Source organism: Camellia sinensis, chromosome 9 (assembly GCF_055761805.1).
Source record: "Camellia sinensis isolate YWXY chromosome 9, ASM5576180v1, whole genome shotgun sequence".
NCBI lineage: Eukaryota > Viridiplantae > Streptophyta > Magnoliopsida > Ericales > Theaceae > Camellia > Camellia sinensis.
In genome coordinates, this window is record NC_138969.1 from 135163899 (window position 1) to 135235987 (window position 72089).

General features: G+C 43.0%; 1 protein-coding gene across 1 annotated transcript; it reads left to right on the plus strand.

Moving 5' to 3' along the window:
* Positions 1–11872: 11872 nt before the first annotated feature.
* On the plus strand, positions 11873–58259 carry LOC114304581 (glutathione reductase, cytosolic-like). The gene is made up of 8 exons (XM_082889398.1): positions 11873–11996; positions 12175–12248; positions 12633–12740; positions 12842–12906; positions 13160–13273; positions 13419–13518; positions 36617–36670; positions 58176–58259. The coding sequence occupies exons 1-8, from the start codon at positions 11873–11875 to the stop codon at positions 58257–58259; spliced, it is 723 nt and encodes a 240-aa protein (XP_082745524.1).
* Positions 58260–72089: the final 13830 nt, after the last annotated feature.

A 72089-nucleotide genomic window follows, 5' to 3' on the forward strand; every position in this document is an offset into this window, starting at 1 on the left:
AAACCCAAAAGGGCGGCCTTGGCAAAAGTTGAAGCATAGAAGGAGATGTTAATACCCGAGTGTCCCTTAACCGGAACTACGTAATGCTTGATTCCCATGCTTGGGATACGTAGGCAACTTCATCCTGAAGTCCAGCCACAAACACTTCCAAATTGATTATGTCCATGTAATGGTTTTGATCATCTTTTCCTTATCTGTATCCAAGAGTTTGGTTGTGTTCGTCACTTTGAGGACTGACTACAATGCACTGTGGTGCCATTCAAACAAGGGGCAACTTTCTGTTGCCATTCAATGCGCTGCGGTGCCATTCAAACAAGGGGCAACTTTCCGTTGCCATGCAATGTCGTTCAGACAAGGGGCAATTTTCCATTGCTTTCGATTCAAGGTTGCACATCTTGAGAGTAGGTTCCGTGCTCGTAGAGCAATGGCCATTTGCAAAAATAGTTTTTTAGAATTTTTACTGAGGTTGACTAATTTTCTCAAAAATTATTCTATTTTTTCCAAAACTGGACCATTTTCTTGGACCCAAAAAGAAAAATTTTCAGTGCTCACAACCTAACTTGCATGATTTCAAATCAGAAAATTGAACAAGTGGGTTAATCTAACCCTCATATTGGTCAAAATTGTTTTAGTAGAAAGCAAAAACAAAAAAAGGGTCAAAATGATAAACTAGGGGCACAGTTGAGTCAGGCTTCCTGTCTTTTCCCCGTTATCGATGCGTTTGCCAGAAAGGGGGCACCATACTTGCTGGAAAAGGCACCGTATTCACCAGAAAAGCGCACAGTTGAAGCTAACAACAAAGGGCCGAAAGCTCTCAACATCCTCCAAGCAACGAGGTATCAAGCCAAGTGCGAAGCACGAACTCGAGTGGATCAAGTTACTACATTCCCTCTTCCGGGGCCTTGACTAAATGACATCGGGGGGGATAGCCGCGAGCTAATAGTGTTGGGCATAAACCCCACAACTTTTGTTTATCCATCAAACCACCCAGGGGAGGGATAAAAAAATGAGAGATTGAAGAATAGAGAGATGTGCGTTGAGAGAAAAAGTGAGGAAAAGGGCTTTTTTTTTTAGAGAAAAACAGAGATTGAGTGCCAGAGTGATGTGAGAATCACAAATGAGAAAGGGTGGGAAACAATACCCGGAGAAACTGGCCTCTCGCTTTTGTCACACGTCCGAGTGTCGTGTCTTTTGTTTTGTTTGCCTCGATTCTTGTCTTGAGTCGTTTCAAGTGTCTGTGTTTGTCTTTAGATTGTATACCTTTTGTTGAGTCCTTTTTTTGCGCTGTGTTCGGTCATAGGCTCAATACCCGATTGAGAATTCATTTCTCGATTTTCAAAATGAATCGTTTTGTGCTCAGAGTGCTATGCCATTCTCCACGTTTGTTCTTCCACAATTGGAGCATCCGAGTATGTTTCAACTTCTGCCAATCCCACCTTCGCATCCCGTCTGTTCGAATCAAACTGTCTGTTCAGAATTAGCTGTATGCCGAATAAACCGAAAGCTATGTTATGGGCTGTAAGTTCAGAATGAGCAATGTTCAGAATGGGCTATGTGTTCAGACTCAGCAGTGTCCTGCATGAGCCGTATGATCAAAACGGACAGAGTATTGTGTTGCGAACGGTGTGTTCGAAACAAACACTCTATATGTTGAACATATTGAGAACTTGTGATTAGTTTCATTTCCAGTGCCTTTCGGTGTTGATTTTGCAAAGTCACACCCGTATTACATCAATTTGCTTATCGAGTTGTTGCTCATTTGCTTACCGAGTTGTTACTCATTTTGCTTATCGAGTTGTCGCTCATTTGCTTATTGAATTGTTACTCATTTTGCTTATCGAGTTGTCGCTCATTTGCTTATCAAGTTGTTGCTCATTTTTCTTATTGAGTTGTTACTCTTTTGATTACCAAGTTGTCGCAATTTTGCTTATCGAGTTGTTGCTCTCTGCTTATCGAGTTGTAAACTTGTTAAGGTCTCATTTTTGCTTATTGAGTTAATTTGTTACGTTGGTCTACCTAACTCGGCAGTACATGCATGTTCAATTTCCATCCAATTACATTGTTATGTGATATGGTGTGATGCGATGCGATGCAATGTACAAATGCAACACTTTTTCAGCAAAAAGTTTGTTTCATTCCATCATCTTTTCAAATACATAGTTTTGAAGAAAACAAAACCTGACTGCGGCAGTACAAAGTGCTCAATCTACCAACAAAAAGAAAAATAAAAAAAAGAAAAGCAGCAAAAGTATAGATCAATGGTCTCAGGCATGAAAGTCTGTCCTCGTCCTCTTCCTGGACGAAGGTCCAGGAGTATCGTCGCTGGCTCCACCATCTGAGCCCGAGTCTGAATCATCTCCAGTCTCATCCTTTGATGACTCTGTCTCTGCCTCTGTCTCGGACTCATCGTCGTCCGGAATTGGTGCCTGTGAGCTACTCCCAAGATGAGTGCGCCCCATCTTGGTGCGGGGTGTACTGCGGTCCCTCGCCCTGCTCTCCCTCCCCCTCAGGTGGATGCAGATGGTCCTGCTGGAGCACCCCCTGCAGCCGACATCTGGAATGGGGGCTGAAAATGACAAATGGTAAATGCATCAGCAAAGCAGAGTATGAATACAGAATGCAGTGTACGAGTGTAGTGTATGAATGTTGTGAACAGTATATCAGTGCAGAATGCCGTGTTTGAATGCTATGAACAGTATATCAGTGCAGAATGTCGTGTATGAATGCTATGAGCAGTGTGTCAGTACAGAGTACAGTGACTTAGTGCAGTGTATGAATGCTATGAGCAATGCTATGAGCAGTCTGCGGGTTACAGCGAATCAAATGCCGTGAGGGCCGCGTATCAAGTGCCATGTTGACAGTGCGATGCATCAGATTATGTGCAAAACAGATTATGCATAGTTTAAGATTGTGGCTAATAGAGCTTACCGGGGTACCATAGATAGCTAGCAGGTCGAGGCTCCGCTGTAGCATACCCATCACGGAGGCAGTCAACTCCAAAGACTAGCGAGTGTACTCGGCAGAAGTCTGCAAGGGTATTAGAGACATCAGTAATCTGTGGAATATCAAGAAAAATGAAATGAAATGACTGTACAAGATACAAAATGCAGTAGTACATACTGGAGGCATGCCATAGAATCCGACTAGCTCGTGATCAGGTGGAGGGGGAGCGATGGGGATCTGGTAAGTCTCCTTACCCTGCCCTCGGCATGTCATCATAGTAGGCAGCTCAGGCCACCCGGCTCTCTGCCCTCTCTGAGATCCACTCCTGCCTCGAGCCGGAGGTACTCTCGCTGCCCTTACTGTCCCTGTTCCGGCAACTGGAGCCGCAAGCTTCTCCCCCTCAGCTCGACGAGCACTACTCAGAGGTGGCATCAGATAGGCCTGGATATACTCAGTGTAGTCACCCTCGCCTCTGAATCCCCTGGAGTCCCAGCCGATCGTGTAGTCTATCATCTCCTCCAGAGTGTACCTTTCCGTCTGCCTGATGGTCATAGGAGGCAGCTCTGGAACTGTCTGCTCTGGCACGCCTAAGGTCTGCCGCAAGAAGCACTCGCCCAGGTACCAGGCGCGGCAGACGGAGCCCTCCAATAGAACTCTGAATCGGGCCGTCTCTCGGGCAACAGCATACCGGTCCCGAACTGCATCAGGTAATGGAGCCCAAGGCTGCCAGGTAATCTACAAATAAAACGTAGTTTGTTACCTACTGATATTGAAAGAACAATGCAAAGCGAAGCTTAAATGAACTGTAATGTTTTGACATACCTCGGCTGCGGTGATGGTATCAAAGTAGCGGCGGAAGAACATGAGAGACTCCCGTGGTCTCCGCTCGCACCTTACGTCGAAGCAGTGAGAGAATGGAATGCCAAGGGGCATCTCCTCGTCTGGCACTGGGGCAAGCCTCGAGAAGAAGGCGTACACCCACAACTATACAGTGTAACAGAACAGATATGAGCATGCTTATCAGATAAGGCAGTATACAGATCAAGCAATATGCAGATAAAGCATAAAGCGATATGTGCAGTGTATCATGCAGAGTGTGAAGTGTATGCAGTGTACAGATAATGTGAAACAGAACTGAAAAGATAGAAAAGGGAATATGTACCTCCCAAGCTCGCCGGTAGCCTCCGAGTAACTATCCGCTGAGGCGGGAGGACGAACTCATGTAGCCATAGAGAGTGGCCAAGCTGGCACCACCCCAGTCATAGCAGCGGATCTGTGTCACATCCACGAGCGCGCTGAGCAAATAGAGGGTGACGGTGTTCGCCCGGTCGGCAAACAGAGTGGGCCCCAGCAAGAACATGATGAAGCCCCGGGCGTACTGCTCCTTCTCCTCCTGGGTAGTAGGTGCCTGGATCCGAAAATGGTCCTCGAACCATGAATATCGCACGAACCCTGCCCGAGCAAGAGGTGGCTGAGCGCCGAGCAGGTACATCTGAGCGGCGTCCCACTCGTCCATGTCAGTATCGAAGGGGATCGGATCCCCCCCCACTCCGATGCCTGTGAGCATGGAGAAGTCGAAGGGAGTCATCGTCATCTCCCCGGTGGCGGAAAAGGTGGAAAGAGTCGGTGGTGTCCCACCACCTCTCCACCAGAGCAGCAAGGAGAGGCCTACTCGCAGTGAGGCGCGAGAGCCCCATGCAAAAGGTCCCAAAGCCAGCTCGGTCAACGATGCGACGAACCACATCGGGCAGCTCCATGTACCAAGCTCTAGCGGTAACATTCCCATACCCCCGGAAGGCATGGGAATCCCCCTGTGGTCAAAACAAACATTTACGAAGCAGTGTTACAAATGCAGCGTTGAAAGCACTCAAAATTGATGAAAATACAGCGTGTGTGCGCGTGTTCAGATTCAAACAGATATCGGGTACATGTGTGCTCGCAGTGAACTACAGCCTGTGATGTATTAGTGTGTTTGAGTGGTTCAGTCGAAAATACAGCGTGTGTGCGCGTGTTCAGATTCAAACAGATATCGGGTGCAGGTGTGCTCGCAGTAAACTACAGCATGTGATATGTCAGTGTGTTTGAGTGGTTCAATGGAAAATACAGCGTGTGTGCGCATGTTCAGATTCAAACAGATATCTGGTGCAGGTGTGCTCACAGTGAACTACAGCATGCGATGTATTGGTGTATCCGGGCCAAACATTTAAAGAACAGAATCAACTATTGCAGTTATGTATTCTACTTTGCAGAAAATGAAATAGGGAAGAGTGTACCTCAGAAGCGCCATAGGACAGATGTGACTCTAGCATGGCTCCGGAAGAGGCGAAGGCTGTCAAGAGGAATCACATGTATAGCCGGCTTGTAAGCTGTCGGATAGAACGACCGGATGTGAAGAGGTAGGAGCTCGACCTCAGGGTCAACATCCATCTCTAGGGGAGCCCCACCCTGTGGAAGATCATCTGCCATGTCGAGAAGGGTGCAAAAATGGCCGGAAGTGTGAAAACCGGGCGAGAATGTGAAAAGTCAACCCTGAGAGGGTGAAAAATGGCGGAAGGCTCGGAATGCGGAAAAGGCACGAGAATGAAGGTAAACTCAAGGGAAACAAACCTCGAGTGGTGGAAATCGAGAAAAATGCACCGAAACCAAGATTTGTTCGGTTCAAAATGTGCGAAACAAGGAGGTGTGCACGAATCAAACGACGAAACGGGCTCAAAAACTGAGGAAAAACGAGGAATGAAGGTTAAAAAATAACCTAAAGAGAGAGGGAAGAAGTTTTCGAGCTTGGGCAAGTGAGAAATATAGGGCTTGGAGCCCTATATTTAAAGACCCGTGGCCAAAGGACAAAACTACCCCGACACGGGCATTTTTGGCTGGTCAGCCAAAAAGTTGGCTGATGGCCTTATTTTGTGGCCCGTGGATGGCCGGTGGACTCTCCCGATGGCCGGTGAATCTTCCACACCCTTGGTTGGGTCATTCATGTGGTTTGGAACCTCCATTTATCAGGGCAATACAAGGAAATGCACTTTTAAACCTTGATCGGCCTTCGTTTTGACCTCGGACCGTGTCTTCTGTGCGTAGCACTCGATACGCGCATGGTGTATCCTTTTTCGTATCCTTTGGTATCTTGGGAGATTCAATAACTGCTTTGAATGCATTGCATTACATGTGTTGTCTTGTTTACAATAAACATACACAAATTGCATTGTCATGCATCTCAAGAAACGTGCGTTGTCGCACATTCGAGTTCAATTGCATTGTCATGCATTTCAAGAAACGTGAGTTGTTTCCCATTTGAGTTCATTTGCATTGTCATGCGTCTCAAGAAACGTGCGTTGTCGCACATTCGAGTTCGTTTTCATTGTCATGCATTTTAATTATATGCGTTGTCATGTATTTCAACATCCCACATTGTCATGCGTGCCTCATTTGCATTATCATGCATTTCCACCCACATTGTCACACACTTTCGACAACATGCATTGTCATGCATCTTTCATTCGCATTATCATGCATTTCAAACCATGTGCATTGTCGTACATTTCCATATATTGCATCGTAGTTTGCATGCATTTGCTGCATATCCATCTATGGCTTGCGCCTTTCCATGTTGAGCTTGGTCTGGTATGTGCCCATACTTTTCGCGTTGAAGCATGGTTATGATATTATATGTACGCACCTAGTGTTGAGGTTGACGGCACCATTTCCATGATTAGACGTGATTTGTTTCTGTCCATGCCTTTCCTAGGCAAGATACGGTTCGGCCGCGCGCCTTATCCATTCCATCCATTGCATACAGAATATAGGTTGCATTGTCTTGCATCCTCCCGTCCACCCGCGTTGTTTCGCATTCTTAGGTTGCATTGTCTCGCACCCTTCCATTCAAGTTTCTATACACATTGCTCGCGTTGTCGCGTGTGCTTTACTTATATGTGTTCAAGTTCCTATACACATTGCATGCGTTGTTACGTCATGCTTTACTTATATGTGTTCAAGTTCCTATACACATTGCATGCGTTGTCGCGTTATGCTTTACTTATATGTGTTCAAGTTCCTTTATTTTCACGCATTGTACATGTTGTCGCATGTGCTTTACTTACATGTGTACATTTTATTCCTTACTTTACACGTTGCATGCGTTGTCGCGCATGCTTTACTTACATGTGTATTCTCTTCCTCACCTACACACATTGTACACGTTGCCACGTGTACTTTACTTATATGTGTTTGTACCTTCATAGCCTTGTTATGCTTGTTTCAAATCGCATTGTTATGCACACACCCGGGTTGCGTTGTTATGCACCCCTTCCACCTGCATTGTTGTGCACCCTCTCACCCGCGTTGTCACGCACTTTTCACTTGCGTTGCTATGCATGTATCTAACGATATTGTACCTGTTAAGTTCTCCTTCTTTTTCAGGCACGATATTGTATGTATGGTTCATTTGAAGCTGGCACGACCAGACGAACTGCACAGGTATTGTATTCTCCGCGTCAAACGTAGCGAGAATTACATAATTCTCTTACATCCTCTCTGCATTCTAATGTAGTTTGGTTTTGGCCTGCTTAAAACTGCTGCATTTGTTGTATGTATTTGCTTCGTTACAGCTTTCTTTGCATAATCATAAGTTATGTTCGGCATCATGCATTGTTCTTGCATTTTGCCCCTGCTTTTGGGCATATATCTTGCTATCTTCCATGCTTTGTCTAAGTCTTCGGCCTTGTCAAAAATGGGTCGTCTCTGAGCTTTGACATTCACTCCCGTCATTGTTATGACTTTCGAGTTCTGTCAAAGAGGGGCAACTGTAGACACCCCATTTTTGACCATCCTCAATACTTGGACGTCACCGTTTGAACACTCGGTGATCATCCATGTTTCTGTTCGTTTTGAGTTCTCAGAGGTCTCGGCTACGCGCCTTCCCTCAAGATCTCTCAACTTGGCTGTTTTGTGCTTGGTCGTGGACCAAACACTTGTATTTTTGCTTCTGAGGGCAGGGAATGGCTTGTTGGTCATCCCCACACCTCACCGGCCTTGGCTTGAGGCCACCGACCTAGTTTTCTTGCTACTGGCCAAATATTTTGGTCGGTCAGCATTTCTTTTGGTCGGCCGGCCATTTTTGTTGGTCAATCGGCCATATTTTCCAGCCGACCCCTGTTCATCTACTTTTGCAGATATTTTTATGCCAGCTGTCACAGTTGCCATCCACTTTACACCCCCTCCATACACGTGTATGGAGGGATTGGCCTCTTGTTTAGCTTCTCTTGGAAGCCTTAGAAATTGGATTTCTATAAGAGGGGAGGCCCTCCTCCCTTCTCAAAGGTTTTGAAATTTAGGGTTAGAGTTCATATATCTCTCTCTCTCTATATCTTTTCCTCTATATATTTGTGTGTGCATTTGTGACCAAAAGGATGTTTTATTCACATTTTTGCACTAAGACACCTAGTGGAACACCATCCTTGAGGTACAGAGGTCTCAAGAGGTTGTTTTTGAAGTTTTTGAGCTGGTTTTGACCCAAGGAAGGTGCTGGAGTGGGCTTCTTGAAGGAGGTCTACAAGGGTGAGAACTATTCCCTTTATTCCACATTTTTGCATAGGCTTTTAACCTATCTTGCATCTATTTTTAAGCTTAGCTATAAACTAAGAAAAGTTCTGCTTTTACCTGCTTTTGATCTTTGTTTGAGGCCCTTTTGAGGTTTGGGGTTGTTTCCCCCCTCTAAGGCCTTGTTAGGCCTTGTTTTAGGCCATCCATTTTGGCCCTTGCTTTGCTCTTTGCATGACCTCTCTACCACTAAAATCCGGAGGATTTTTAGTGGTGGAGAGGTGGTTTTGTGGTCCTAAATGGGAGAGGGTTGTCCCCTCTCCTTGTTGTCTTTGATGCTTGCATAAGTGGCTTGTGTTGTAGCATGTGTGCCTAGCTTGCTTTAGCTCCATTTCAATGCATATTAGGCTTTGTTTTGCCATGATATAGTACTGTTTTAAGTTGGTTTAGAAATGCCTTGTATGCTCCATACACTTGTCTTGTAATCCTGTGTTTTGGCCTTAACATGCATCATGTTGTAACATGTGTTTTTAGCATGATTTTGGCTTAGCTTTGTGAAGCTTTTATGCATGTTTTGGTGTGCTTGAGGTCTGATTTTGGTTGTTTGGGTCATCCATGACTTGCTTTGTATAGCTACCATGTAATCTAGCTTGTAGGCTTTGAGTATTGGATTCTATAGCATGCTCTACTTGCATCATTTCAGTGGTTTGGCATCACTTATAATGATATTTCAGTCCATATAGCATGCTCAAATACTTGCATTTATCACCTATTTCGTGCTTTGGATAGTTTGTGTTTAATGCTCCATGTTTGGGCCTTTGTGTATGCTTCCATGCTTAGACCATTTAGATGCCATCTAAGTGTGTCTTTCGCCATATTTTGTTCTGCCTCGGGACTGTTTTGAGTCCCTTTGGCTCTTTGAGGCTTGGTTGACATGGTCATGGCTTGAGCCCCTTGGCTAGCCTTGAGTTTTAGACCTTGTTGCATGCCTTACTTACATGGTTTGGTTGGTTTGGCACCATCCTTAACATGATTTCAGAGTTTATCAATGCTTGCCATATGTCCATGTCCATCCCTTTTAAGTATACTTAAAGTTGCTTCTTTATGCTTAAGTATTGGACCATGTATGCATGCATGTTTGTATGTAAATTTTCCTTCATGTTCTTAGCATTTTGGCCACTAATTTGGGCTTATTTGAAAGCTGCTCAATATTAATTTAAGACCATCCCCGCATGTTGTTGCATGCTTGCCTAGTATGTTGTCACATACTTGTTGCATGTTTAGTGAATTACATGTTGTAGCATGCTAGTTCAATTGTGCCTCATTGTGTGTTCAATCCATGACATGTTGTTGCATGCTTAGGTTGTAATGCATTTAGCATGCATTCTCTCTTTTAGTCAATTAACATGTTGTTACATGTTTGTATGTTGTCACATGCCTGCATGTTTGCATGGTTGTTCACATTTTCATGGTATATACTTAGCTTCCATGCCTAGGTTGCATTGCATTGAGCATGCATCCCTTGCCTCTTGATCAACCATGATTGAGGCTGGGGGTCCATTGGTATGTTTTATGTTTTCTGCATTTAATGTTGAAGTTGCATACTTGACTCATTTGGCCATCATGCATTGAAATGCGCGATTGGTGGCCCGAGGGTCGAGAACCATGCTCCTCTAAGTCTCAAACATGCTGAGGAGGGTGGTGGTCCATAAATTGTTTTAAAAATGCATTGCCATGTCTTGTCTGTCCTTTGTTGCAGCAAACCAGTCTTTTGCAGGAATAAGTGGCCGACCGGCAACTTTCACTGCTGGCCGACTATCAAAACCCAGCCGATGGTACAATTTTTTGTCGATGACCAGTTCTCCATGGCCGATGTTGTTTCCCCTTGGTTGGTGACCTCCCATAGTGCTCAGGGAGTAGTCCAAAAGTAACCTCGAGACTTGCACAGTCTCCAGAGAAGAAAAACAGTGCAAACAGAGGCAACAAGAGTATGGCGATGGATTTCTGGGCGAAATCAAGCACGCGTGCATTCATCCCTCTTACCGAGGCCTCTTTACTGCTTTTCTTAGCTTAATTGATTCATTAGATAGTTAAGTGTTGTAAATATTTAATTAGCTTGTAGGTTAATTAATTTGTATTATTCTTTCGGTCCCTCCAAGAGAGGGCACAATTGTGTAATAAGCGTGCGTGTGTGTGATGCATGTCTTCCAACCCCCATTTCTTTCTCCCTTTTACTTACCTGCTTTTGATGGTTAGTATTAGGGCATGTTTGATTTAGCATACCTTATGCTATGCATGCGTGCATTCATTCATTTGTATTGCATGCACCGGGCTCGGCACATCATACTAACTGCATAGTATTTCAATTCCAAATTGAACACATGTTATCTGTGCATCTCATATGCCATCTTAGATTAGCCGAGCCTATTCTAGTTGCACTTTGTATGCGATGCATTAGCCATCTTAACATGGACTTGGATCATAGATTTGATTACTTACATGTTCCTTGTTTTGGCTCGGAGTACACTGTGAGTATTTATGCTTTAGCATATTGCATGTTTGTGAGTGTTAACATGATAGCATGCTTTGCATGAGGCTATTTGCGTATGTGATGTAACTACCTGAATGCCCGTGGGTGAAGGTTGGATTGCTTGAATTGGGACAATTCATTGAAATCCATATTTTAGCCTACTTGCGAGTAGCAAAACTCAAACCATTTTTCTGAACAAATGGATACGCAATTCTTTGTTCCAAATTTGGCGATCTAGTCTATACCTGTTTTGCTGTGCGCATCACATAGTAATTCTAGCTAATTAACTGGAATAAGAATACATGTGTTTTAAAAAATAAGATATCATGCTTAGTATAGGCCGATCTTCGGATCGGGCGAGCGGGGGTGCTCATAGCTGACCTTCCCCAATCGTACCCAAGTTCCTGAGCCGAGGCAACTTTGGTGATGACGGACACATGGCCTTAGGCAACGAGTCAAGATTTCCTAAATTCCCCCAAAACAAAACATTTAGGTGGCGACTCTGTATCTTGCATAACAGTCCATGTTTGGCACTTCTTTCTAAAAATCTATTTTTTTTTCAAAATAATTTGCCGGATTTGGACTCTTTGGTGATTTATCAATCTCACAGCGCACATTGTGAGATCAGATTAAGAACCGTGACAATTTGAGAGTCTGAACTGTAGTGAGCCCAAAACGAACAAAACGGGATTCCTTCCCGGGACATTCGGGGACGTCTACACCACCATCTATGCAAGCTTCCATGGCTTAGCACCTTATCTTCTTATCTCTTCCACTTTGTATATACATATATATATATATATATATGTATATTTATCGATTCTCTCATGTACATACACGTATCTGTATAGACACCGATCGATAATGGAGCAGAGCTTCTTCGATTTGATCTATTTTCCACATTGCCCAGGCCTCGCCGAGACATTCCTCGATGTTTTACTCTCCTCAGTCCCGATTTGGCTCGCTGTCATGATCGGCCTTGTTATCGGTTGGTCTTGGCGCCCTAGGTGGACTGGTTTTTAACCGCACATTATGTTCGGTTTCTTCTATATAGGTGTGTGTATACATTAGTACTAACATTCTATAAATTTAGTGAGTAATCATTTTAGTTGTTGAGGTTTTTAATGTAATCTTTGGGATAATAAAGTATTTTTCATTGATTATAGGTCGGCTTCCTAACACAAAGAGGTTGAATTTGGAAGCTGTAGGTGTTAAGCTTTACGAGATGGGAGCCGTAAAGGTTAATAACTTTTTCTTCGTCTTTTCTTGCGTTTGTTGTTCTTTGATGTGATGATGTGTGTATGGCATTGGCAGTGTTTAAAAAATTATGAACAAGAGTGAGATTGTATTTATGAGGGTTTTTTTTTTTTTTTTTGCGGGGGGGGGGGTTAGTTTTTAAGTGCTACGTGTATTAGAGATGGTTGAGTTTATTTTGGGGGTTTTCACAGCATTTGCTCACTACCACTTCTCCTTTGTTTGGTTAACAATGTTTTCACCCCAATCTATTATTTTGTGGTCTATTTGATGTTGGTGATTCAAAATTGTTTTGCTTGTGAAAAAAATGTTTGTACCATAAGAAGTTAACTTCTTTGAGGTTCCCTACCCCTTTTATCTTTTATTTCAGGTGGATGAGTTCTCTCGCACAAACGTTCCTAGCATATGGGCTATTGGTGATGTCACAAATAGATTGAATCTTACTCCTGTGGCCTTAATGGGAAGCACCTTCTTTTCAGTATGTGCTCAATCTGTACCCTGATTAGTTATCATCATTGAATTCTCATTTTGTTTTTTTTCGTTATTAATTCATCATTCAATTCTTTGCTTTGCCTGCAGAAAACTGTTTTTGGTGGGCAGCCTACCAAACCTGACAATAGCAATGTACCTTGTGCTGTATTCTGGTAAAGTTTCTTCTGTTCTAGCAAATGCTTCATTTTTCTTCTGTCATATAATTCACCTGAGAGTATCCATCAGTATAATGGAAGTGCTAAAATTGTTTTTGGTGCAGTTTTAAAGTTTTTAGTCGTATTCAGAGCTTGATAGAAATAAGTTGTTCTAGAAGTTTCATTTTTCTAATGAACCAATTCTATTTATCTTTTTATTGAAATTTGTTTGTGATATATGATTAGCTTGTGTTTTTTTGTTGTTTTACAGCATACCACCTCTTTGTGTTGTTGGATTAAGTGAAGAAGAGGCTATTGAGCAAGCAAAGGGTGATATTTCGATTTTTACGTCAACGTTCAATCCTATGAAGAACACTGTCTCAGGGTATGTGATTGGACATCTAATTTAGTAGATAACTTTATAAGCTTAGAGGGAAACAAATTACCTTCTTGGTGTAGGAATTTGTTGTAATGTCATGGCTTGCAAGGCATGGGATTTAGAATTCCATTTGACGCAATTATGTATACAGACGACAAGAGAAAACGGTTATGAAGCATGTTGTTGATTCTGAGACAGATAAAGCTATTGGAGCATCCATGTGTGGGCCAAATGCACCTGAGATTATGCAGGTATCATTGTCTCTATATTGGGTTTCATAAAGTTCTTAACCTTCAGCTATTGTAGACACCCCATTTTTGATCGACCTTAAGACTCAGACGTCACCAACTGAGCGCTCGGCGATGTTGCATATTGTGCCTGTTCTGAGGTTGCAAAGTCTCAACTGAGAGCCTTGCCTTCGGGCTTCGGAACCTTTTTGTACCTTGCCTCGGTTTGCAAACCAGGTCCTGTTTTCTCTATTTTTCTCTTCCCGAAGAGACAGAGAGGTCTCGTAGACCATCTCTCAGTGGCCGTAGGCTACGTTTCGTGGTCGTAGATCACTTTTCCTATTTGGAGACCAGTTTTTGGTTTTCAGAGCCGTCGGCCGCGCGCCTCAGTTCGGGACTGCTTAACTACCTCAGTTTGCTCCAGTTTTTGGCACACACCTTGTTTCCTCTCCCTAGAGGGACACTGTGGCCCGGGAGACCACCTTCGGGGTCGCACGCCACTTCCGGCGCTTAACAGTCAATTTTCAAGGCCCCCGGCTGCGTGTTTTGGGCCCCGAACCCTCATTTTGTATCGGTTAGGGTTCATTTTTAGCATGGACCCTAGTTTCATTGTTAGAAAGGTGGTAGTATGGTGGGAGACCCCCTTTTTTTCTTGGAGACCACTTTTCTTTTCGCTGCCCGGTTTTCTTGTTAGAGAGGTGGTCTCCCTCACTTTTAGGCCATAATTTCTGGTGTCCCTACCACTATTGTGTTGCATTCATCTAGGAGGCCACCTATTTGGTGTGGCCGACCACCTTTGGTGCTTGACCCTTTTGACTCTTTGGTCTCCCTCACTTTTGAGCCACATTTTCTGGTCTCCCATACCACCACTGTGTCGCATTCACCTGGGAGGCCACCTATTTGGTATGGCCGACCACCTTTGGTGCTTGACCCTTTTGACCCCTGGTCGGCCGACCAGGGGAAGTGATCGGCTGACCACTTGAACTGGTCGGCCAGCCATCTCCTTTTTGGCCTTCCTGAGTTGCATACAGCTGTGCTAGCTGGGAGGCATTTGCCCATCCTCCGAGATTTAACCCTTTTGTTTGTCTTCTTAAGGAAGCTTTGGCCCTTTTTGCTTAGCTTCCAAGAGAAGCTTGACCTTTTGTCAAGCCTCTTGAGGAAGCTTGACCCCTTTGGTCTAGCTTCCTCAAGAAGCTTGACCCTTTTGGTTTAGCTTCTTTTAGAAGCATGGTCCCTTTGCTTGAGGCTTCTCCAAGAAGCCTTGGACCTCTTCTTCTATAAGAGAGGCTCTCCTCTCCATTTGCAAGGGTTGAACATTTTTGGCTGAGGCATACATATACTCTCCCTCTATATCTCTACATCCAAACTCCATAACTCCATGGTTCTTGGCCATTTGCACTACACCTCTAAGCACAACACCTCCACTACCATCCTAAGTAACTTGGAGCTATTTTTCAAAGGTTGAGGGCTCACTTTCTTGGTCCAGAGCTTGCTGCATTGCTGTGCTACAAGGGTAAGTCACCATTTCCCTCTTTGTAGCTTTATTTTGCTTCATTCTTTAGCCTTACTTGGAAGCATTTCTGGGTTTTGTCATAAACTGAAAAAAGTTTTTTTTGAGCTTATAAACATGTTTGTTTAAGACATTTTTTCTGTTTGGGGTCATCTTCCCCTTTGCATGCTTCATTTCCTCATGTTTAGGGCTATGCATTAAAGCATTTGTGTTTGCCTTGGCTTGGCCTTTTAGCCACTGAAATCCAGTGGATTTTTAGTGGCTAACATGTGTTTTTGAGCCCTAAAATCAAAGAGGGGTGACCCTCTCACCCCTTGATTTGTTTACTAGCTTTGTTGGCCTTCCATAGGGGCTCCTACTTGCATGCTTTAAAGCCATATTTCAGGCCCTATTTGGTGAGTTTTAAGGTTTGCATAGGCTTTGTCCATAGCCCATTTTTCCATATAAACTGTCTATTATGCATGTGTAGAACAATCCTATTCAAGCCCTTTCAAAGGGGCTTTCACTTACATGCTTCCTAGACTAATTTTAGGACCTTTTTGATGGGTTTTAGGACCCTCATAATCTCTTTCCAGAGGTGGTTTTTCCATTTTTTTTGTGTCCATCATACATGTGTAGAATAACCCCTTGCATGGCCTTCCAAAGGAGCCTATCATTCTTGCATGCATTGACTGAGTTTCAGTGGGTTTTTGGGCATATTTTGGCATGGCATACTTCTATTTTTGGCTGGTTTGGTGAGCTTTCATATGTTTCATATAGTTGTAGTGCAACTCATGGTTCACTAGCTTTCTTTGTATGCTTTGTTGACCCTTGATTTTAGCACTTTTTGGCCATGCCTTAAACTGATTTTGTGCATATTTTGGACTGCCTTAGCTCTGTTTTTGGGTCTCATGGTTGAATGATGCTTGTTTTGCATGCTTGTAGTTCAATGCCCATGCTTAGCTTTGAGTTTTGAGGTCCCCTACATGCATACACTGAGATGTTTTCTTGTTTTGGGGCCATTATACATCATATTTCAGAGCTTATGTGAATTCCATATTCCCATGTTTTGTACTCTTTAAATGCGTTTGAGAGTCGGGCTTGTATGCCTCATTTATTGACCATTGAATGAGATCCATTTCTTTGCACTTTAAGCCATCATTTTAGGCCATTTTCCCATTGTCTTGGACCTACCTAGGGTTTGTTTGAGGGTGGTTTTTCCATTTGTGCATTTCTTGGTGTACCTCTAGTGTAACGCACTTCACTAGTTTCGGTATCCGGGCCATCTAGCATGCATTGTGTGAGTCGTTTGCATGTTTCGGGACCATCTTATACACTATTTCAGAGCTGGAATTTGTGTCATTATATGCCATATGTCATCCCTTTCCATGCTTTGTTAGAGTTACATGTTGTGCCTTAGGGTCGATCCTTTGCATCCGTGCATGTTTGCATGTATTTCAGTTGTCTCATTTTCATCACATGGCCACTGATTTGAGTGTGGCTGAGGTCCACTCATATTGGTTTAAGTCCACCTTGCATTGTGTATGCCATTTGGTTCATGTTGTTGCATGTTTGACCATCGCATTATGTATGCTTCGATTATGCCTTTGTGTATGTCCATCTCCGTATGTGTGCATTGTGTATGCCATATAGCTCATGTGCATTGTGTATGCCATTTTAGTCCATAGCATTGCGTATGCTAGGTTGTATGCGTGCATATCATCCCTTGCATGCCAGCATGATTAGGTTGCATTGCACTTAGGGTTGCATGTTAGTCGCATTGTGTATGCCATCTCATTGCATTGTGTTCGGGATAGGAGTTAGCCCAAACACGGGAAACGAGGGACGTTTCATACTCAAAGTGACGAAACTTGTCTCAATTCCCGGTTGCCGACACTCCGGATTACCCACGATGGAGTTTAGGTCTTGTTGTGTTTTCATGTCCATTCGTTTCACATCGAGTCGTGCAATTCGACTCCTCAGCCACCATGCATCGAGATGCATGATTGGTGGCACGAGGATTGAGGTGTGCATACATATGTGAAAATACTTTGCCATGCCCCTTTCTTGCTCTCTGTTACAGCAAACCAGAAATCAACAGTCTTCTAGAGCTTTGCACAGCAATCCGGGATTAATTGCAAACAGAGGCAAATCGGGGCATCGCGAAGAATTTTCCGACGAGGCGACGCGAGCATGCATGCATCTTTCATCATTCGGAACATAGCAGAGGTGATCCATGGATTTGCACACTAGTTTATTTTGCTTTCCTAGTTAATTTGTTAATTAATTAGGGTTTTGTAATATTTAATTAGCTAGAGTAGTTAATTGTTTATTCGGACTATGTTATTTATTCGGACCCTCCGAGTGAGGACACAATTGTAATAAGTGTGCGTGCATGTGATGTATGTCTTCCAACCCCACGTCTTTCTCTCTTTTATTTACCAGCTTATGATGATTAGATTAGGGCATGTTTCAATTAGCATATTTATGCTCGCATGATTGCATTCATTCATTTGTTTTGCATGCACCGGGCTCGGCGCATCATACTAACTGCATTGTATTTCAATTCCAAGTTGAATACGTGTTTGCTGTAGTATCTCATATGCCATTCTTAGGATAGCCGAACCTATTGTAGTTGCATTTTGCATGTGTTGCATTAGCCATTTTAACATGAACTAGGATCATGCATTGATTATTGACTAGTTTTTGTTTTGGCTCAGAGTACTCAGTAAGTGTTTATGCTTTAGCATCCTTGCATGTGTGTGAGTGACTGCCATGATAGCATCCTTACCATGAGGCTATGTGCTTATGTGATATACCTACCTGAATGCCTGTGGGTGAAGGTTGGATTATCTGAATTGGAATAATGCATTGACTATGAGTTTTAAGCTTACTTGAGAGTGGCAAACCATCACGTTTTCTAAGCCCACCTGAGGGTGGCAAATCCACGTCCTAGCCTACTTGCGGGTAGCACCATCAAACCATTTTCAAAATAAACAAACATGAGATGTTTTGTTCCAATTTAGGCAATCCAGTCTATACTTGTATACTGTGTGCATCACGTAGTAAATCTAGGCTAATAACCGGAATAAGAACGCATAATGTTTTTAAAACTCGATATCATGGTTAGTAGAGGCCGATCTTTGATCGGGCGAGCAGTGGTGCTCACGAAGTGACCTTCCCCAATCGTACCCAAGTTCCCGAGCCGAGGCAACTTTCGCGATGACGGACACGTGGCCTTAGGCAAACGAGTCAGGGTTTCCTAAATTCCCCAAAATAAAATATTTAGGTGGCGACTCTATATCTGGAAAAGCAGTCCATGTTCGGCACTTCTTTCAAAAAAATCTGTTTTGAAAAACGATTTGCCAGATTTGGACTCTTTGATGATTCATTGGTCTTGCATTGCACTCTGCGAGATTAGATACAGGACCGTGACATTTGAGTCCTGAACTGTAGTGAGCCCCAAATGAACAAAACGGAATTTCCCTTCTGGAACGTTCGGGGACGTCTACAGTTTCTGGTGACTTCGCTGGGGACTCAGAGAACTTGACTCATACTCGTGATATCTGGTTTTGACTACACTTGTGTGTTTCTTTGCATTGCATTTGCTTTGGTGTGCCTAGGACACCGTGTTTGCCGTATGCTATTCCTGAATGGTTTGCCGGAGGCTCGCTTCGAGAAGCGTGCCATAAGGCTGACCGGTTGCGGGCTCTGCCACAACGGGAACACAAACCCCGGTTTACTGGGGCACCCTCTTTGACCATTCGACCTAGTGCATATCGGAATCTATAGTGACCATTCCAAACTAGGACAGGTTGCTTACCCGATCATAGGTCGTTTGAAACCGCTGCGTGCGTAGTGAAACCCTAGCTCCTGACAAAATAGGACAGGGAAACCCTACCCCAACATAGAGGTGTTTTGGCTCTCACTTGTTTGCAATGTGCTTTTAGAGTGCGTCTCTACAGGAATGCATGTATCTGTTTACAAGTCTGGGTATCAGGCCTGTGGGCACCACGAGTTCAGTATTTTGGGAATCAGTTATCTGCGGGTATCAGATTCAGTTTTTGGGGCAGTAATTTGGGGAACAGTGATCAGTGGTTGAATATAGTTATCCCGCCATGCCTATATCTGTCCTAGTGAAATTGGACTGAGCTGCTGCCTATTTTCTCTTTCAGTTCGGAGAATTCAGTTTAGAGCAGTCAGTATCTTCCTTCGCTGAGGCAAAGCAGAGAAAGGCCAGTTAGGGCGCACCGGTTCATCTGATCTGTCAGTCACCAGTCACATCACCTCCGGTCAGTTCAGCGGACTCGTGATGACATAGAATTCAGAGGAAATAGTGGTTATGGAAGCCGCATTAAACCAGGGAATCATCATACAGGGTGATACCGACGTTGAAGTGCCAAACCCACCCAGGTCACCTGCCGCACATCCGATCTGGGAACCCCAGTTATTTCAAACCCGTGAGCCCACCACTTTCAAGTTGATGGGAATGATTGGCGATCTTCAAAGATCCGTGGCTAATCTAGCCTACGGAATGTCGGCTTTGCCACCAACCACATCGTATGCCGGGAACTTCATACCGGACGAGGCCTCGCTACTGGGGCGAATTGTAATCGAACTCAGCCAACCTGAAGCCATCCCAAGTTCCGACAATGGCATGTCAACAACAACGGGGCTCCACTCTGATGTAGCAACCCAAACCTTCTACCAAGCCGAAGCGAGTGGTAAGAACAAGGTGAAGGTGGACACCGATCCCTACAAACAACTCTTGTGGGCTGTTGAGGCTTTGAATGCCGGAGGACTGAATAAATAGCAGGTGCTCGCTGTTGCTGTAAAAACTGTGGATGACACTTTTCCCACTCAGAGTGAGAGCAGTTCAAGCTAAGGGAAAAACCAGGAGAAGGGCCATCGTACCAGAAACGATCCTTTGATCTTTAATCCTGCACTCGGAAGAGATCGGCAAACCAAGTCAGCACCTGCTGACCCTTTCGCTAGTGCGTCCAGCAAAAGTCAGCAAACCTTGAAGTATCCGCCCCGAGGTCACAGGGTCTTCCATGCCCTCTACATGCCTTGGTCTAAGGCCCTTCAAATCCTCTTCGAAAAAGGGCATCTCAAACCCCTCAAGCCTCGGCCTCTCCAAAGTTCCCTTCCAGCTAAGCATGATGGTACCCAGTACTGTGCATACCATCGACAAACCGAGCACAGCACCGACAACTGCTTCTGTCTTCGCCACGAAGTGCAAGATTTGATTGACAATGAAGTCATCCTCCCACCAAGCTCGGCAAAGTCTGTCACCACCGGGTTGGTGGATTTCGAAGATAATGCAAGTATGTGACCAGGGGTTGGACCACCTGCGGGCGGCGCACGGTTTATCTCGGATGTGGTGTATGGCACGCACTATTTTGAGCATTTGCGAATGCTAGTTTTGTAGTTTCTGACTTGGGTGTTGAGTCAGTTCTGTAGTTTTGTTTTGAGTCTGTCTCATTGTCTTGAGTTAGTCTTTTTGATTAAGGGTCTGTCTTGTTGTATCGATTCAGTCCTATTGTACAAAGGTCGGGTGATTCCGGGGGTGTTACCTCAGGCATCACCATTTTGTTTTGCGTTTGTCTTTTCGTTTTGTTATGAGTCTGTTTCTTCTTGGAGCCAGTTACACCAACCAAATTTGAATGGAACAGCAGTAATTTTCACACTCTTGCATTTGCTTCTGCTTGTGCCGGTTGTGCCAGAAAATCTAGGACGAATTGGCGGAGCATCTCACCTGCTCTTCTGCACCTTTAAATCATTGCATGGACCTAAGTTTTTCAAAACTTTTTGTAACACGATGTGTTGAAAACAAAGAGGAAGGAATTCCTCGGCATTTGCAAAAATTTGATCAACTGAGAGAAGAGAGGCGTGCTAAGCCCTTAATGAATGAGATCATGCTTGTTAATGTGAGCACTAAGAAGGACCCTAGCTTGATCCAGATTGGTTCTGCACTGTCTTCAACGCGAGCGATTTGTCGCTTTCTTAAAAAAATTTCAAAAGAATGTTTTACGCGGTCCTGCGAAGACCTGTGTGGAATCGCTCTCAACCTCAAGACTCAACCCCTTTGCTTTCAAACCTTGAACTTGGATTCAGAATGTTCAACGGTCAATCACAAGTTGAGGCCTGTGTGGCCAGATTTGAAGCAGCCCACGAACCAGTGGCAAGAAAGTCAAAAGAAGCTTGTGAAGCTAGATCAAAAGCCCTCAAACTAGGGGCAAAAATGTCAGATGTGCTCGAAGAGTTAAAAAAATTGGGATGTTTCTCAAGCTAACAAAGATCGGCAAGAATGCCAAATCCCAGAAGGAAGGAAATAAGAAAGTATTGCTGAAGGATAACCGAGTTCCTATCTACAACACTAAGGGAAAATTCACCCTTCATTGGATGAACTTCTACATCATCAGCGAACAACAGCCATTCTCCTGGATTCAGATGACTTCGAGGTCTCAAACCATTCAACATGGACAAAGCTACACTTTTATCCTTAAGAGGCTCGCTGGGCCGAAAACCCGGAAGGGCAACCCAGGCAAAAATTAGAGCAAGAAAAAAAGAAAAAAAATGCAAAGAATGAAAATAAAAAGAAAAGATAAAAAAGAAGAAGAAAAGAAATGAAAAGAAAGAAGAACAAAGCTCGCAAGGTTGAAAACCCGGAAGGGCGGCCTTGGAAAAAGTTAGAGCGCAAAAGGGGAGGTTAAATACACGAGGGTACCTTAACCCTGAACTACGTAAGGCTTGATTCTCATGTTTGGGATACGTAGGCAACTTCGTTCTGAAGTCCAGCCGTAAAACACTTCAAATTCAACTGTGTCCATGTGATGGTTCTGGTCATCTTTGTCTTCTCTGTATCTGAGAGCTCGGTTGTGATCGTCGCCTTGAAAACTGGTTATAGTGTGCTGCGGTACTATTCAAACATGGGGCAACTTTCCGTTGCCATACAGCGCGCAGCGGTGCCATTCAAACAAGGGGCAACTTTCTGTTGCTATACAGCACGCTGCGGTGCCATTCAAACAAGGGGCAACTTTCCGTTGCCATGCAGTGCCGTTCAGACAAGGGGCAATTCTCCTTCGGATCTGAGGTTGTGCATCTCGAGAGTAGGTTTCGTGCTCGTTGAGCAATGGCCGTTTGCAAAAACAGTTTTGAGAATTTTTACTGAGGCTGACTAATTCTCTCGAAAATTATTCCACTTTTCCAAAACTGGACCATTTCTTGGACCCAAAAAGGAAAATTTTCAGTGCTCATAACCTAACTTGCATGATTTCAAATCAGAAAATTGAACAAGCATGTTAATCTAACTCTCATGTTGGTCAAAATTGCTTTAGTAGAAAATCGAAACCAAAAAAAATGGTCAAAATAATGAACTAGGGGCACAGTTAAGTCAGGTGTTCTGTCTTTTCCCCATTGTCAACATACTTGCCAGAAAGGGTACTCTACTTGCCAGAAAAGGGCACAACTAAAGCTAATGCCAAAGGCCATAAAGCTCTCTCATCCTCCAAGCAGCGAGGTATCAAGCCAAGTGCGAAGCACGAACTGGAATGGAGCAGGATATTCCATTCCCTAATCTGGACAGATTTGATCACGTTCGAACTCCCCAGTAGAGCATCATCAACCGATGTCAATTGCAGATCTGCTGCACATCTAGCCGCATCACAACCCCTCTGTGGGGGAAGTTCACTGTTGTAAGCAGAAGAAAGAGGATCTAGCAGAATGCTAGGGGCAAGAGCCCGCAACTTCTTGTTTACCCATCAACCACCCAGGGGAGGGATAAAAAATGAGAGATTGAAGAATAGAGAGATGTGCGCTGCAGACGTGCCCGTGGGCCTCATGCTACAGTTCGAACTCGTTTTGTTGTCGGTTCTTAATTTGATCTCACAATGTGCAATGTGAGACTGATAAATCACCAAAGAGTCCAAATCAGGCAAATTGTTTTGAAAAACAGATTTTTGAGAAAGAAGTGACAAACATGGACTGCTTTGCCAGATACAGAGTCGCCACCTAAATATTTTTTATGGGGGGATTTAGGAAACCCTGACTTGTTTGCCTAAGGCCACGTGTCCGTCATCACCAAAGTTGCCTCGGCTCGGGAACATGGGTACGATTGGAGAAGGTCAGCTATGAGCACCCCCACTCGCCCGATTAGAAGATCGGCCTCTACTAACCATGATATCTAGTTTTGAAAACGTTATGTGTTCTTATTCCGGTTAATTAGCTAATCTTACTATGTGATGCGCACAACACAAAAGTATAGACTGGATCGCCTAATTTGGAACAAAGCATCGCATATCTGTTTGTTTGGAAATCGGTTTGAAATTTGCTACTCACAAGTAGGCTAAAACACGGATTTCAAGGAGTTGTTCCAACTCAAACAATCCAACCTTCACCCACAGGCATTCTGTTAGATATATCACATAAGCACATAGCCACATGGTAAGCATGCTGTCATGTCATCATTCACACTCATGCAAGATGCTAAAGCCTAAATACTTACATCGTACTCTAAGCCAAAACAAGGAACTTGTTAGCAATCAAATGTATGATCCAAGTCCATGTTAAATGACTAATGCATCGCATACAAAATGCAACTGGAATAGGCTCGACTAATCTAGGGATGGCATGTGAAATGCAACTAATAGCATGTATTCAAGTTTGGGTTTGAAATACTTATGCAGCTAGTATGATGCGCTGAGCCCGGTGCATGCAATACAAATGAATGATGCACACATGCATAGCATAAGGTATGCTAAATGAAACATGCCCGAGTACTAACCATCAAAAGCAGGTAAGTAAAAGGGAGAAAGAAGTGGGGGTTGGAAGACTTGCACACACGCACCCACACTTATTACACAATTATGCTTTCTCTCGGAGAGACCGAATAAATAATACAAACCCGAATAAATAATCAACTATTCTGGCTAATTAAATATTACAGACCACTTAACTAGTTAAGCAAATTAACTAAGCTAAGAAAGCAATAAAACAGCCTCGGGAAGAGGGTCCAATGCATGCGTGCTCGGGTTCGCTCAAAAATCCGTCGCCATGCACAAGTTGCCTCTGTTTACACTGCTCTGCATCTCTGAGACTTGCACAAATCCCAAGGATGCTTCAGCATCACTCCCTGAAGGTTGTGGGATGTCACCGGCCAAGGGGGAACACCACCAGCTATAGGGAATTGGTCATCGACCACATATTCAGCTCTCGGCCAAATATTATTGGTCGGTCGGCACTTTAGGCAGTCGACCGGCCATCCATTCCTGCAGAATCCTGTTTTAACAGCAGCAGAGGGCAAACATGGCATGGCAATGCATTTCAAGCAAATGTGTGCGCCAACACCCTCTTTATCATGTTCATGACTCAAAGGAGGATGATCCTTAGCCCTCGGACCACCAATCATGCATTTCAATGCGTGATGGTCCAAGAAGCCAAGTATGCATTTTGATGTCAAAAGTAATGCAAACCAAACAAACAAATGGACCCAACCTCTATCATAATCGATTCAAGAGGCAAGGCATGCATGCCAATTGCAACCTAAGCATATAGGCTAGTATGCAACATGGAGGCAAGTATGCAAACATGTAACGAGTATGCAAGCTAACAAGCATGCAATTGTAATGCCAACAAACAAACATACAAGACATGTGACATGTTAAGCAACCAAAGCAAAAGAAATGCATGCCAAATGCACTACCACCTAAGCATGCAACAACATACAAAGGGGTCAAGTGTGTGACAACATGCAAGGCGAATGTACACACAAACATTCATGCACGCAAGGTCCAACACTTATCCATCAAAGAACAACTTTTAAGCACACTTAAAAAGAGGATGAAAAGCATGCAAATGTGACAATGTTGCAAGCTCTGAAATGGTGCTAAGAGTGATGCCAAATCACATAAACAAACCAAGCATGGCTTGCAATAAAGCTTAAAGCCCAAAAATTGCAAGAGGGCTTGAACCAAAACCATGCAAAACAAAGGGCATATGGTAAATGTGACCCAAGACAGTCCTAAAGCATGGCAAAGTAAGCTTAACACATGCGATGACCAAAGCCAACAAGCTAAAAACAAAAGGGGCAAATGCTTGAGGCATGCAAGGCCACTAGAAAGACATTACACCACACTTAATGCAACCAAACATGGCATGAATTAAGCGACCAAAATAGAGATATGACATGCTAAAATGAGCCCCAAAACCCACCTAGATGGCATCTAAATGGCCTAGACCTAAAGACATGCAAAATGACCCAAGCATGAGACATAAGGCATCAACCTTTTAAAGTATTAAAGGAGCATCAAATGCAAACATACAAGCATACCACAAGGACTGAAATGATGCTATAAGTGGTGCCAAACCACTGAAACAAGCCAAGCAATGCATGCTCAACACTCACACACCCAAGGCTAACAAGCCAAAATGCAAGGTGGCTATACAAAGCATGTCATGGATGGCCAAAACAACCATGAACAGACCTTAGTCATACTAAAACATGCATAAAAGCTTCACAAAGCTAGACCAAAACAAGTTAGCATGGTGATCTAGATGCTAAGTACATGTTAAGGCAATTTCATGGCATTACAAGACAAGTATGCAAAGCAAGCATGGTGTGTCTAAACCAACTTAAAACAGTGCTATATCATGGCAAAATAAGCAACACTCAAGACATGGCCAACATGAACTCAAGAAAGGTGCTCACACATGAGGCTAAAATGGCCAATATTGAAGACAACAAGGAGAGGCGATGGCCCTCTCCTTCTTAGGACCTTAAAGCACCATCCCCACCACTGAAATCTCACTGGATTTCAGTGGTGAGGAGGCCCAAACAAGGTGGTCCCGGAGCTCACCAAAATAGCACAAAATGGGGGCCAAACAAGGCCTAAGAGGGGTCATACAACCCCAAACACCAAAACAACCTTAAACAACTATTTTAAGCACTTAAAATTAGAACTTTTATATGTTATAAGTTAAGCATAAAAATAGATGCAAGGATGGCTAAAAGCCTATGCAAAAGTGGGGAACAAAGAGCAAAGTTCTTACCCTTGAAGACCCCTTTCAAGAACTGAGCTCCAACTGCTTCCTCAAGCTTGAATCCACTCAAGAACTTCAAGAACACCCCTTTGGCTCCTCAGCAACCAAGGTAAGGTGTGATACTAGGTGTCCTAGTGCAAAACTAAGAACAAAACACCTTTGGACACACACAAAGAGCAAAAGAGAGGGAGATATAGAGATAGATAGATACACAAGACCTAACCCTAATTTAGACCTCTGGAACTCTTTTTTTGAAACCCTTAAGGAGGGAGGAGGTGACCTCCCTTTATAGAGGATCACTCTTGCAAAGCTTACAAAACAAGCTAAGCAAGAGTGAAATCCCTCCATACACGTGTATGAAGGGGGTGCAAAGTGGCTGCCAGCTGTCACCGCTGGCACAAAATATCTACGAAAAGCAGACAGAGCGTCGATCGGCCAAACATTTGGCCGATGGAAACAAAACACAGCTGGTGGCCTCAATCTATGGCCGGTGAGGTGTGGGGATGGCCAACAAGCCATTCCCTACCGCTCAGAAGGAAAACACAAGTGTTTGGTGCAAAACCAAACACAAAACAGGCAAGTCGAGAGGTCTTGAGGCAAGACGCGTAGCCGAGACCTCCAAGAACTCAAGACGAACACGAACATGGATGATCACCGAGTGTTCAAAGGGTGACGTCCAAGTCTTGAGGACGGTCAAAAATGGGGTGTCTACAGCGCTGAGAGAAAAAGTGAGAAAAAGGGCTTTTTCAGAAAAACAGAGCCTGAGGGCCGAGTGATGCGAGAATCACAAATAAGAAAGGGTGGGAAACAATACCCGGAGAAACTGACTCCTCATGCACTGAGAGGTCTCTTGCCATTGGAACACGTCTTTGTGTCGTGTTAGTCGTTTTGTTTGTCTCGATTCTCATTTTGAGTCGTTTCGGGTGCCTATAGATGTGTTTAGGTTGTTTTACCTTGTTTTTCCTTTGTTGTGTCGTGTTTAGGTTGTTCTACCTTTGTTTCCCGTTATTGAGTCGTTTTGGTTGTGGTCAGTTATAGGCTCAATACCCGGTTGAGAACCCTTTTCCCATTTCACTTTCAAAAAATCGTTTTGTGCTCAAAGTGCCGTGCCATTCTCCATATTTGTGCAAAACAAAATTTGTTCTTTCATAAAATCGTAGGGTTCAATCCAGGTCATGTGGGAATAGTAAAACCAGGACCTATCTGAAGCTATATAGGTTCCAAACTTCGAAGGAAAATGTCGGGCATTTGAGTTGGTTTCTACTTCTGCAAGTTCCGTCGTCGCATCCTGTATGTTCAGAATGAGCTGTGTGTTCAAAATTAAAAGACTACTTTGTTATGAGCCGCGTGTTCTGATCGAGCAGAGTTGTGTTATGAGCTGTGTGTTCAAAATTAAAAGACTAATGTGTTATGAGCCGTGTGTTGAGATCGAGCAGTGTTGTGTTGTGAGCTGCGTATTCAAAATAAAGTGAATGAGCTGTATGTTCAGACATGAAAATTTATGAGCTGCGTGTTCAAAATTAAGAATGAGCTGCATGCAAATGAAAATGTATGAACTGCGTGTTTAGAATTGAAATGTGTGAGCTACGTGTTCTAAGTGAAGTGAATGAGCTGTGTGTTCAGACATGAAAATTTATGAACAGCGTATTCAGAATTAAGAATGAGCCGCGTGCAAATGAAAATGTATGAGCTGCGTGTTCAGAATTGAAATGTGTGAGCTGCGTCTTCGAAGTGAAGTGAATGAGCTGTGTGTTCAGACATGAAAATTTATAAGCTGCGTGTTCAGAATTAAGAATGAGCTGCGTGCAAACGAAATGAATGGGCTGTGTGTTCAGCAAAAATTCAAAAGTTTGGGCTGCGTGTTCAACTTTCAACAAGTGTGTGCTGTGTGTTCACAATCAAAAATGGGCTGCGTGTTCAGAAATTCAAGAGTTTGGGCTGCGTGTTCAACTTTCAAAAACTGTGGACTGCATGTTCAACTTTCAAAAACTGTGGGCTGCGTGTTCACTACAAGAGTGTGGGCTGTGTGTTCACCATCAAGAGTTTGGGCTGCGTGTTGAACTTTCAAAAACTGTAGACTGCGTGTTCACTACATGAGTGTGGGCTGTGTGTTCACCATCAAGAGTTTGGGCTGCGTGTTCAACAATAAAAAACTGTGAGCTGCGTGTTAAACTTTCAAAAGCTGTGGGCTGTGTGTTCACGACAACAAGTTTGAGCTGTGTGTTTAGATTTCAAGAAAGTGTGGGCCGCGTGTTCACCGCAAGAGTTTGAGCTGTGTGTTCGAATTTCAAGAAAATGTGGGCTACGTGTTCATGACAAAAGTTTGAGCTGTGTGTTCAAATTTCAAAAATGTGGGCTGCGTGTTCACGACAAAAGTTTGAGCTGTGTGTTTAGAAGTTCGAGTGCTTGAGCTGTGTGTTCAAAATGCAAACTAAATGTTGTGTTATGGACTGAGTGTTCAGATTGAGCAGTGTTATGAGCTGTGTGCCCGAAAAATGAGTTGCGTGCCCAAAGAACGAGCTGCGTGCCCAAAAACAAGCTGTGTGCCCGAAAAAACGAGCTGTGTGCCCGAAAACGAGTTGCGTGCCCGAAAATGAGCTGTGTGCCCAAAGAACGAGTTGTGTGCCCAAAAAGTGAGCTGTGTGCCCGGAAAATGAGCTGTGTGCCTGAAAACGAGCTGTCTGCCCGAAAATGAGCTGTGCGCCCGAAACGAGCCGTGCGCCCGAAAAATTAGCCGTGCGCCCGAAAAATGAGCCGTGTGCCCAAAAATGAGCTGCGTGCCCCCAAACGAGTTGTGTGCCCAAAAAACGAGCCGTGTGCCCAAAAATGAGCTGTGTGCCCCAAAACAAGCTGTGTGCCCAAGATCTGCCGTGTGCCCGAAAAATGAGCTGTGCACCCGAAACGAGCTGTGTGCCCGAAAAATGAGTCGTGCGCCCAAAAAACAAGCTGTGTGCTCGAAAAATGAGCCGTGTGCCCAAAAATCAGCTGTGTACCCAAGATCTGCCGTGTGCCTGGAAAAAAAAACGTGCTGTGTGCCCGAAAAATGAGCCGCGTGCCCAAAAATGAGCTGCGTGCCCCCAAACGAGCTGTGTGCCTAAAAAGTGAGCTGTGTGCCCTGAAATGAGCGGTGTGCCCAAAAAGCGAGCTGTGTTCCTGAAAAATGAGCCGTGTGCCCAAAAATGAGCTGTGCGCCCCCAAACGGGCTGTGTGCCCAAGATCTGCTGTGTGCCCGAAAAATGAGCTGTGTGCCCGAAATGAGCTGTGTGCCCCCAAAATGAGCTGTGTGCCTGAAACAATCTGTGCACCCAAAATGAGCTGCATGCCCGAATGAGCTGTGTGCCCAAAAGAGCCGTGTGCCCAGATAAATAGAGTGCTATGTTTCGAGCTGCGTGCCAAATGAACAGAATATTGTTTTGTGAGCCGCGTGCCAAACAAACAAAGTGTTGTGTAGTGAGCTGTGTGCCGAATGAATGGAGTGCTATGTCGTAAGCCGTGTGCCATTACTTGCATTGTGTATACATTTTATCGCGCTATTTTGCGCATCGCACTGTTTTGTGCACTTTACTTGCATTGTTCATGCATTTTATCTTACTTCTTTTGTGCACCATCCTCACACTTTTTGTACATTGTATTTCACTCACACTGTCTTGTGCACTTGCGTTGTCTAACGCATCGCGCTGTTTTACGAATTGCACTATTTTGTGCAGTTTACATTCGCGCTATTTTACGCATTGCACTGTTTTGTGCAGTTTACATTCGCGCTATTTTGCGCATCGCACTATTTTGTGCAGTTTATCATTCGCGCTATTTTGCGCACCTCAATCGCACTGTTTTGTGCAGTTTACATTCGCGCTATTTTGCGCATTGCACTGTTTTGTACAGTTTACATTCACGCTATTTTCCGCATCGCACTGTTTTGTACAGTTTATCATTCGCGCTATTTTGCGCACCTCATTGCGCTGTTTTGTGCAGTTTGCATTGGCGCTATTTTGCGCATCGCACTGTTTTGTGCAGTTTATCATTCGCGCTATTTTGCGCACCTCAATCGCACTGTTTTGTGCAGTTTACATTCGCGCTATTTTGCACATCACACTGTCCTGTGCATTGTATTCATTCACGCTATTTGACGCACCTCAATCGCACTATCTTGTGCTTTGTATATCACATCGCGCTATCTTGCGCACCTTACCTGCACTTGTTAGTGCATTGCATCACGCTATCTTGCGCACCTTATCTACACTTGTTAATGCATTGCATCGTGCTATCTTGCACACCTTATCTGTATCACACTGTTTTGTGCATTCACCCTGCTCGTACTGTTTTGTACACCTTTAGCATCGCACTATTTTGTGCATCTGTTTAGCACTGTTTTGCGTATTCGCTCTTCATCGCACTATCTTGTGCACACTGTATTTTTGTATCATTCGCACTGTCTTGTGCACTTTCTGGTTCGGGAGACCTTAAATCCTTTGGTCTAGGAGACCTTAAATCCTGCATCTTTATTCGCACTGTCTTGTGCACCCTCCGGTCTAGGAGACCTTAAATCCTCTAAAGTGCAATTCCTTTGGTGTTTGTCGTGCCTGAACGACTTCTGGTGCTCTAGTATAGCCACCTGCCTGTGTTAGCGGTGAGTTCCTAGGAGATCAACTGAGACGGTGGAAACTAGAGTTCGAATGGCTTATGCCTAGAACGCAAAGGTTCGGGATTTCCGAGACTAAAGTCTGGTTTAAATACCCAGAGGTATATCCTCGGCTTGAAATTTGTATGGCAGCCCCATAGATTGAGATAGCATGTGTATGCACCTCAATTCTGGATACTGAACCAACCTAGCCTGTCACCCTGTTGGAGAATCGGGAAAGCTGCGACCATAGTTAGGGAGAAAAATAGTACCTGCGGTTCAACTGAGAAGAAGCGAGAGATCCCCAGCAGCATGACGTACGTCATTGCCAATTGCCCCTATAAGGTAGCTTCACTTCCTAGCTGTTACATTGCATTTTAGCTATTACATTGCATTGCATTGCATAAATCCTGAATTATCAAACCGGCTTCGCGTAGTGTATAAGTCCAATTTTCAAATCGGCTTCGCGTAGCGTATAAGTCCAATTGTCAAAATCTTCTTGCATATCATTTTGCATTTTGCCCCCTGCCTACGGGCATGCCTACGGGCACATCTTTTATCTTGCCTGTTTGTCTAAGTCTTCGGCCTTGTCAAAAATGGGTCGTTTCTGGGCTTTGACATTCACTCCTGTCACTTATGACTTCCGAGTTTTGTCAAAGAGGGGCAACTGTAGACACCCCATTTTTGACCGACCATAAGACTCAAACGTCACCAACTGAGCACTTGGTGATGTTGCATATTGTGCTCGTTCTAAGGTTGCAAAGTCTCGACTGAGAGCCTTGCCTCCGAGCTTTGGAACCTTTTCGTGCCTTGCCTTGGTTTGCGAACCAGGTCCTGTTTTCTCTGTTTTTCTCTTCCTGAAGGGAGGGAGAGGTCTTGTAGACCATCTCTCAGTGGCCGTAGGCTACGTTTCGTGGTCGTAGACCACTTTTCCCGTTTGGAGACCAGTTTCCGGTTTTCAGAGCCGTCTGCCGCGCGCCTCGGTTCGGGACCGCTTAATTACCTCTGTTTGCTCCAGTTTTTGTCACACACCTTGTTTCCTCTCCCTAGAGGGACACTGTGGCCCGAGAGACCACCTTTGGGGTCGCACGCCACTTCCGGCGCCTAACAGTCAGTTTTTGGGGCCCCCGGCTGCGTGTTTTGGCCCCTGAACCCTCGTTTTGCATCGGTTAGGGTTCATTTTTGGCATGGACCCTATTTTCATTGTTAGAAAGGTGGTAGTATGGTGGGAGACCACCTTTTCTTCTCGGAGAGCACTTTTCTTTTCGCCGCCCAATTTTCTTCTTAGAGAGGTGGTCTCCCTCACTTTTGGGCCATAATTTCTGGTCTCCCATACCACCATTGTGTTGCATTCATCTGGGAGGCCACCTATTTGGTATGGCCGACCACCTTTGGTGCTTAACCCTTTTGACCCCTTGGTCTCCCTCACTTTTGAGCCACATTTTCTAGTCTCCCATACCACCAATGTGTTGCATTCACCTGGGAGGCCACCTATTTGGTATGGCCGACCACCTTTGGTGCTTGACCCTTTTGACCCCTGGTCGGCCGACCAGGGGAAGTGGTCAGCCGACCACTTGAACTAGTCAGCCAGCCATCTCCTTTTTGGCCTTCCTGAGTTGCATAGAACTGTGATAGCTGGGAGGCATTTGCCCCATCCTCCGAGATTTAACCCTTTTGTTTATCTTATTTGCTTAGCTTCCAAGAGAAGCTTGACCTTTTGTCAAGCTTCTTGAGGAAGCTTGACCCCTTTGGTCTAGCTTCCTCAAGAAGCTTGACCCTTTTGGTTTAGCTTCTTTTAGAAGCTTGGTCCCTTTGCTTGAGGCTTCTCCAAGAAGCCTTGGACCTCTTCTTCTATAAGAGAGGCTCTCCTCTACATTTGCAAGGGTTGAACATTTTTGGCTGAGGCATACATATACTCTCCCTCTATATCTCTACATCAAAGCTCCATAGCTCCATGGTCCTTGGCCATTTGCACTACACCTCCAAGCACAACACCTCCACTACCATCCTAAGTACCTCGGAGCTGTTTTTTAGAGGTTGAGGGCTCACTTTCTTGGTCCAGAGCTTGCTGCATTGCTGTGCTACAAGGGTAAGTCACCATTTCCCTCTTTGTAGCTTCATTCTTTAGCCTTATTTGCAAGCATTTCTGGGTTTTGTCATAAACTGAAAAAAGTTTTGTTTTGAGCTTATAAACATGTTTGTTTAAGACATTTTTTTCTATTTGGGTCATCTTCCCCCTTGCATGCTTCATTTCCTCATGTTTGGGGCTATGCATTAGAGTATTCGTGTTGGCCTTGGCTTGGCCTTTTAGCCACTGAAATCCAGCGGATTTTCAGTGGCTAACATGCGTTTTGAGCCCTAAAATAAGAGAGGGGTGACCCTCTCACCCCTTGATTTGTTTACTAGCTTTGTTGGCTTTTCAAAGGGGCTTCTACTTGCATGTTTCAAAGCCATATTTTAGGCCCTATTTGGTGAGTTTTAAGGTCTGCAAAGGCTCTGTCCAGAGCCCATTTTTCCATATAAAGTGTCTATTATGCATGTGTAAAACAATCTTATTCAAGGCTTTTCAAAGGAGCTTTCACTTGCATGCTTCCTAGACTAATTTCAGGGCCTTTTTGGTGGGTTTTTGGACCCTCATAACCTCTTTCCAGAGGTGGCTTTGCCATTTTTTGTGTCCATCATACATGTGTAGAATAACCCCTTGCATGGCCTTCCAAAGGAGCCTATCATTCTTGCATGCATTGACTGAGTTTCAGTGGGTTTTGGGGCATATTTTGGCATGGCATACTTCTTTTTTTCGCTGGTTCGGTGAGCTCTCATATGCTTCATATAGTTGTTGTACAACTCATGGTTCACTAGCTTTCTTTGTATGCTTTGTTGACCCCTGATTGTAGCACTTTTTGGCCATACCTTAAACTGATTTTTTGCATATTTTGGACTGCCTTAGCTCTGTTTTTGGGTCTCATGGTCGAATGATTCTTGTTTTGCATGCTTGTAGTTCAATGTTCATGCTTAGCTTTGAGTTTTGAGGTTCACTGCATGCATATACTGAGATGTTTTCTTATTTTGGGGCCATTATACATCATATTTCAGAGCTTATGTGAATGCCATATTCCCATGTTTTGTACTCTTTAAATGCGTTTGAGAGTCGAGCTTGTATGCCTCATTTACTGACCATTGAAGGAGCTCCATTTCTTTGCACTTTGAGCCATCATTTTAGGCCATTTTCCCACTATCTTGGACCTACCTAGGGTCTATTTGGGGGTGATTTTTCCATTTGTGCATTGCTTGGTGTACCTCTAGTGTAACGCACTTCACTAGTTTCGGTATCCGGGCCATCTAGCATGCATTGTGTGAGTCGTTTGCATGTTTCAGGACCATCTTATATGCTATTTCAGAGCTGGAATTTGTGTCATTATATGCCATATGTCATCCCTTTCCATGCTTTGTTAGAGTTACATGTTGTGCCTTAGGGTCGATTCTTTGCATCCGTGCACGTTTGCATGTATTTCGGTTGTCTCATTTTCATCACATGGCCACTTATTTGAGTGTGGCTGAGGTCCACTCATATTGGTTTAAGTCCACCTTGCATTCTGTATGCCATTTGGTTCATGTTGTTGCATGTTTGACCATTGCATTGTGTATGCTTTGATTATGCCTTTGTGTATGTCCATCTTCGTATGTGTGCATTGTGTATACCATATAGCTCATGTGCATTGTGTATGCCATTTTAGTCCATAGCATTGCATATGCTAGGTTGCATGTGTGAATATCATCCCTCGCATGCCAGCATGATTAGGTTGCATTGCAGTTAGGGTTGCATGTTAGTCGCATTGTGTATGCCATCTCATTGCATTGTGTTTGGGATAGGCGTTAGCCCAAACACGGGAAAGGAGGGATGTTTCGTACTCAAAGTGACGAACCGTGTCTCAATTCCCGATCGCCGACACTCCAGATTACCCATGATGGAGTTTAGGTCTTGTTGTGTTTTCATGTGCATTCATTTCACATCGAGTCGTGCAATTCGACTCCTCGGCCACCATGCATCGAGATGCGTGATTTGTGGCACGAGGATCGAGGTGTGCATACATATGTGAAAATATTTTGCCATGCCCCTTTCTTGCTCTCTATTGCAGCAAACCAGAAATCAGCAGTCTTCTAGAGCTTTACACAGCATTCCGGGATTAATTGCAAACAGAGGCAAATCGGGGCATCGCGAGGAATTTTCCGACGAGGCAACACGAGCATGCATGCATTTTTCATCATTCGGAACAGAGCTGAGGCGATCCATGGATTTGCACACTAGTTTATTTTGCTTTCCTAGTTAATTTGTTAATTAATTAGAGTTTTGTAATATTTAATTAGCTAGAGTAGTTAATTGTTTATTCGGACTGTATTATTTATTTGGACCCTCCGAGCGAGGACACAATTGTAATAAGTGTGTGTGCGTGTGATGTATGTCTTCCAACCCCACGTCTTTCTCCCTTTTATTTACCAGCTTATGATGATTAGATTAGGGCATGTTTCAATTAGCATATTTATGCTCGTATGATTGCATTCATTCATTTGTTTTGCATGCACCGGGCTCGGCACATCATACTAACTGTATTGTATTTCAATTCCAAGTTAAATACGTGTTAGCTGTAGTATCTCACATGCCATTCTTAGGATAGCCGAGCCTATTGTAGTTGCATTTTGCATGTGTTGCATTAGCCATTTTAACATGAACTAAGATCATGCATTGATTACTAACTAGTTTTTGTTTTGGCTCGGAGTACTCGGTAAGTGTTTATGCTTTAGCATCCTTGTATGTGTGTGAGTGACTGCCATGATAGCATGCTTACCATGAGGCTATGTGCTTACGTGATATGCCTACCTGAATGCCTGTGGGTGAAGGTTGGATTATCTGAATTGGAATAATGCATTGACTGTGAGTTTTAAGCCCACTTGAGAGTGGCAAACCATCACGTTTTCTAAGCCCACCCGAGGGTGGCAAATCCACGTCTTAGCCTACTTGCGGGTAGCACCATCAAACCATTTTCAAAATAAACAAACATGAGATGTTTTGTTCCAGTTCAGGCAATCCAGTCTATACTTGTATACTGTGTGCATCACGTAGTAAATCTAGGCTAATAACTGGAATAAGAATGCATAATGTTTTCAAAACTCGATATCATGGTTAGTAGAGGCCGATCTTTGATCGGGCGAGCGGGGGTGCTCACGAAGTGACCTTCCCTAATCGTACCCAAGTTCTCCTTAGGCAAGCGAGTCAGGGTTTCCTAAATTCCCGAAAATAAAATATTTAGTTGGCGACTCTGTATCTGGCAAAGCAGTCCATGTTTGGCACTTCTTTCAAAAAAATCTGTTTTCAAAAACGATTTGCCCGATTTGGACTCTTTGATGATTCATCAGTCTTGCATTGCACTCTGCGAGATTAGATACAGGACCGTGACATTTGAGTCTGGAACTGTAGTGAGCCCCAAATGAACAAAGTGGGATTTCCCTCCCGAGATGTTCGGGGACGTCAACAGCTACGTATAGGTTTGAATTCTTCATTCACTTGGAACTGGTTAATTCATATTTTGTTGCGATCCTGAATGGATCATGGTATTGGAGCTTGAGCACTACAAAATGAAATCCATTAAAGTTCCACCATGATACCTTTGTCTAGAATCTGCGACAACATCACACTACAGCCTCCATTGCCAAAAATAAAAATAACAAAGGGAAAGTGGATTCCTTTGCTTCAGTCCTCTTGAAGTGAATAGCATCCGTTAACAAGCATTAAAAAGTTTGCTTTTTAATTGCCACCCGTTCTGTTCACTAGTAATATCTAGAACCAAATGAAATTGGTTTCTTTGATATTTTATGTGCTACAATGGGGATTGTCTGAGCCTGAGTGCTGCTTAATTATATATGTTGATTGATGTCTATATATGCAGAGCTTCTGATATTGTCTGAATTATCCTTTACAGGGCATTGCAGTTGCACTCAAGTGTGGAGCAAGTAAGGTACAATTTGATAGCACGGTAAGTTGGTCTTCACCCTTCAAGACTTACACTACTAACTGAAATCTGACGATTGTAGACACCCCATTTTTGACCATCCTCAAGACTTGAACGTCATCATTTGAACACTCGATGATCATCCATGTTCATGTTCGTCTTGAGTTCTCAGAGGCTTCGGTCGCGTGCCTTGCCTCAAAACCTCTCGACTTGTTTGTTTTGTGCTTTGTTGTATACCAAACACTTGTGTTTTTGCTTCTGAGGGCAGGGAATGGCTTGCTGGCCATCCCCACACCTCACCGGCCTCGGCTTGAGGCCACCGGCCCTCTTTTCTTGCTACCGGCCAAATATTTTGGTCGGTCGGCAATGTTTTTGGTCGGCCGGCCATTTTTGTTGGTCAATCGGCCATATTTTTCAGCCGACCCCTTTCTATCTACTTTTGGCAGATATTTTATGCCAGCTGTCAAAGTTGGCATCCACGAAACACCCCCTCCATACACGTGTATGGAGGGATTTGCTCCCTTATGTTAGCTTCTCCAAGAAGCTTAGGAATTGGATTCCTATAAAAGGAGGGCCTCCCCTCGCTTTCCAAGGTTTGAACAACTCTGATATATAACATATATATCTATATCTCTCTATATCTCCCTCTCTATATAGTTATGTGTGTATTAGGGTTCTAAAGGGGTTTTTGTTCTTAGTTTTGCACTAAGACAGCTAGTGTTACACTATAACTTGGTTGCTGAGGTTTTAAGGGGTTGATTTCAGAGTTTTGAGTTGGTTTTTGATCAAAAGGAAGTGCTGAGGTTGGTGTTCTTGAAGTGTTCTTCAAGGGCGAGAACTTACCTTTTTATTCCCCATTTTTGCTTGAGGTTTTAGACCTATTTGCATATTGTTTCGAGCTTAGTGTATAACTAATAAAAGTTTTGTATTTTCATGCTTAAGATGTTTCATTAAGGTCACTTTTGTGTTGGGGGTCGTCCACCCCCTCTTAGGCCATGTTTGGTCTCTTTTTGTGCCTTTCTCTTTGGGCTTTGTAACCCTTTTGTTTTGGCCTTCTCACCACTAAAATCCAGAGGATTTTTAGTGGTAGAGAAGCGATTTTGAGGTCTTGTATAGGGGAGGAACACCCCTCTCCCCTTGTGACTCATTTGCTTGCATTTAGGGCTCATAAAGGTAGCATGTTTGCATAGCCTTATTTGGTTCCATTTCAGAGGGCCTATTATATGCATCATGTACTTGCTTTGTAATCCCCTCTATTGTCACAACATGTGACCATGCATTTAGACCATGATGCTTGCATGTTTTGGCTTCACTTCATGAAGCTTTTAGCCATGTTGTGACATGTTTAAGCTCTGTTTGGTGTTTATTTAGTCATGTTTGCCATGTTTTGTCTAGCCACCATGTATTTTAGCTTGTTAGCTTTGAGCGTATGAATCATGAGCATGCTTTACTTGGGTCATTTCAGTGATTTGGAATCATTTATCATGCTATTTTAGTTCATGTTCCATGCTTGTATGATTGCATTCACCATCCTTTCAGAGCTTTGAAGAGTTGTTCTTTTATGCCTTAAAATAGGTCATTGTGCATGCCTCTTTGTTTAAGTCCTTGGACTGCCATATCAGTGGGTTTTGGGACTCCTTTTGGCATATTATAGCTCTGTTTTTCTTTGAATAATCCATGCCATGTGTGGTCAAGGTAGTTGTAGTGGAGTGCCCTCTTTATGGCTTTGAATGTCCCTCATTTTTGCACCCATTTCCTAGCATGTTTTGGCCCCATCCCTGGCATGTTTTAGCCTTATTTTGGCCTGCCCTGGGACTGTTTTTAGTCATCTTGGCTCTTTGGGGCTTGGTTGATATGTCCATGGTTTGAACCCCTTTGTTAGTCTTGAGTTTTGGGCTTTGTTTCATGCTTTACTTGCATGGCTCGGTTGATTTGGCATCATCCTTTACGCATTTTCAGAGCTTGTCATGCTTGTGATTTGTCCATATTTGTCTCTTCTTAATGTGCTTGAGAGTGGACTCTTTTCATGCCTAAGTATTGGACCTTCACTTGTGCATGTTTGGGTGTGTTCTGCTCATAATTCTTTGGCACTTTGGCCACTGTTTTGGACATGGCTGAGGCCTATCCATCCTTAGTGTGAGTCCATGGATCATACATTTATGTATTGTTGTAGGCTTACCACATTGCATGTTGTCGCATCCTTATGGTTGGTATCATTGTTGCATGCCTATGATTTTGTGTATTCCCATGCCTAGGTTGCATTGTAGTATTGCATAGTTGTTGCTTTGCCAGGATGATTGCATGTTAAGTTGCATCACATTGTATTTGACATACTCATGTCACATTGCCTTACATTCCCATGTTGCATTGCATTGATTACATGCTTTGCATTATATATGGCATACATACATTGCATTATGTTTGGTTTGGGGTGTCAAACCAAACATGAGGAATGAGGGACGTTCGTACTTGGAGTGACGAAACGTACCTGAATCCTCGGTCGCCGACACTCTTGATCCAACATGATAGAGTGTGTAGCATTCATTAGTTTTGTTGCATTCATTCATATTGATTTGCACACTTGACCTCTTTGGCCATCATGCATCGCAATGCGTGATTGGTGTCCTGAGGGTCGAGAACCATACTCCCTTGAGTTCATAGTATGATAGGGAGGATGGTCGTACATACATTTGGCTTGAAAATTCCATGCCATGCACTGTCTGTCCTCTGTTGGAGCAAAACCAGTGTTTTGTAAGAAGAAATGGCCGGTCGGCAACTTTCAGTGCCGGCCGACTATCAATACACAGCCGGTGATCCTACTTTTGGTCGATGACCATATTTCTATGGCCGGTGGTGTTTTCTCTCGGCCGGTGGCATCCCAAAGTGTCCAGGGAGTGGTTCAAAAGCAAACTTAGGATTTTCCTAATTATCAAAGGTGCAGAACAGTGCAAACAGAGGCAACAGAGGCATGGTAACGGGTTTTCGAGCAAGACGAATCGAGCATGCATCATCCAATCATTTTGGGGCGGAGCTGGGACGACCTTTTGAATTTCATTCTTAGTTTATTTTGTAATGAGTTTGTCAATTAATTAAGGGTCTGTAATAATTAATTAGCTAGAGTAGTTAATTATTTATTTGGTTTGTATTATTCTTTCGGACCCTCCGTCGAGAGGGCGATGTTGTAATAAGTGTGCGTGCGTGTGTGAATGTCTTCCAACCTCACGTCTTTCCCCCTTTTAGTTACTAGCTTTTGATGGTTAGTTTACGGCATGTTTCAATTAGCATACTTATGCTCGCGTGTTTGCATCATTTATCTGTATCGCATGCACCAGGCTCGGCGCATCATACTAACTGCATAAGTATTTCAATTCCAACTTGAATACGTGTATCGAGTTGTCGCATTCCACATGCCATTCTTAGCTTGGCCGAGCCTATTCTAGTTGCATTTTGCATGCGTTGCATTAGCCATCTCAGCATAGTTAGGATTCATGCATGTTTTCTAATTAGTTTCTTTCTTTGGCTCGAAGTACTCGGTAAGTGTTTATGCTTTAGCATCCTTGCATGTGTGTGAGTGACTGCCATGATAGCATGCTTACCATGGGCTAACTACTTATGTGATATAACTGCCTGAATGCCTGTGGGTGAAGGTTGGGTTGCTTGAATTGGAATAATTCGTCGAAACCCGTGTTTCAGCCTACTTGCAAGTAGCAAACTTCAATCCATTTTCGAAACAAACGGATATGCGATGCTTTGTTCCAACTTAGGCAATCTAGGCTATACTTGTATGTTGTGCGCATCACATAGTAATTCTAGGCTAATAAACCGGGATAAGAGCACATGTGTTTTCAAAAACTAGATATCATGCTTAGTAGTGGCCGATCTTCGATCGGGCGAGCGGGGGTGCTCATGAAATGACCTACCCCAATCGTACCCAAGTTCCCGAGCCGAGGCAACTTTGGTGATGACGGACACGTGGCCTTAGGCACGAGTCAGGGTTTCCTAAATTCCCCTAAAACAAAATATTTAGGTGGCGACTCTGTGTCTGGCAAAGCAATCCATGTTTGGCAGTTCTTTCTAAAAATCTGTTTTTCAAAATGATTTGCCGAATTTGGACTCTTTGGGGATTTATCGGTCTCACAATGCACTTTGCGGGATTAGATTCAGAACCGTGACAATTTGAGTCCGAACTGTAGTGAGCCCAATGAACAAAACAGAATTTCTCCCAGGATGTTCGGGCGCGTCTACAGTTTTCTGGCGACTCTGCTGGGGACTTAGAGAACTTGACTCAAACTCATGATATCTTGTTTTGATTACATTTATGTGTTTCTTTGCATTGCATTTGCATTGGTGCACCTAGGATACTGTGTTTGCCATCTGCTATTCCTGAACGGTTTGCCGAAGGCTCCCTTTGAGAAGATTGCCACAAGGCTGAACGGTTACGGCCTCTGCCACGATGGGAACACAAACCCCAGTTTTTACCGAGGCCCCCATTTTTGACCATTCGACCAAGTGCATGTTCGGAATCCATAGTGACCATTCCAAGCTAGGACAGGTTGCTTACCCGATTATAGGTTGTTTGAAACCACTGTGTGCATAGTGAAACCCTAGCTCCTAACAAAATAGGACAGGGAAAACCCTATCCTAACATAGGGGTGTTTTGGCTCTCACTTGTTTGCTATGTGCTTTTAGAGTGTGTCTCTACAGGAATGCACGTACGAGTTTACAAGTTTCGGTATCAGGCCTGAGGGCACCAGTATTGGTATTTTGGGAATCAATTATCTGCGGGTATCAGATTCAGATTTGGGGACAGTAATTTAGGAACACTGATTAGTGTTTGAGAACAGTGTATTCAGCTTATGAACTGCTTGTTATACCCAACTGTGTGTTGTGTTTATTTAAGTCGTTATGCTGTCCGTTTTCTGGTTGTTTGTTTCCTCATTATTGCTTTATTTATCTTTTTCCTAGGTAGTTTAGCACAATTGCTTCCAACCAAGCAGATATTCCCCAAGCACTTTGGACTAGAGGTCATCGACTCCATCGATCTGAGGATCTCGTAGACGGACAACCAGTGTTCTATTCCTTACCCCCGGTTGTCAGGCGGAGATCGAGAAAACGCAGTGTATCGGTACCGAGATTGCCAGATCAGTGCTCTTTGAATAGTCGGGTTGAGATTTCCCAGTCCACTACCGAGGCAGATATACCGGCAGTTCAGTCAGAACAGGGCAGTATGGTAGGAATGGAAGAAATGGTGCGTCAGCTCCAGGAGAGCATGAAAGCAATGTAGGAGGACACTTTTCGTTAAGCAGAATTTGCCAAACAGCAGGCCGTTGTCATGGCCCAACAGGCAGAGCTAATTACTCGACAGCAACAGCAAACCGGAGCATCTACTTCACACCAGGCTCCTTCCCCACTAAGAGTCCCAATACCTGAGGACACGGCGAATGTCCAGAATGCCCAAGAGGATACAGACATCCCAACGGGGCCGACTCCACCCCCGATTCTACCTCAACTATCCAAGGCACCCACTCCTATCAATCAACCAGATTCCCCCTTCGAATTCGAGGTGGACCCCACGACATTAAAAGTGAGCAAGCTTGAAAAGCTATTCAAGAAATCTCAGGGTGTCAAGACCATTCCAGATATCGAAGATGGGTACACCGACGCGGCCGTGACGCTGCCGGACAGATTTAAGATGCCATATATTGACCGCTTTGACGGGTCCGGGGATCCCATGGTGCACTTACGGCTATTTTCAAACATATTAAGGCCGATGGGCCTCACCAGACTACAAAAGCTTTCTTTATTTGACCGGACCCTGTCGGGTGTGGCGGCCATCTGGTGCGCAAAATTGGAAGACGATGTTAAGAGGAATTGGGATGAGATGGCCGAGGTTTTTCTCACTCAGTACTCCTATAATACACAGATCGAGATCACAACCCGTGATCTTGAGACGACTAGGCAAGAGCCTAAGGAGAGTTTTTCTGACTTCGTAACCCGATGGAGGGCCAAGGCCTCAATGATGACCACTAGGCCCACTAACAAAGATCATATTCGGATGATTGTGTGCAATCTCCAGCCCAAGCTTATGCAGAAAATGATTGTGCTCCCCTTCCCCACCTTTTCAGATTTACATGAGATGGAGGTACAAATTGAGGATGCTATGAAACAGGATCTGATTGACCAAGACAGAGAGCAACCCAGGAGAACCTTCAACCGTAACACCAATACAGGCACAAGCAATGCCGCAACTGCCAGAGCTTTAGAAGTATGAATGGTCACCACCACTCCCCCAAGAACCCTTGCGGCTACACCATTCTCTGGCGTATCCGGTAGTAGCTCGCAACCAGCCAGATACGCACCCAAGAGCCAAAGAGCCTTCACCCCACTATATATGCCCCTGTCCAAAGCTTTGGGGGTTTTAATCAAAAAAGGGCAATTGAAGCCCCTAGAGCTGCGGCCATTGCCAAAAAAACTTCCCCCCTCCCATAACCCGGCAAAGTACTGCGCGTATCACCAACAGCATGGTCATGACACAGACCAATGCTGTAGATTGCGTCACGAGATCCCGGATCTCATCGACAACAGGGTGATTGTGCCTCCAGAGAAACCCAATGTCACGACCAACCCTCTCCCACCACACAACCAAGCTCCACCTCCCAAACGCATCAACTTTATCCAGACTGGGGTTATGTCATACGACCCCAGCATATATATCACCCCATCTCACCTACCCAATCTAGAGGTGTTCCTTCCTGACAGCACTGACTTGTGCATGTTGGACATCTCCCGAACCCAACCCGCGCCAATGGTGGTGGCTGTCGAAGACAGAATAGGGATGATTTCGGAGGAAGGTGGTACAGTGGATTTAGGGACTGAGGAAATGAGAAGTTTTGCTGAGGAGGTGTACAACCCAAGTGGCTACATCGCGTCAGCAGATCAGATTATGCCAAATGTGGAATTGTCGGTAAGGGCAGAAATTTGTGTACTACAGGGAGATGGACTCGACCAGAGGATAAGAGACTTAGCAATTCTGGAAGGGGACATTACTGACCTCCAGATTTTCAACAAACAAGATCTGGGGGACATGATGGTCAACTGGTTCAATTTTGAGGAGTCGGCAGAGGTCACAAGGTGGCTTGATGACCAACCCGATATTGTCGAAGACTCTCAGCTGGAAAAGGGCCCGCCGGGGGCAAGTACATCAATTGTGGGCGGAAAGGTCAGTGACCAGAATACATCGCCGGAGAGCGCCGGTGCCAAGAATTTCGCTCAAGATTTGGGCATTTTGAATATAGGAAGTTTTGAACAGCAGGCTGCATTGACACAGTTAGAACCATAAGGAATCGAGGACTCTGAAAGAGCCAAAAAAGCCAAGGCCCCTGTGAGGATTGGACCTGCTGTGTACGCAAAGATAGAGTGTGCTGCGAGCACCTAGACGGAAAATACTGCGAGTACAGGGATAGTTACAACGAAGCTGGACAGGTGTCTGTCAGTTGCCGATGGAATGTGGTGGGAGGACGATGATCTATGTCTTGCCCACATAGATAAGGATTGGGGGAGTAACCAGCCGGATGATACCTAGTACATTGGTAAAGTTGACCGTATGACTAGGAGTGGGTGGTATTTCAAGCCCCCGCACCTAGATCAACCAGAGGCGTCTGGAAAGGACATGGAGGCGGAGAAGCAGAAAGAGAAGCTACTTGAAGATGAGGCCGTGCTGAAACAGCTGAAAAAGATACAAGCAGACATCTCTATCTGGGGACTGCTTATGGCTTCACGTGTGCATAGACAAGCTGTCTTATCGGCAATGGACAAGGCCAAGCTCTCAATAGACACCACGCCTGAACAGCTAGTGGGATTGGATTTTCCGGGAGGGGCTTCCCCGATGTTGACCTTTTTCGGCAAGGAACTGCCGCCTGAAGGCGTGAATCACAACAAACCGCTCTACATCTCTGTGGAATGTAGAAGCAAATGGATACCGGTGGTTCTTGTCGACACAGGATCCGCTATTAACATGTGTCCGTCAAGGACGACATATGCAATCGGGTTGAAGCCCGCAGACTTTGTGCCAACAGCTCAGGTGATAAGGGTGTATGATAACACAAGCAGAGAGGTGATGGGGACTGCAAAAATTCAGACCCAGGTTGGTCTAGGACAGCACGAGATTGACTTTCATGTCTTGGACGTTTCCGCAACCTTTAACCTACTTTTGGGGCGCCCATGGCTGCACCAGGTAAAGGCAGTCCCTTCCACCTTGCACCAGATATTTAAATACCCCCACGGGAAGGGGGTAGCTATAGTTTTTGGAAATTCATCAATCCATCCGCCGCCGGAGGTGTCTACACCAGTCTTGGAAATCAAGCACGGCACAGAGGATGTGTTCTTATTAGGGTTCACTCTGGCTGAGGCTTGAGTCGTGCAAAACATCTTGGCTGTTGAGGAGGGGGTGTATGTCAGCGCTCAATCAGTTTACCTCATGAACAAACTCCAGCACATCCCTGCAATGGGACTAGGAAGAAGTGGCCGGAAGGGCATCACAGCATTGGCCGAAGTGCCGCACAACCCACATACCTTTCATTTGGGTTATCTGCCCACCAAGGATGACTGGGCAAGAAAAGGAAAGGAGATGGCTGGGAGAGCCAGAGCAAAGCAGGCAGGGAAGCCTTTTGAGTTAATGCACCGACCCATCTAGGGTAACTTAAACGGATACTTCGTCTGGGAGGGGGAGGATTTTCCATTTTGTGGCTTCCTAGAGCCATGGCTGAATGCCGAAAAGAGGCGTCTGCCGGGATTTGAGATCTTCTTCAACCTGCAGTTATCAGGGGATGATGTTGCCGAGGAGCAAACAGGCCCATCAGCTGAGGTTGAGCAGAATGAGAAAGTGGATTCCGAGAGCACCGAATTTGAAATGGGGGTAGCACTAGCTTGTCTACTTTCAGATCCTTCGATGGTATAGAAGTGCTTGGGGGATAACTTCTCGGTGTCCATGATCAGGAATGGGATGGCTACGAGCCCACCTACAAACATTTTGGATGCATTCATCGCACCCTCTCTTATCTGGCAGTACGATGAGGGATTTTTATCAAGCAGCACCGCGTCAGGTAGTGAGCCGGAATTTGATTCCACCGAATCTTTGGAGTCGGAATCAGGTTCCAGCTCGTCTGAGTCTGAGTCCGGTAATCCTGGGAGTGATAACCCGGATACCACAGTCCTGTCCAAGTTGTCTTTTTCTTTCTATTTTAAGTCTGTTGTAACAGAGGAATCGGACGATTTGGAAATGCTTAATGAGAATGGAATGGATGTGGTTTCTGAGTACTTTTCTGTGCCCTTGATTTATTGTATTAATCAGGACTTTCAAATTTTTGATGAAAACGACGAGGAAGAAATTCCTCCAGTTTTGCAACGCTTAATTGATCAAGAGCAGGAAAGATTTGTTAAACCTTTAGTTGATGAAATCACTGCTGTTAATGTTGGTACTGAGGAGGACCCGTGGCTGGTCCAGATTGGGTCCACGTTGTCTTCGGAGGAACGCGAGCGTTTAGTCGTTTTATTAAAAGATTTCAAAGATGTTTTCACGTGGTCCTACGAAGACATGCCTGGAATCGATCCTGAGATTGTACAGCACCGGATCCCTCTTGACCCAGAGGCTCGACCCGTTAAACAGAAACTCAGAAGGATCCGCCCGGACTGGGCTCTCAAGATTAAAGAAGAGGTCACCAAGCACATTGACGCAGGGTTCCTGCTGGTATCTGAATACCCAACTTGGTTGGCCAACATCGTTCCGGTGCCGAAGAAGGATGGCAGGATCTGGGTATGCGTGGATTTCAGGGATTTGAACAGAGCCAGTCCGAAGGACGACTTTCCCTTGCCGCATATTGATGAGTTAGTGGACTTCATAGCGAGGCATGCTTTGCTTTCACTCATGGATGGATTCTCAGGCTATAATCAGATAGTGATGGCACCCGAAGACCGGGAGAAGATTGCTTTCACCACCCCGTGGGGGACTTACTGTTACAGGGTGATGCCATTTGGGTTGAAGAATGCTGGAGCTACATATCAACGGGCCGCGACCACAATATTACACGACATGATCCACAAAGAGGTTGAGGTGTATGTGGATGACATAATTGTCAAGTCCAAAGAAAGAGAGGGCCACTACACCGCCTTGCAAAAGGTCTTTCAAAGGTTCAGAGAATTTCGGTTGCGGCTGAATCCTCAGAAGTGTATGTTCGGTGTTACAGCAGGGAAAATGTTGGGGCTTCTGATTACCCAGAGAGGTATCGAAGTCGACCCTTCCAAAGTCAAGGCCATCTTAGAAATGCCACCACAAAGGACTGAAAAGGAGGTGCGAGGCTTTCTGGGTAAAGTGCAATTCATAAGACGGTTTGTCTCAAAATTAACCTTGACTTGTGAACCACTTTTTGGTCTCCTGAAGAAAGGAAAAAAGTTCCAATGAGATGGCCGATGCCAAACTGCTTTTGAACAGATCAAGGAATACTTACAGAAACCACTCGTGTTGTCACCGCCCGAGCCGGGGAAACCTTTGATTTTGTATCTTTTAGTAACTAAGACTACAATGGGCTGCATGCTCGCACAAGAATCTGAGGACAAGGTAGAGAGGGCTATCTACTATCTGAGCAAGAAGATGCTGGAGTATGAAACCCGCTACACACCGTTGGAAAAGGCTTGCTTAGCCTTGGTATGGGCTACCAGGAAGCTGCGGCACTACCTGTTAGCTCACTCTGTAATGTTGGTTTCAAGATTAGATCCCATCAAATATCTTTTCGAGAAACCGGCACTTACGGGTAGGCTAGCTCGTTGGTTGCTTTTGCTTTCTAAATTCAATCTGAAATATGTGACACGCAAGTCAGTCAAGGGAAGAGCAATAGCGGAGTTCTTAGCCGATCATCCAGTGGAAGGAGGTGAAGCAGTTGAGTACTTATTCCTAGATGAGGCCATTTTACATATCGAAGATGAAACTTGGACGATGTACTTTGACGGAGCGTCAAACCAATACGGGTATGGGATAGGGGTGTTGCTGATAGCACCCGACAATTCCCGTATCCCTCTAGCCTTCAAACTCCGGTTCAAAGTCTCGAACAACGAAGAAGAATATGAAGCATGCATCGCTAGTTTAGAAGCAGCCCTGGAACTAGGGGCAAAACGGTTGGACGTCATTGGGGACTCGAACCTTGTTGTATCCTAAGCTAAGGGAGATTGGAAAGTCAAAGAAGAAAAGATGATAATGTATCACCTGACCTTGGACTTGTTAATTCCTCGGTTTGAGAAACTAAACTTTGCTCATCTACTAAGAGAAAACAACAGGTTTGCAGATTCACTAGCAACTCTATCTTCCATAATAGACATCCCTTTTGGAGTCCGAATTCGTCCGATCATCATTGACCAAAAATTTGCGCCGACCTACGAGTCGATTGCTGCTATAGATGAGGTTCAAGATGAGAACCCCTGGTACTACGATGTATGGAACTTCTTGGAAAAAAAGGCGTATCCACCAGGGGCAAATGCCAAGGATAAAAGGGCAATTAGAAGAATGGTCGTTCAGTTCATCATCTGTGGGGGTAAATTGTACAAGAGAGGTCATCTAGGAATGCATAAGTTGTGCGTTGATGCCGAAGAATCGAAGCGCTTAATGGAGGCCATCCATGGAGGAGAGTGCGGAGCACATGTGAACGGGATGATGCTAGCTTGGAAAATCCTCAGACAGGGTTACTACTGGTCCACCATGGAGGAGGATTGTATCGGCTTTGTTCGGCAATGCCACAAATGTCAGATCCATGCAAAACCGCATGAACGTCCTGCCGTCGAAGCTGTACAATATGACTTCGCCATGGCCATTTTCAGTTTGGGGAATCGATGTGATCAGGGCTGTCACTCCGAAGAGGGCTAATGGGCATGAATTCATTCTGGTCGCAATAGACTATTTCACAAAGTGGGTTGAGGCCCAATCTTGTGCAGTGTTGAAGGCTTCACATGTCACGAAGTTTATCAAGAACAACATCATCTGTCGCTATGGGGTCCCGAACGAAATTATCTCAGATAATGATTCCCACTTCAAGAAGGAAGTGATTGATTTGTTGGAAAAATACAATGTGGCAAGTCATCCACCTATCGGCCGTAGACCAATGAAGCAGTCGAGGCTGCCAACAAGAATATCAAGCATATTTTACAGAAGATGATGGAAACCTACTAGGACTGGCCATATAAGCTGCCATTTGCTCTGTGGGGCTACCGGACTTCAATTATGACTTCTACTGGAGCAACTCCGTATTCATTGGTTTATGGGATAGAAGCCGTTCTACCTATCGAAATTGAAGTTCCGTCTTTGCGAGTGCTAGCTGAGTGTCAGATAGCTGAGGCAGATTGGCAGCAGAGCAGATTTGAGGAACTCATGCTCTTTGATGAAAGAAGGCTGAAAGCGCTATACCATGTTCAAGGTTATCAACGACGAATTGCCACGGCTTTCAACAAAAAAGTTAATTCCAGGAATTTGAAGGAAGGAGATTTGGTGCTCAAGGACAACCGAGCCCCCATCCATGACCCTAGGGGCAAGTTCAGACCCAATTGGACTAGTCCCTACATCATTAAGTCTATTTGGTCAGGTGGAGCTATCGTTCTGATGGACCTAGATGGTCTAGAGTTCTCACAACCAATCAACATGGACAAGTTGAAGAAATATTACCCCTGAGAGGCTCGCTAGGCCGAAAACCCGAAAGGGTGACCTAGGCAAAAGTTAGAGCATAGAAAAATTTGAAATTATAAAAATTGAGCTCGCAAGGTTGAAAACCCGCAAAGGGCGGCCTTGGCAAAAGTTAGAGCGTAAAAGGTGAGGGTTAATACATGAGTGAACCTAAGTCGAATAAGGCTTGCTTCCCATCTTTGGGATACGTAGGCAACTTCATCCTGAAGTCCAACCATAAACTTTTCCCCGATCAACTTTGTCCATTTGATCATCTCGGTCATCTTTGTCTATTCAGCATTCAGAAGCTCGGTTGTGATCTCCGGTGCAGTGCTATTCAGACTAGGGGCAACTTTCCAGTTGCTGGGATCCGGGGTTGTGCATCTCAGTGACAGATCTCAGGCGTGTCCAGTTCTGATCCATATCAAAAATGGTTTTGAAAAGTTTTAATAAAATTTGATTTTGCTCAAATTAGTCTTTTTACGACTTAGACCATTTTTGGACCAAAACGGAAAATTTTCAGTACCCACAACCTCCAATTTTATTGATTTCAGTATAGAGTTCTCTTGCTCTTGAATACAAATTGAAGTTATTTTTTTCATTACATTCATAAAGAAAACTTGAAAGTTCTGATTAAAGCAAATAAATATGGGGCATAGTCAGGTGTTCCTGTGTCCCCTCCCACAGCTGGTCAAAGCTTCTGATGCCAAGCTGGGCCCAATCTGTGCCTCTTCATTAAGCCAGTCTATGCACTCATCAGACAAAGTACAACTGAAAGTGGGAGCGGGGGCCAGGAGCCCTCTAGTCCTCCATGCTGTGGCATACCGAGCAAGCTGCGCGCCTCGGAACAGAAATGCAGCGTGGTACTCTATCCCCTTTGTCGGGCAAATCTGATCATGGCCAAACTGGCGCTGGAACCAGAAAAGAAAGTAGAACACACAGAGTGTCAGGCCGATCAACTGAATCCCAGGCTGCCGGGACATGCTATAGCTCATTGCCGTTAGATTGAGCCAAGGACGGCGCCAAGCATTGCGGTCTGCGGATAAATTGCACATCCAATTGAACCACCATCCCTTATCCAAGGCATCGACTAGATGACGTCAGAAGAAGTAGCCGCGAGCTGAGTATGTTAGGCAAGAGTCCACAACCTGCAACTTATCCATCAACCACACCTGGGGAGGGATGAAAAATGAGAGATTAAAGAATAGAGAGATGTACGATGAGAGAAAAGTGAGAAAAGGGATTTGTGAGAAAAGCTAAGCTTGGGGGCCGAGTGATGTGAGCAATATATATGTGAGATAGGGTAGGAAACCTTACCTGCAGCAGTAGTGGACTCCCCGCAAATCTGGTCGTCTCTTGGCGATGAAAAGCATCCAAGCCCATCAATGTCTCAGCCAATGACATGGCAATGCAGCTTTTGCCCTCCCTTAAGCCTTGGGCCACCTCGATCAACCGGACACTAGATCCTCCGGAGCCTGAGGCGAGCAAGAAATGAGATAGCATGCACAAACAAAGGGCATGTCGCCGAAAGCCTTGCCAATGAAGGTCACCGCGGTCATCGGCATCGGAAAACCGACAAATCAAACTCGGAATATCCAGCATTCCGTCACAAATCAAAGATCGAGCGTCATGCATAGTGAGCCCACACATTCGCCCTAAGGCTTGGGCGTGGCTGAGGCGAAGTTGGGGCAAGATTTCTTTGTTGCCCTCGGATTCCATCAAAACTTGGAAATCTTCAAAGGTAGGACACGCCTCTTGCTTGTCAAAGCTAAACACATGTGTTACAGGATTCCAAAACCTTGCCGCGGCATGGAGAAATGGAAAGTGCAGCAGAGTGCGACTCAGCGTAAATAGGGCATTTACGCCAAAGCCCCGGAAATTCAGCTTTTCCGAGCCATCCAAGTTGGCAATCCAAGTTGTGAGATTTTGGGTAAGAAACTCCTCCATTTGGTGTAAATCAGTGTTGAAATGAGGAAAACTACGAGGCTGAGGCTTTTGTAGAGGATAAGGCTTTGAGTGGAAGACAGATGTCAACATTCTGAAGATCCTTACCATTTTTGGCCGACCGACCATCCATTTTGGCCGATTCCCATTAGTTTCGGCCGGTGATGTCTCCTTTTGGCTGATGGCCTCTAATTTTTCTCTAAGCTGAATGAATGTTAAGCATCCTGAAAAACTGGTGATTGGCACCACTTCCAATGCCTTCTGATGATGTTTTTGCGAACTAGCACCCGTTACTTCGTCTTGTTTATCGAGTTGTTGCACACTTGCTTATCGAGTTGTATTTTACATTCCTTAAGTCTTTGCTTTGCTTATCGAGCTGTATTTACAGTTAGTTAGCTTATCGAGCTCTTTGTTTTGATTATTGAGTTGTTTTGTCCTTACTCGGTTCACTACCTGATTATTATTAGGCAAGTGCTTACTTTTCAAACAAAGGTTCAAATCTCATTTACATTGTTATGTAATGCGATGCAACACTTTTTGAACGAAATAGCTGCTTCATTTCCATCATGTCTTTTGCAAAAAGTACATAGTTTTGAGAAAGTAAAACTTGCCTGAGGCAGTGCAATGTATTTAAACTACCTATAAAAAAGGAAGAATAAAGTGAAAAGGGAGATAGGGCAGCAGAGTGTTTGGATTAATACCAGTGGCCTCCCCTTGTGGTCGATGCACCTCCCACGCCCTTTGTTCGGGTCAATCATGTGGTTTGGCACCTTCATTACTCAAGACAGTGCAAGAAAGCGCACTTTTGTTTTTAACCTTAATAGACCTTCGTGTTGACCTCGAGTCGTGTCTTCCATGAGCGATGCTCGGTGCGTGCGAGGAGTATCCTTTCGAGTATCCTTTTGGTATCTTGCGAATTCCACAAATCGCTTTAATCATGTTGTATTACGTGGCTTCATTTTTAATAAAGCTCGCTCGTTATGCGTCTTACGTTGAACGATGCCTCGTCTTGTTTTGAAGTTGCATCTCAACATCATGAATAACATGCCTTTACCATGCTTCAGCTGAATATGTACCTTTCTCAGTTCTCGCATTGTTACACACATTGCATGCGTTTTCACGTATGCTTTACTTACATGTGTTTATGCACCCCTTCTCGCATTGTTACACACATTGCATGCGTTTTCGCGTATGCTTTACTTACATGTGTTTATGCACCCTTCTCGCATTGTTACACACATTGCATGTGTTTTCTCGTATGCTTTACTTACATGTGTTTATGCACCCCTTCTCGCATTGTTACACACATTGCATGCGTTCGCGTGTGCTTTACTTACATGTGTTTATGCACCCTTCTCGCATTGCTACACACATTGCATGCGTTTTCGCATATGCTTTACTCACATGTGTTTATGCACCTTTCTCCCCTTTATCACTTATTACACACATTGCATGGGTTTTCACGTATGCTTTACTTACATGTGTTCTTTCCTGCTATATACATTGCTTGCGTTAGCGCGCATGCTTTACTTACATGTGTACATTTTATTCCTTACCTCACACATTGTGCATGTTGTCGTATGTGCTTTACTTACATGTGTACATTTTATTCTTTGCTTTACACATTGCATGCGTTTCCGCATGTGCTTTACTTACATGTTCATGCATATGCATTTTTTAGGAGGTTACACATTGCTTGCGTTAGCGCGCTTGCTTTACTTACATGTGTTCATCCTTGCTACACACATTGCTTGCGTTAGCGCGCATGCTTTACTTACATGTGTTCTTTCCTGCTTTACACATTGCATGTGTTTCCGCGCATGCTTTACTTACATGTGTTTGTGCCTTTCTAGCATTGCTATGCCTATTTTCAAATCGCATTGTCATACGCCCTACTCAGCTTGCGTTGTCACGCATGCCCTCCTTGTATTGTCATACTCCCTTCCGCATTGTCATGCGTCATCCTTAGGTTGCATTGTCATGCACCCTCTCACTCGCGTTGTCACGCACTTTTCACTTGCGTTGCTGTGCATGTTTCTAACAACATTGTACCTGTTAAGTTTTCTTTCTTTTTCAGGCACGATATTGTATGTACGGTTCATTTGAAGCTGGCACGACCAGACAAACCGCACAGGTATTGTATTCTCCGTGTCAAACGTAGCGAGAATTACATAATTTTCTTACATCCTTTCTACATTGTAATGTAGTTTGGTTTTTGGCTTGCTTAAAACTGTTCCATTTATTGTATGTATTTGCTTCGTTACAGCTTTCTTTGCATGATCATAAGTTATGTTCGGCTTTGTGCATGTTCTTTGCATCTTGCCCCTGCCAACGGGCACATATCTTGCTATCTTGCATGCTTGTCTAAGTCTTCGGCCATGTCAAAAATGGGTCGTCTCTAGGCTTTGACATTCATTCCCGTCATTGTTATGACTTTCGAGTTATGTCAAAGAGGGGCAACTGTAGACACCCCATTTTTGACCGTCCTCAAGACTTAGATGTCATCGTCTGAACACTCGATGATCATCCACGTTCGTGTTCGTTTTGAGTTCTCGGAGGCTTCGGTCACACGCCTTGCCTCAAGACCTCTCGACTTGTTTGTTTTGTGCTTGGTTGTATACCAAACACTTGTGTTTTTGCTTCTGTGGGCAGGGAATGGCTTGTTGGCTATCCCCACACCTCACTGGCCATGTCTTGAGGCCACCGGCCCTCTTTTCTTGCTACCGGCCAAATATTTTGGTCGGTCGGCAATGTTTTTGGTCGGCCGGCCATTTTTGTTGGTCAATCGGCCATATTTGCCAACCGACCCCTTTCCATCTGCTTTTGGCAGATATTTTATGCCAGTTATCACAGTTGGCATCCACGATACACCCCCTCCATACACGTGTATGAAGGGATTTGCTCCCTTATGTTAGCTTCTCCAAGAAGCTTAGGAATTGGATTCCTATAAAAGGAGGGCCTCCCCTCCCTTTCCAAGGGTTGAACAACTCTGATATATAACATATATATCTATATCTCTCTATATCTCCCTCTCTATATAGTTGTGTGTGTATTAGGGTTCTAAAGGGGTTTTTGTTCTTAGTGTTGCACTAAGACACCTAGTGTTACACTATAACTTGGTTGCTGTGGTTTTAAAGGGTTGATTTCAAAGTTTTGAGTTGGTTTTTGATCAAAAGGAAGTGCTAAGGTTGGTGTTCTTGAAGTGTTCTTCAAGGGTGAGAACTTACCTTTTTATTCCCCATTTTTGCTTAAGATTTTAGACCTATTTGCATATTGTTTCGAGCTTAGTGTATAACTGATAAAAGTTCTGTATTTTGATACTTAAGATGTTTCATTAAGGTCACTTTTGTGTTGGGGGCCGTCCACCCCCTCTTAGGCCATGTTTGGTCTCTTTTTGTGCCTTCCTCTTTGGGCTTTGTAACCCTTTTGTTTTGGCTTTCTCCAAAGGATTTTTAGTGGTAGAGAAGTGGTTTTGAGGTCTTGTATAGAGGAGGGACACCCCTCTCCCCTTGTGACTCATTTGCTTACATTTAGGGCTCATAAAGGTAGCATGTTTGCATAGCCTTATTTGGTTCCATTTCAGAGGGTATTTGGTGTTAGTTTATCATGTTAGACCTCTGTTTCATGTTGGTTTGATAGTCAATTGTATGCATCATGCACTTGCTTTGTAATCTCCTCTATTGTCACAACATGTACCATGCATTTAGACCATCATGCTTGCATGTTTTGGCTTGACTTCATGAAGCTTTTAGCCATGTTGTGACATGTTTAAGCTCTGTTTGGTGTTTATTTAGTCTTGTTTGCCATGTTTTGTATAGCCACCATGTATCCTAGCTTGTTAGCTTTGAGCGTATGAATCATGAGCATGCTTTACTTGGGTCATTTCAGTGATTTGGAATAATTTATCATGCTATTTCAGTCCATGTTCCATGCTTGTATGCTTGCATTCACCATCCTTTCAAAGCTTTGAAGAGTTGTTCTTTTATGCCTTAAAATAGGTCATTATGCATGCCTCTTTGTTTAAGTCCTTGGACTGCCATATTAGTGGGCTTTGGGACTCCTTTTGGCATATTATAGCTCTGTTTTTCTTTGAATAATCCGTGCCATGTGTCAAGGTAGTTGTAATAGAGTGCCCTCTTTGTGGCTTTGAATGTCCCTCGTTTTTGCACCCATTTCCTAGCATGTTTTGGCCCCATCCCTTGCATGTTTTAGCCTTATTTTGTGCCCTGGGACTATATTAAGTCATCTTGGCTCTTTGGGGCTTGGTTGATATGGCCATGGTTTGAACCCCTTTGTTAGTCTTGAGTTTTGGGCTTTGTTGCATGCTTTACTTGCATGGCTCGGTTGATTTGGCATCATCCTTTATGCATTTTCAGAACTTTTCATGCTTGTGATTTGTCCATGTTTGTCTCTTCTTAATGTGTTTGAGAGTGGACTCTTTTCATGCCTAAGTATTGGACCTTCACTTGTGCATTTTTGGGTGTGTTTTGCCCATCATTCTTTGGCAGTTTGGCCATTGTTTTGGACATGGCTGAGGCCTATCCATCCTTAGTGTAAGTCCATGGATCATGCATTTATGTATTGTTGTAAGCTTCCCACATTGCATGCTGTCGCATCCTTATGGTTGGTATCATTGTTGCATGCCTATGATTTTGTGTATTCCCATGCCTAGGTTGTATTGTAGTATTGCATACTTGTTGCATTGCCATGATGATTGCATGTTAACTTGCATCACATTGTATTTGACATACTCATGTTACATTACCTTACATTCCCATGTCGCATTGCATTGATTACATGCTTTGCATTATATATGGCATACATACATTGCATTATGTTTGGTTTGGGGTGTCAAACCAAACATGAGGAATGAGGGACGATCGTACTTGGAGTGACAAAACGTACCTTAATCCTCGATTGCCGACACTTTTGATCCAACATGATAGAGGGTGTAGCATTCATTAGTTTTGTTGCATTCATTCATATTGATTTGCACACTTGACCTCTTTGGCCATCATGTATCGAAATGCATGATTGGTGGCCTGAGGGTCGAGAACCATACTCCTTTGAGTTCATAACATGATAGGGAGGATGGTCATACAAACATTTGGCTTGAAAATTCCATGCCATGCACTGTCTGTCCTCTGTTGGAGGAAAACCAGTGATCTGTGGGAAGAAATGGCCGGTCGGCAACTTTCAGTGCCGGTCGACTATCAATACCCAGCCGGTGGTCCCACTTTTGGTCGATGACCATATTTCCATGGCCGGTGGTGTTTTCTCTCGGCCGGTGGCATCCAAAGTGTCCAGGGAGTGGTTCAGAAGCAAACTTAGGATTTTCCTAATTATCAAAGGTGCAGAATAGTGCAAACAGAGGCAACAGAGGCATGGCAACGGGTTTTCGAGCAAGACAAATCGAACATGCATCATCCAATCATTTTGGGGCGGAGCTGCGGCGGCCTTTTGAATTTCATACTTAGTTTATTTTGTAATTAGTTTGTTAATTAATTAAGGGTCTGTAATAATTAATTAGCTAGAGTAGTTAATTATTTATTTGGTTTGTATTATTCTTTCGGACCCTCCATCGAGAGGGCGATGTTGTAATAAGTGTGCGTGCGTGTGTAAATGTCTTCTAACCCCACGTCTTTTCCCCTTTTATTGACTAGCTTTTGATGGTTAGTTTAGGCCATGTTTCAATTAGCATACTTATGCTCGCGTGTTTGCATCATTCATCTGTATCGCATGTACCGGGTGCGGCGCTTCATGCTAACTGCATAAGTATTTCAATTCCAACTTGAATATGTGTATCGAGTTGTCGCATTCCACATGCCATTCTTAGCTTGGCCGAGCCCATTCAAGTTGCATTTTGCATGTGTTGCATTAGCCATCTCAGCATAGTTAGGATTCATACATGTTTTCTAATTAGCTTCTTTCTTTGGCTCGGAGTACTCGGTAAGTGTTTGTGCTTTTGCATCCTTGCATGTGTGTGAGTGACTTTCATGATAGCATGCTTACCATGAGGCTAACTGCTTATGTGATATAACTGCCTGAATGTCTGTGGGTGAAGGTTGGGTTGCTTGAATTGAAATAATTCGTCGAAACCCGTGTTTCAGCCTACTTGCGAGTAGCAAACTTCAATCCATTTTCAAAACAAACGGATATGCGATGCTTTGTTCCAACTTAGGTAATCTAGTCTATACTTGTATGCTGTGTGCATCACATAGTAATTCTAGGCTAATAAACCGGGATAAGAGCACATGTGTTTTCAAAAATTAGATATCATGCTTAGTAGTGGCCGATCTTCAATCGGGCGAGCAGGGGTGCTCATGAAATGACCTTTCCCAATCGTACCCAAGTTCCCGAGCCGAGGCATCTTTGGTGATGACGGACACGTGGCCTTAGGCACGAGTCAGGGTTTCCTAAACTCCCCCAAAACAAAATATTTAGGTGGCGACTCTGTATCTGGCAAAGCAGTCCATGTTTGGCACTTCTTTCTAAAAATCTATTTTTCAAAACGATTTGCCGGATTTGGATTCTTTGGGGATTTATCGGTCTCACATTACACTTTGCGGGATTAGATTTAGAACCGTGACATTTGAGTCCAAACTGTAGTGAGCCCATTGAACAAAACGAGATTTCTCCCGGGACGTTCGGGTGCGTCTACAACGACATGACTCATTCTGACCAATGTTCCCGTGCTACCCTCATGTTTTTTAATCTGGCATCTGAAATTATGTTTGTTAAGCTGTGGGAGATTCTTGTAAGAATGTTTTGCGGGGATCATTTACTGTTAACCCTATGTGGATTGTTGCTTCATTAACCTTCTGATTGTTTCAACTTTCATTGATAGCTATTATTAAAGGTGATTTTCTTTCTTTTTTTGGGTGACAGGTGGGAATACACCCTTCTGCTGCAGAGGAATTTGTCACTATGCGCACAACAACGAGGCGTATTGCTAAACCGAAAAATCTTTAAATATGAATTGCTTATAGAAAAATTCAACTATAAGTTGTAAGAGGCATTCTTAGACAGGTAATTTGTTTCATATTAAACTGAAAATAGGAAATTGGAGACAAGAATTTGAGATGGGTCTCTGCAATAAAAGATTTGATACTTTCATGAAAAACATCAACGTGAACTATTGACATTATTGATTAGAAAATGGTTAGCTATCCCGTAGACCCTCCTGCCATTATTGACATGGAAAATGAACTATTGTGATTTGTATCAGGAACGCTTTCCAGATCCAAAATCTTTAGTGAAAGATCTATATCTCACTGGATTCAAAGCAATCTGGATGCTTGACCCAGGGATCAAACATGAAGAAGGATACTTTGTTTACGATATTGGTTCTGAAAAAGATGCCTGGATTGAAACAGCTGATGGAAAGCCTTTTGTTGGTAGATCACTTTATGCCTTTACATTCATGCCTGACCCAGGGATCAAACATGAAGAAGGATACTCATTTTCAAGTTTTAACTCTATTTTTTAGGGGAGGTTTGGCCTGGGCCTTGTGTTTTCCCTGACTTCACACTGTCTAAAACTCGTTCATGGTGGGCTAGTTTAGTGAAAGATTTCATTTCTAATGGTGTTGATGGTATTTGGAATGATATGTATGAACCAGCTATTTTTAAGGTGATGCTCAGAACTCTTCCTCCCTTGCTTGCATATTTTTTAATTTGTTCATGGTCTTTGCATGTTTCTTCACAGGCTGTAACAAAGACGATGTCTGAGACTACCGTGCATTGTGGAGATCTTGAACTTGGAGGTTGTCAAAATCAGTTGCATTATCACAATGTATTACCCATAGCTCTATTCTTATGCTTTACAATTTACACTTTTATAAAGATCTTGACCCTCATCTTATGGTTGCCACTATGATAAGCTTTAGAACTTATATTTATTTATATAAGTTTTAGTTGGGGAGAAATTTTGATTTTTGTGTTTTTGAGCTTGTTTTAAGTTTGAACTTTAAAAGTGTTGTCAATAGTTGACCTTCTCCCTGGACCTACCTATAGCTTTTTCTTTGGAAGACTTGGAACTACAAATTAGTTAAATAAACCCAACATGCTAGGCGATGCTTTAGAAAATCTATCAACAACAACAAAAACGTACTCCATACCTCTATTATGAACTCCACAATTGTGTACTAAAGTGAAATTAAACACCTGCAGGAATGAGACCTATATTTATCTAATTGTGTCTAGTACTTGTGTTTTGGAGGTTAATAAAATCTCTTATTGTAAATGTTCCTTTGCTTATCACTTGATTCGTTTGGTCTTCCATTAGTATCTTTATTTTTTTTTAATTCAAGGAAGTTTTAAAACAAGACATTGAACCCCACAAGTGTCAAGAGATTTCTTTGTTGAGAAAGAATAAGGTTCCACATACCCAGATTGCTTAAAGTTGTATGGGAGAGAATTAGGTTTCTATTTTAAGTTAAACATGCTATCATGTCGAGCTTTTTGAATATGAGACATTGCGCCAATGAAAATTAATTTTTCATTCAGAGGACCAGATATTGGTGGGTTTGGAGGGAAGGCAACACCTAAGCTGTTTGGAAGGTGGATGGGATTGGGTCCAATGTTTCCTTTTTGTCGTGGACATTCAGACACTGGCACCAATGACCACGAGTCTTGGGTCTTTTGGGGAAAAGGTTTGTCCATACTTCACAGTGACAGTTAACAATTTTACAGCTTTTGAACTTTGTGATTTGGGTTCAAATGTTTATTCAACTGATGTTTGTAATCAGTTCTACAGAAACAGTAATAGCGATTGTGGATAACATAAGCTTTGGTAGGAGGCTAGGAGCTTCACTTGAATGAACTAAGTTGCTAAAATATGCATGTTTATGGTTAAAGAGTTCATAGTGATTCCTTCTCTTTCTATATAGGAGTTATAAAGTATTTCAAAGATATTGTTCACTTTCTGGTATTACCTGAATTTACTGTGAATAGCTTGGCGCGTTTGAAATTGCCAAGGAAGGGTCTCTAGTATCCTTCTGGAGCCATTTGAAAAGGTCTTTCACAAAATGACCAAAATATCCCTTGTATAGGCCAAATTTTGTGCTAAAAGAAGAGTAGGTGATTTTGAAAGTTAGGACAGGTGGTATTCTTTTAAGAGCTTTAAAAGAAGTACAAATAAAACTATGTGTATGCAATGTATACATGAAAACAAAAACAAAAGGTGAACTATACAAAATTTTCATTTTCCTAGTAGGTTCTCCTAGGAAAACTTCTAATGGATAATTGCCATGCCTCTCACCACATTCACTCCTGGACAATTTTCCATTTTTCTAGAAGGTTCTCCTAGGTTAATTTGGTTTTCTGTTATGTTACTCGATGTTGAGAAGGGAATCAAACTGCAGATTTTTGGCTACAATGTCTTGTGACTTGAGAAGTGCAATTCGTTCGACGTCCCTCATGTTCTGAATGAAATTACTAGTCTGTATGATGTCCTGAAGTTTTGTCCCTTCCGACTGGAAAATGTAAGTTTGTTTGATGTTTCTAGATATCTATGTGCCTTTTGTACTTCTGTTTATTTATTTGACCGCCACCACAATTAACTGCAGCAAGAACAATTCTACTATTAAATGTATATTACTTTTTGAAAGCTAAAATCTTGTTAAAACAGGTGTTTAATTGTGTTTTTTGCTTGCATGTTGTTGCATGTTGACATTGCTAATATTGGTGCCAAATTTAGTACAAGTCTTGGCAGATTGTTAGATTTTGGAATCGCTATCAACGGTTAGATGCATTTTCTATTGTTTATGATTACTGATATCAACTTCTCTCTCTCTCTCTCTCTCCCCCCAATTGTATACATGTTTTTAAGTTCAGGGAACATCTGAGATAAATGGAAAAAGTGCATTGGAGACAAAGATGGAGAGGCTGAATTACAAGTTAACAAAACTCATATTCCTAATATAATTGCAGAGACGCATGACACAGCATAAAGAGGGGCATCCTATTTTGTTGAACTAGGTTGATATGGTACGAAAAGGATTTGTATGTGAGAAAGTGGTTATTGTGAATGAGAATATGAATATCAAGTTTGGCTCAAATGTCCAGATTCGTATTTTGGTGAACTCAGATTCCTATTTTGGCTCAAATAGAGGGGCATCCAATTTTGGTAACTCCTTAATGTAATTCAAATGATTTGTGTGTGAATGTTTTTTTTTTTTTTTTTTTTTTTTGCACAATGATTGTGGACTATCATTTGATAAGATTTTACTATGTGAATGAGAGTTATTATTTCATGTTAGTGTTATTTTTCAGTTTTATTTTTTTTGGTTCAATAACCTAAAATTAGCACAATTAAAAAAGAAAAAAAAAAGAGGGCTATCACGGCGTTTTTAAAAACGTCGCTAAATAGCATGGTGACATCATGTTACCGTTAGTAGAACTTTTAGTGGCATTTTAAAACGCCGTCTATTGTCATATAGCGACGTTTCTAAAGCGTCACAGAGTTATAGAGACGGCCGCATCTTCGGCGTCTGGTGCTAAACGTCACAAAAAGATTTAACGGCGTTTTTAAGACCTATTGGCGTTTTTTAAACGCCTCTAAAACCTGAATTTCCAGCAGCGAGTTTGATAACCTTTTAATTTGTTTTTCCTTCATTATGAGTGTTGTATTGAGTGATTATTGGGTTTGGTAGTTTCTTTGTGGAGGGTTGTATTGAGAGATTATTGGTCATGTGGATATACCTTGTTGGACTATAATTGTTTAATTTAATGTAATTATTCTCAAAATTATAATTTAATCTCCTACCCAAAAAATAAAAAAATAAAAAAATAATAAAAAAAAAAAGTTCCAGAATCCAGCAAATTTCATAAGTAATGGAATCCATCACATTCCTACCAATTCCACATCAACCAACAGTTACCAGTGCATTTGTGAGTTCTGGGCTAATTTTCACGTTGGCTTTTCACACCTGCATGTACAAACAGTTTGCTCACACTCAAAAGTACCTGCTAGTATATTCCATGCAGAAATTATTATTTTGAAGAATTTTTCTTTTTATTTTCACTCTTTGTGTTGCTATATCCTCCACTACAAGAAAAAATACTTTCCGTGACCAACATTTTGGTCGCGAAAAGTACCATATTTGGTCGCTAAAACCTTTTCGCGACCAAAATATGTTGGTCGCGAGTTGGTCGCTAAAGCCTCGTCACAGATAGTTTTCTGCGACCAAAAAAGCCTTTGGTCGCTAAAAGTGACCATTCGCGACCAACTTTTTTGGTCGCAGAAAGTCCACTTCATATTAGCCAAAAATAAACTTTTAGCGACCAAAGATAAGTTGGTCACCAAAAGTCAGCACCTTGACCCAAAAAAAATAATTATGTTGTGCTCCCTGGGACTTGAACTCCTGACCAAGGAGTCACCATGCACCCAATCCACTCTGCCACTCTGCCAATAACATACTTCTTGTTCATATGTGGCAAAAAAAATATATAACCCATAAAAATTGGGTTATATATTATTTTATAAAACTTTTAATGCCCAAATAGAAAAATAGCATGTAATTACTGTAGTATCATTTTTTTTTAAATTTATCCCGCCATAACTTTCCGCGACTAACTTTTTTTTTTTGGTCGCCAAAGGGTAATCTTCCGCGACAAAAAAAGCCTCTGGTCGCCAATAGTATGCTTTCCGCGACCAACTTTTTTTTTTGGTCACCAAAAGGTGATCTTCTGCGACCAAAAAAGCCTTTTGTCGCCAATAGCATACTTTCCGCGACCAACTTTTTTTTTTGGTCGCCAAAAGGTGATTTTCCGCGACCAAAAAATTGTGGTCGCCAAAAGTTAAATTTTAGTCGCAGAAAGTGGACTATTTGCGACCAAAAAAAATAGGTGGTCGCCAAAAGTGTTTTTTCTTGTAGTGCTCACACACCACCACCGTCAAACCGTTACCGGACAGTTACCAAACCATCACCGTTGAATTCATCAGTGTTGGAAAATTTGTTGAAAAAGTCAACTAGTGGTGGTAATGATTTGAACAAATAAGCAGATTACGTTGACATATAGGTGGACAAATGAGTGACACGTAAACATAAATGTGACAATTAAATAGATATGAGTAGATTATTGTTTGAGGGCCCGAAATCATTTGGCTTGAAATTGGCTCGAAACCTAAAACGACGTCGTTTTGGGTTCTCTTACTGATAAGATGTAATAAAATTCTCTTACCGGTAAGATATATTAAAATTCTCTTAGCGGTAAGATAATCCAAAATGACGTCGTTTTGGATTCGGGACAAATTCGAGCTTGAAAATTTCGGACCCTGTAGCAGCTCTGATATGAGTAATATGCTCTTTCATATTATTGTTGTTCTTACGGCCCCAAAAGATTTACTTTTGGGTAGTTTAAGTGTAATGTCTGGTTTGGGGTTGTAATTTACTCTAATTTATATGTTTATACAGATATACATATAAATAATTAAATATCCAATATATTTATCTAAATTACACTTATATAACACGATAGAACTAATTATTCTCCCGCATACATATAAACATATACATAAAATCAAATTAAATCAAATCAAACTAAGTTTTGGGTCCAAATCATGTGAGGCAAGCTACATAAATCATTTTTCTCTATTCAGTTTTATTAAGGACTGCATGATCAGTTAACTTAAATATATTTGTATATTTTTTACTATTGCATTCTATATCAACTTAGGTCTTCTTTACCCCTATCATCTGTACTTGTAGGGATTCTAACACTCTTCCTTACCGTTGTATCTGTAGATTTTTGTTGTATACCAAACCATCTTAATCTTCTTCTTTTTTTTTTTTCAAAAAATATGATATTAGTGAGCTAGTAAGTTAGATTACAACAAAAGGGCCGCAATCGTACCATCGACAAGAACCTAAATCTTGAACTTCTCATTGTCCCAAGGGACAACACTTGATCACTAGGCCAATAAGATTAGTACACATCTATTTAAGTTGTATTTTTATGGGGCATTTATTTTAAAAAAATCCCATTTGAACATACTGAAATATATTTGAAAATTTAACAATTATAAATGAGGTAAAATTCGGAGATTCTTTAGATAGGATGACATTAATTTAGGAATACATAATCAAATTGAAAAAGTTATTCAAAGAAGTCAACCATGAAGAAGCATCCAAGATTATTCGGAATTAAATGATTTAATTTTCACACTTATCTTAAGTTAAAAAAAATTATAAATTTTTGTCATATGTAGAGTTGTAAGTGTGAATATTCACACTCAATCTGTAACAGAAAAATAAAAAAATGTAAAATTTCACATTTTTAAACAGTATTACATCTTTGAGCCATTCAATTAAATTGTGAACATTCAACATTTTTTATCTGAAAATTAAATATTTATTAAAAAGTGTGAACAGACACACATTTTTTTTTTCATTTTGAAAATATAAAAATAAATCAATTAAAATTTTTGAATTTTCATACTTTACACTTTTTACTCATTTGTGCTCATTTTTTCTCTTCATGCACGTGCGCTCACACATGTATGTGTGTTTGTATTTGGATTCTCTTTAGTTGGCTGCCTCAACTTGGGAAGTAAGTGTGAATTAGTAGTTTAAGGCGTATTTTGGGAAGATGGTAAAAAGTAATTTTTTGATTTTTATCTAAGCTTTTGGCCTTTTTAAACAAATGATTTAGGAAGTTGGTAAAAAGTTACTTTTGACTTTTTTGATTAATATTTGTTTATGATGTCAAATCAAAATAAAATGACCAAACTACTCGCATTTAGTTTAAAATATTATAATTTTACCTATGTAATATATTTTGACTCATGAAGGGTAAAATTATAATTTCACCCTTGGTTAAAAACCACCTTCCTAAATGGAAAAAAAAATAATTCAAAAAAGCCAACTTTTGACTTTTGCTACAAACTAAAAAAAAGTAGTTAAAAGTCAACTTTCCAAAACAAGCCTGTTTTTGGTAACGTTTACGTTTTCAGTTTATATTTACAAAAATTTTATAAACTGATTTTTGTTTATTTTTTATTTATTTTTAGAAAAATATAAACAACAAACGCGTTTGGTAATTGACAAAATGTTTAAAAAATTTTAAAAATACAAAAAAAAAAGTGAGAAATGGCAAGTGGTGGCAAGTGGCGGCGGAAAACGGTGGTGGAAAGTGGTGACGGTGGGTGGTGCGTGGTGGTTGGTGGGCGGTGGTGGTGGGTGGGTGGGTGACGGTGGCGGGTGGCGGTAGTGGGTGGTGGTGGTGGCGGTGGCGGGTGGTGGTGACAGGTGCGTGGCGGATGGTGGGTGGGTAGGTGACGGTGGCGGGTGATGGGTGGTAGCGAGTGGGTGGTGGTGGCGGGTGATGGGTGGTAGTGGCAGGTGGGTGGCGGATGGCGGGTGGTGGCGGGTGGGTGGTGGGCGGTGATGGCAGGTGGGTGGGTGACGGTGGCGGGTGGTAGGTGGTAGCGAGTGGGTGGTGGTGGTGGTGGTGGCGGGTGGTGGTTGGTGGTGGCAGGTGGGTGGCAGATAACGAGTGGTGGTGGGTGGTGGTGATGGTAGGTAGGTGGGTAACGGTAGTGGGTGGTAGGTGGTAGCGAGTGAGTGGTGGTGGTGGGTGATGGTGGCGGGTGGGTGGTGGGTGATGGTGGTGGTGGTGGTGGGTGGCTGGTGGTGGCAGGCAGTGGATGGTGTGGCTGGTGAGTGGTGGTGGCAAGTAGGTGGCGGGTGGTGGTGGCGAGCAGTGGATAGTAGTGGCGGGTGGTAGGTGGTGGCAGGTAGATGGCAGGTGGGTAGTGGGTGGTCGTGGTGGTGGTGGCGGCGAGGGGTGGGTGGTGGTGGCGAGTGGGTGGCAGGTGGGTGGTGGTGGCGGGTGGTGATGGTGGCGAGTGGGTGGCAGGTGGGTGGTGGGTGGTGGGTGGTGGTGGCGGGTGGTGAGTGGTGGTGGCAAGTGGTGATGGGTGGTGGTGGCGAAAAATAGTGGTGGAAAATGGTGGCGGGTGATGGCTAGTGTTGGGTGGTAAAAAAAAAAAAAACTGAAAACTCAAAATGGAAACACATTTTTTGTGTTTTCATTTTTTGGCCAAATTTAAAAATTGAGACCACTGATTTATAAATTAAAAATTTTACCAAACAAGTTTTTATTTGAGTTTTTTAAATTTTTATAAATATAAATAAAAAACTGAAAACGTAAGTATTACCAGCACAGTGTGTACTTTGGGTTTTCTTATTTTTTAGTTTAGTTTTGTTTTTCGATTCTTTTGGTAACTTTTTTTAAAATCTTTTAAAACGTTGTAGGCTTCTATATTTAGATTGACAAGACAAATCGGGAAATTTAAAAAAAAAAGTAAAAATTACAAAAAAAAGTCCAGGAAAGAGAAAAATAAGCATACAATAGTAGATTTTTATTTATTTATTTGTGTGTCTGTGTGTGTGTTCTCATTTTGGTTGTCTCAATTTTTTGTTTGAAACTTTTCAAAAACAATTTACTTTTTAAATTGGTCTTGACAGATGGATCAAAAAAATAAAACATTTTGACATAATTTTGAAAAAAAACACTAAAAAAGAAAATCAAAATAAGATGTTACTTGTTTAGATGTTTGTAAATGTGAAAGTTATAAATGTGAATAAACATATGAATATTCTCAGTTTTCATAAATAAAAAAAATATGGAAATTGAATCCAAAAAATGTGTAAATTAATATTCACATTAACTTTTACATAGAAAGTGTGACTATTTTTCAAAAAGTACGAATATTTACTTTCATACTTTTCAAAAATTAATAATATTTTATTAATTGAAAGTATAAGGGTAAATTACACTTTGTACTCCTGCACTTTACATCAAATCTCACTTTGGTCCCTACACATCAAATTGTGACACTTAACCCCCTGCACTTTTAGTCAATTGTCACTTTGGCCCTTCTGTTAGCTTTATTGTTGACAGAGGTTAGTTACATGAAAAACATATGAGGATAAATTACACTTTATACAAAATTTCACTTTAATCCGTACATATTAAAATTGTGACACTTAGCTCCCTAAATGATAACTTCTGTTAGCTTCACTATTAACAGAAGGGCCAATGTGACACTTGATCAAAAGTGCAGGGAACTAAGTGCCACAATTTGATGTGTAGAAACTAAAGTGAGATTTTGTGTAGAGTGCAGGGGTGCAAATTGTAATTTACCCAAAGTAAAAATATTTATATTTATGGTAAAAGCAGTTTATCCCTTATAGTTTTGAACTGTTGCAAATGACCTCCTTAATATAAAGGCAAAATGGCGAGACAAGGAACTCAGCAAGGTGGATGGATTCCGGTGGTAAGACGCAGAGCAAGTCAAGGCAGTAGGAATGTCAGTTCGGGTGTAGACACCCCATTTTTGACCAATCTTAAGACTCAGACGTCACCAGTTGAGCGTTCGGTGATATTGCATATTGTGCTCGTTCAGAAGTTTCAGAGTCCCGGCTGCAAGCCTTGCCTCCGGACTTCTGGACTCTTTCGTGCCTTGCCTCGGTTTGCGAACCAAACTCTATTTTCTCTATTTTCTCTTCCCAAAGGGAGAGAGAGGTCTCTTAGATCATCTCTCAGTGGCCGTAGGCTACGTTTCGTGGTCGTAGGCCATTTTTTCCATTTTGGAGCCCGGTTTCCAGTTTTTTGGAGCCGACGGCCGTGTGCCTTGGTTCGGGACCGCCTAACAACCTCCGTTTGCTCCGATTTTTGGCACACACCTCTTTTACTCCCTTTTGGGGGACAATGTGGCCCGAGAGACCAACTTCGTGGTCGAATGCCACCTCCGGTGCTTAACAGCCCATTTTTTGGGCCCCAGGCCGCGCGTTTCGGTCCCCGAACCTCCGTTTTTCATCCGTTTTGGTTCATTTTTGGTGGAGACCTTATTTTCATAGTTATGAAGTGTGTAGGAGGCTGGGAGGCCAGCAATTGTTCTGAAAAGCCAGCTTTATTTCTTCATCGCTCTCCGTCGCCCGTTTTCCTCACTAAAAAGCCAATGTTGACCACCCCGGGGCCACTTTATTGAACCCTAAACCCTATATTTGTGTTGTACACACCTGGGAGGCCACCAATATTTTGTGGCCGACCAGTAATTGTTCCTGACCCTTTTGAACCCCTCTAAAAAATGCTCTTTTCTCTTTCTTGGTTCACTTTTTCTGGGTTTTGACTACACAGTTGTGTTGTGCACACATGGGAGGCCACCCTTTTGAGGTGGCCGACCAGCAATTGTCCTTGACCCTTTTGACCCTTGGTCGGCCGGCCATGGGAGGTGGCCGGCCGACCCCCTAAACCTTCTGAACCTGGCCGGCCATGACCCTCTCACCTGGTTCCTTACAGCTGCACCATCTGTTTCCCCCCAGATCCTGTATCCGATGGTGGTTCTTTTGGAGGGGAAACTTGAATTTGATTTTCCCCCCTTTTCTCCACTCCTCTCCTCTATAAGACCAGCCCCTCAGCTCCTTGTTTGAGGGTTACAAAATTGGTTTTGAGCCTTTGCCTACAACTCTCACTCTCTCTCTACTTCAACCCTCTAAACCCTAAAAGCCTTGCACCATTTACACTACAACACATAACACAAGACCTCCACACTCCATTCCAGAAACTTAAGGCTGTTTTTCAGAGGATAGGAGCACCATTTCTTGGTCCAAAAGCTGCTGTGTTGCTGCTCTACAAGGGTGAGTCTTCTTCCTCCATTTTCTAGCCTTTTCTTGGTTCATTTACAAGTCATACTTGCAAGTTTTTTTGGGCTCCGACCCAAACTGTAAATAGTCATATTTTGATCCTCTTTTCATGTTTGATCAAGGAGTTCATTCTGTTTGAGGTCTCCTACTACCACTTGCCTCTTTATCTCTCTTTTAGGCCAATTTTCGCATAGTATTTTAGGCTTATTTGTGAGTTGTTTTGGACTTGGTCATAAAATGTAAAATAACTTGTTTTATGCCCCTCTTCAACATTGTTTAAGGGCTCTCCTCTGTTTGAGGTCTCCTGATATCACTTGCCTCTTTATCTCTCTTTTAGGCTAATTTTTGCATAGTATTTTAGGCTTATTTGTGAGCTGTTTTGGACCTTACAATAAACTGTGAAATATCTTGTTTTGAGCCCCTGTTCAACATTGTTGAAGGACTCTCCTCTGTTTGAGAACAGAAGCTGTCACTTGTCTCTTTACCCCTCTTTTAGGCCTTTTCTTGCATGATAGTTTGGCCTTATTTGTGATTATTTTTGTGGCTTGATGTAAACAGTAAAGTGCCTTTTTTTGAGCCCCTCTTCAACTTTGTTGAAGGGCTCTTTGCCATTTGGGGCCAGCTGGTGTCCATTTGTGTTTAATCTCTCTTTTAGGGCCATTTTTGCATGATAGATTAGCCCTATTTGTGTTTATTTTTGAGGCTTGTTATAAACTGGAAATATGCATTTTTTGGGACTTTCTTGCATCTTTCTTCATGCTTCATGATCAAATAATGCATGCTTTGTATAGCTGTAAGTCATTCCATGTGCCTAGTTTCGAATTTCGGGGTTCATTCCATGCATCGGGTGCCATGTTTCCATGTTTCGGGGCTGTTTTGTATCATATTTCAGCACTGAAATTCACATGTTTGCATATCATGTTCCATGCCTTGCCATGCTTTGGGTAGAGTGGCATTTGACGCTTTAGGCTTGGTCCTCGGTTTGCGTACATGTGTGCACGCATTTCGAGTGTATCATTTTCATCTCATGGCTACTGATGTGAGTGTGGCTGAGGTCCACTCATGTTGGTGTAAGTCCATTGTGCATTGTGTATGCCATTTCATTTCATAGCATTGCGTATGCTAGGTTGTATGTTAGCGCATTATGTATGCCATGTTACCTCGTGCATCATGTATGCCATTCCATAGCATTGTGTATGCTAGGTTGTATATTAGTTGCATTCATGCATGTCATGCATATTGCATTGTGCTTGGGATAGGAGTTAGCTCGAGCACGGGAAACGAGGGACGTTTCGTACTCCGAGTAACGGAGCGTGTCTCAATTCTTGGTCGCCGACACTCCGGATTATCCATGATGGAGTCTAGGCCCTGTTGTGTTTTCATGTGCATTCATTCCATATTGAGTCGTGCAATTCGACTCCTCGGCCATCATGCATCGAGATGCGTGATTGGTGGCATGAGGATCGAGGACTACACTCCCTGAAGAGCAGTCATGCATACATATGTGAAAATACTTTGCCATGCCCCTGTGTTGCTCTCTGTTGCAGCAAATCAAAAATCGGCAGCCTTTCGAAGCTTGGCACGCATCCCGAGAACAATTGCAAACAGAGGCGAACCGGGGCATCGCAATGGATTTCTGCGCAAGGCAACTCGAGCATGCATCATCCATCATTCAGAACAGAGCTGAGGTGGTCCACGGATTTGCGTGCAATTTACTGCTTTCCTAGATTAATTTGCTAATTAATTAGGATTTTGTACTTATTCGGACTGTACTATTTATTCGGGACTGTACATTATTTATTCGGACCCTCTGCGCGAGGGTACAACTGTAATAAGTGTGCGTGCGTGTGATGTATGTCTTCCAACCCCACGTCTTTCTCCCTTTAATTTACCCACTTATGATGGTTATATTAGGGCATGTTTTAATTAGCATATAGTATGATAGCATGTTTACATTCAATCATCTATCTTGCATGCACCGGGCTCGGCGAATCATACTAACTGCATTGTATTTTCAATTCCAAGTTGAATACATGTTAGCTGTAGCATTTCATATGCCATGTTTAGAATAGCCGAGCCTGCTATAGTTTCACTTTTGCATGTGCTACATTAGGCATTTCTGTATAATTAGGATCATGCATGGATTTCTAATTAGCTTCTGTTTTGGCTTGGAGTACTCGGTAAGTTTTATGCTTTAGCATCCTTGCATGCGTGTGAGTGACTGTCATGATAGCATGCTTACCATGAGGCTAATTGCTTGTGTGATATAACTGCTTGAATGCCTGTGGGTGAAGGTTGGGTTATTTGGATTGGAACAATTCATCAAATGTGTGTTTTAAGCCCACTAGATAGTGGCAAAATCATGCTTTTTTTTAAGCCCACCCGAAGGTGGCAAATCCTCGTCTTAGCCTACTTGTGGGTAACACCATCAAACCATTTTCAAAATAAACAAACATGAAATGTTTTGTTCCAATTCCGGCGATCCAGTCTATACTTGTATGCTGTGCGCATCACATAGTAAATCTAGGCTAATAACCGGAATAAGAACGCATAATATTTTCAAAAATAGATATCATGGTTAGTAGAGGTCGATCTTTGATCAGGCGAGCGAGGGTGCTCACAAAGTGACCTTCCCCAATCGTACCCAAGTTCCCGAGCCGAGGCAACTTTCGTGATGACGGACACGTGGCCTTAGGCAAACAAGTCAGGGTTTCCTAAATTTCCCCAAAATAAAACATTTAGGTGGCGACTCTATATCTGGCAAAGCAGTTCATGTTTGGCACTTCTTTCAAAATCTGTTTTCTCAAAACGATTGTCGGATTTGGACTTATTGGTTCAGATTTAGAACCGTGACAATTTGAGAGTCCTAAACTGTAGTGAGCCCAATACGAACAGAATGAGGGGGGGACTCGCCCTCCCGGGGCGTTCGGGGACGTCTACACCGGGCTTCTTCACCATATTTGTGGATAACTTGCCAAGAAGTTTGGATCCTAAGAGCTTGTTTAACTTATTCATGAAGTACGGAGTAGTTAAGGATGTCTTTATTCCGCAAAAAAAAAAAAAAAAAATGGAGTAACAAACTCTAGATTTGGATTTGTAAGGTTTGACTATGCAGTAGCCGCCCAGGTAGCTGTGCAAAGAGCTAATGG

Coding starts and splice junctions, on each gene's coding strand:
- LOC114304581 (XM_082889398.1), top strand. CDS start 11,873: ATGGAGCAGAGCTTCTTCGATTTGATCTATTTTCCACATTGCCCAGGC. Junction 12,249..12,632: donor ACGAGATGGGAGCCGTAAAG/GTTAATAACTTT, acceptor CTTTTATTTCAG/GTGGATGAGTTCTCTCGCAC. Junction 12,907..13,159: donor GTACCTTGTGCTGTATTCTG/GTAAAGTTTCTT, acceptor GTTGTTTTACAG/CATACCACCTCTTTGTGTTG.